The sequence below is a fragment of the Helianthus annuus genome, chromosome 5 (assembly GCF_002127325.2).
Source record: "Helianthus annuus cultivar XRQ/B chromosome 5, HanXRQr2.0-SUNRISE, whole genome shotgun sequence".
In the NCBI taxonomy this organism is placed as follows: domain Eukaryota; kingdom Viridiplantae; phylum Streptophyta; class Magnoliopsida; order Asterales; family Asteraceae; genus Helianthus; species Helianthus annuus.
The window spans coordinates 95,743,816-95,815,904 of record NC_035437.2 but is presented as its reverse complement, the minus strand read 5'-3'; the positions used below and the strand labels follow the sequence as shown (position 1 = coordinate 95,815,904).

Below are 72,089 nucleotides of genomic sequence, written 5' to 3'. Positions count from 1 at the left end.
CCAGCCCTTTCCTCTTTGGGAAGCCTATAAATAGGCCTGTCATTATCATTCTTTCCACTTTTGGAAACCCTCTGACCGACCAGCTCGTGCTCCCCTTCTTTTCTCAGATTTCTTCCGATTTCGGTAAGTTTTCATCCTAAATCTTGTACTTTCTTGATCAATACACACTCCTACACCTTTCTATCTTTCAAATCTTGATTTCTAACCGTGAAATCATCAAGATCTAAGCATTCTAAGATGATGTCATCATGGTGTTCTTCAAGAACTTCATGTTTTGACCTCAATCCACCAAGAATCACTTGGATCTAGCCGATTTCCACATAAAAACACTAAGATCTACCACAGATCTGAACATTTACATAGTGTGAAGTATTGAAAGATGGATTTTCCAACTTTCTTTCAACTCTTTTACACTCAATGCCTTCAAACCGGTAGAAACGGAGCTTGAGCCAACTCACCAATCATTCTAATGGTCAAGTGGTTCAAGATTAGGATTCTCTCTACGAGATTCACCGATTTCTGGTTAAACTATAAACTTCGTTCCGAACCGTTTACCGGCCAGACTTGGGTGATTCCTGACCGAGCTGGGGAAACAAGTAAGAACGAAGGTGCCATGGTTCAACTCGTTGTCAAAGTATCTCAATATAACGTCAAACAATCAGAACAGCCAAGTGTAGACGAACAGGCCGACCAAGTCAGGATGCTGACCGATCGAACAGGCTGTTCGAACGAACAGCCCAACCGATCGGACAGGTCAGCCGATCGACCAGGCCAGCCGATCGGCTAGCACATGGCCCCACACTTTGACAATTTCATGATGTATAGTATTGAACAAGGTGATGTTCGATCGAACGAGCGGTTCGATAACATTACTCATCGGATCATGAGATACTTTGCTTCAACCCTTAATCGATTTTGCAACTCGTTCGACGTATTGGAGTGCCACCCGATCGAACATGCTGTTCGATCAGGTGACATCCTGCTGAGAACTACTACTGAAATGTCTAACCGATCGGTTAAGCTGACAAATCGAACGGCCCGTTCGATCGATTGACCTGAAAGGTAAGAACACTTCAATGTTCTCAAATACTACAACGAAAACTTCAAAAGGTCAAGCCATCATACACAAACACATCCTACTCAAAGGAAGAAACAATCCACTCGAACAGTCCAACCGATCGAGCCTACCGGCCGATCGAACAGGTTGTCCGAACGGACTGTCCAACCGAACAAACAACCCGTTCGATCGAACCTCCAGTTCGATCGACCAGGCTGTTCGACCATCATCACTTGTTTTCATTTAACACGTACTCATCGTTATGCTATCGAACTATTCAGGCTAACCCTACTCTCAAGCGCTCCTTTCAACCCATCAATCAATCGCTGTGAGTATACTCGAACCCTTTTTGCTTTAGCACTTTTGGGTGTTACATACGTTACTTATCAAAAATCACAATCGAACACACTAATCAATTATTTAAACACTAACCGTTCTGCATGTATTACGTGACTAAATGAATGCTTGTTGTTATGTTTACACATGGAATGTTGTCTACCTGCCTTAACGACGTAGTACTATAGTTTGGACTCAGCACCCGTTCACACGGGGGTTGTTAAGGACAATTACTTGCATGGATTACGGTGGTAATCATGTATTGCGAACTGTCTCGGACAGTCAACCCGCAGTCATTGGTATCGATAGATCCATGTCGATAATTAACATGCTTCGTTTTCCTCTGTGTACGTGTTGGTTATGCGTAAACTATTTCGAACTCTATATGCTATTATTAAACTTGTATGCTCACCTTTACATTTCATGTATTGACTTTATTTTAACGTATGTGACAAGCAATTAGGATGCTTATCTGCTAGGAAGGTGAGCTAGGAATAAGCGTCTAGAGCATAGTTGTCTGTAGATCTTGCAGATCGAGTCTCTAGAAGCAATTAAACAACATTTTTATTTTTATTTAAATCTGAGTTGTCGGAACAGAATATTTGGCTAGATGTTATTTGTAATAATTTGTTTTGCCATTTGAGGCACGGTATGGGACGTGTTACATAAATTGAATGGTAATGATAGTTGTTATGGAAACTTCTGGACAATCTGTTTCGCTCAGTGCCATGCCCCGATGATTCCGCCATCGGTTGGGGTGTGACAGATTGGTATCAGAGCCATAACTATAGGGAATTAGGCTAGACACGACCTAGTCCGAGTCGCTGTCTTAGAGACCTAGACTATAGTTAGGAACCAACAGACCAAGCTTATGTGCTATATTCTAATATTCTATGCTGTCACTGCACTCGAATTTTCAAATGAAATCAAGCGATTTGGTCGAGATTAGGTGTGAAAGCCGCATACTCTCGACTAGATCGTTTGGTCAATGCTGATTTTATCCATTTACCAATGATTTTCCTCATGATTTTCAATGACAAGCGAGGAGAATTATACCAAATCAGGAGTGAAATCCATATTTTGATGAATAATCTCCCCAAATTTTACTAAAACAAGGAAGAAGTTGCTAAGCTAGGGGTGAAACCGTAACCTTGACAACTTGTTTCGGATTTTATTTTTCTCACCAAAGCCTCGACGGACTCCAACGACCTGAACTCACAAGTATGACCTAGGGAATACGCGTTGAATGCCCAAGAATCGAGGCAGAGACGCGATCCCGAAAGTCGAAAAGTGACGACAAGTCCATTTTGAATAGTCGAATCGCTTGGGTAGTCGACGTCTAGTAGCCGCAGACAATCTATTCCTCGATTTTATGTGTTTCGATTCTGAGCCCGCAACTGCCGACTCTGATGATTCGTCGATTTTATGTGCTTTATGTGTAATTACCTGTTTATGTGTTTAATTTTGGTATTAATTCGATTTTGCCATCACTTCGATCAACACACACGACTCGCATTGCTATTCTATCTTAGTACGCTAACAAGTCGCTGCAATTTTAGGCAATATTATGCTACGATTATACTATGCTACTCGACGCGCTATACGACTATACGATATGAACGACACACGAACTTGGAAGGATAGGTTTCTATATTCAGACAGCCTCTGTGACTGAATGCGTATGTGCTTCTATGTTTCTGTGATTCTGTGCTTCTGTGTTTCTGTGATCTACGTGCCTACGTGCTTATGTGCTTCTGTGACTACGTGAATCTGTGGTTATGTGCCTATGTGTTTATGTGATACGTGTTTTGACGTGTTCCTAAGCTTTAGTAAATAGTAGACGTGTGAGGTGAGATTCGATTTGTTGTGTCTGAGACCTACAATGATGTCTGTTGCAAACCATGTCGTCATCTGGACACCGAACCCTTCTTACCCGCCAAGAGAAGAGAGACAAGCGTCTCGCTGCTATCATCGCCAAGCAAGTGGCAAAAGCTGTAAGCGAGGTGTATGAAAACGTCAGCAAATCGTCCGAGGAGTCGCGAATCGATGCTCCTAAAGATGCTAACAAGACTGTTTTCAGCTTCAAACAGTTTAAAGCATGCGGACCAAAAGAGTTTACCGGAGAAGATGGCCCTACCGCCATGTTTCAATGGTTTGATTCAGTTGAAGTCACTCTGCGCCAAAGCGGCTGTCCTGAAAATCTCCGTACCCTAAATGCAACCAGCGTTTTCTAGTCCCGAGCTCTAGACTGGTGGATGGTCGAACGGAACAAACGCGGGAATGATGCAGCTTATGAGCTGACTTGGGAAGAGCTGAAGGCCATCATGATGGACGAATTCTGCCCTCCCCATGAACGCCAAAAGCTGGAGAACGAGTTTTGGAACATCAAGCAGAAGGACGGAGATAACGCTGCTTTAACTGCTCGCTTTAAGCAGCTTAGCATTATCTGTCCCGATCAAGTCAAGACTCCAGACATGGCCATCAAGAAGTACATTCGAGCTCTACCTGATTGTGTAGCCGACTTTGTTCATGTCGCCAAGACATCATCAATTGAGGAAACTTACTTGCTTGCCTCCGAGATCAATGACAAGCGGGTAAAGTCTGGTTTCTGGGATAAGCCATCCAAGTCTCTGCATCAAGATACTACTGCACCGACTGCCGACTCCACTGCTCAGCCATCCAAGTCATCACGTCGAAAGAAGAAGCACAACAACAGCAGCTCCAGCAACAAGAACTGTGACGTCACAACAACTGCTGCCCCTCTGCAAGCCGTACCGGCTCAGCAGCAGTCTCATAACCGACCAGCTCCAGTAACCAATGCACCGCCAGCCAAGCTTGCTTACACAGGTCCCCACCCGCTCTGCCCGACATGCTCATATCATCATCCAGTAGGAATCGCCTGTCGTTTCTGCGCTCATTGCAACCTCTACGGTCATTTCACTGCGAACTGTCGCTATGGTCCTCGTCAAGCCCCAGTTCAAGCCGCTGCTCATCAAGCTCTACTCCCAGCCCCTCAAGGCCAACCCGCAGCTCAAGCACCCGCGGTCAATGCTCGAGTCTGCTTTGCATGTGGTGATCCTAACCACTTTGCCAACATGTGCCCAAACAGGGTAGTGAAACAAGAGCCCTAACAGCAGCAGCAACAGCAACAAGCAGCCCGTTTCAGAACCTTCAACATCAATGCTCGTCAAGCCCAGGCTGACAACAACGTGGTTAATGGTATGTTCCTTGTGAATGGTTTTTATGCATCGTGTTTGTTTGATACTGGAGCTGATAACTGCTTTGTGTCGTTTGAATTCGAGAAGCTCCTTAGCCGTAAGCGCTCCTATCTCCCCTCGTCATTCGAAGTCGAAGTCGCTACTGGAAGAACTGTCGCCGTTAACTCTGTTCTCCGTGATTGTACCCTCGAGCTCAACAATCACATCTTCCCAATCGACCTTATTCCTATGCAACTCAGAAGTTTCGACATCATAGTAGGCATGGACTTTCTTCGCGAAAACCATGCTGAAGTTGTGTGTTTTGATAAGATGATTCGATTCTCGCTCGCTAATGGTGATCTGTTATGTGTGTACGGCGAAACGGCTTCGAAAGGTCTCAAACTCATGTCACGCATTCAAGCTAGCAAGTATCTCCGCAAGGAGTACAGAGCTTTCCTGGCCAACATTTTAGTAGCGAAGAAGGAAAAGAAAAGGAAGGCCAAAGTCAAAGACGTTCCAGTGATTTGTGAATTTCCTCAGGTGTTCCCTGATGATCTTCCTGGACTACCGCCAAGTCGTGATATCGACTTTCGTATCGACCTCATTCCTCGAGCTAACCTGTTGCCAAAGCCCCTTATCGACTCGCGCCATCCGAAATGAGGGAACTTTCGAACCAACTCCAGGAGTTACTTGAAAAAGGCTTTATTCGCCCGAGCACTTCTCCTTGGGGCGCGCCAGTCCTTTTCGTTAAAAAGAAGGATGGGTCGTTCAGGATGTGCATCGATTATCGGGAGTTGAATAAGCTAACCATCAAGAACCGTTACCCTTTGCCTCGAATCGATGACTTATTTGATCAGCTGCAAGGTTCCAAGTGTTTCTCGAAGATCGATCTACGTTCAGGCTATCATCAATTGCGCATTCAAGAGGAAGACATCCCCAAAACCGCTTTTCGTACTCGATACGACCATTATGAATTCGTTGTAATGCCTTTTGGATTAACTAACGCACCCGCGGTTTTCATGGATCTGATGAATCGCGTGTGTAAGCCATTTCTAGACCATTTCGTCATCGTGTTCATCGACGATGTCTTGATCTATTCCAAATCGAAAGCCGAACACGCGCAACATCTACGTTTGGTTCTCGAGCTACTCCAGGGGAATCAACTCTACGCCAAGTTCTCCAAGTGTGAATTCTGGCTGGAGGAGGTTCAGTTTCTGGGTCACATCGTTGATAGTCAAGGTATTCATGTTGATCCCGCGAAGATTGAAGCATTTAAGAGTTGGATTACGCCTAAGAACCCTCTGAAGTTCATTCTTTTCTCGGACTAGCGGGCTATTATCGACGATTTATCGAAGGATTCTCTAAGATCGTTGTGCCGCTTACCGCCCTCACCCATAAAGACAAGTCTTTTGTTTAGGGAACTGAACAGGAGTCTACTTTTCAAACCCTCAAGCATATGCTTTGCAATGCTCCTATTCTCACATTGCCCGACGGAAACAATGATTTCACTGTCTATTGTGATGCTTCCAACCTTGGTCTTGGCTGTGTTCTCATGCAACAGGACAAGGTTATAGCTTACGCATCTCGTCAGCTCAAAATCCACGAGAAGAACTATACAACCCATGATCTCGAGCTAGGCGCAGTTGTTTTTGCATTGAAGATTTGGCGACACTACCTGTATGGTACCAAGTGTACGATCTTCACCGATCACAGAAGTTTACAACACATCTTTAATCAGAAAGAACTTAATATGCGTCAACGCCGATGGGTAGAACTACTTAACGATTACGACTGTGAGATTCTTACCACCCAGGCAAAGCAAATGTTGTTGCCGACGCGCTCAGTAGACGGAGTTATTTGCTTAGTATTCGCAATACCCAAGCCCAGCATGATCTCGAAACCCTCATCCGCGAAGCCCAGCATGCTTATTTTAATGAACGCACTTTGAAGAAAGAGAGGATTTATCACGATGGAGCTCAGCTTGTAAGCAAAGAAAATGAGATTTTCTATTATCTGGACCGAATTTGGATCCCTAAGCGGACCGATTTGCGAAAGATTATAATGGACGAAGCCCACAAATCCCGGTATTCTATTCACCCCGGTGCCGATAAAATGTACCAGGATCTTCGTTACAAGTACTGGTGGCCGGGCATGAAACGGGATATCGCCCTCTATGTTGGAAGTTGCCTGACTTGTGCGAGAGTTAAGGCTGAACATCAACGACCTTCTGGCTTGCTCGAACAACCGCCGATCCCTATATGGAAGTGGGAGAGTATAGCTATGGATTTCATAACCAAACTTCCGCCCACGCCATCAGGTCACGACAGTATTTGGGTTATAGTTGATCGTCTGACCAAATCAGCCCACTTTTTGCCAATACGGGAAGACTACAAGTTAGAACGACTAGCCCGAATCTACACCGACGAGATCATTTGTAATCATGGTACGCCTCGTGACATCATTTCAGACCGTGATGCTCGGTTTACTTTGTGATTGTGGGAAACGTTTCAAGAAGCTCTTGGTACAACGCTTAACCTAAGTACCGCGTTCCATCCTCAAACCGACGGACATACTGAAAGAACGATTCGTACTCTTGAAGACATGCTCCGTGTGTGTGTCATAGACTTCGGTGGTAGTTGGAACAAATACCTACCGTTAGTCGAATTCTCATACAACAACAGCTATCATGCCAGCATCCAAATGGCACCATTCGAGGCCTTATATGGAAGAAGATGTCGATCGCCTATTGTGTGGCACGAGATCGGTCACTCGCAACTAACCGGTCCCGAATTACTACAAGAAACGACTGACAAAATCCTCCAGATTCGAGACAACTTGTAGAAAGCCAGCGATGTAACATTTGTGCTTGAAATCATTGTGAACAGTTCAATTATCAATAAAACAAAGTTATTTGATCCCAATGTTTGTTTGTTTATGCTTTACATTTTTCATGTTTTGACTTTTGTTCAATTTTAAACTCTACATCGCTTTCTGGAGAATTATACGCAAAACTAGTGCGTAAACGTACTCAGTTTAATGCGACAAATACTCCAGAACATCAACATATACTCAACATACCTTAAATAATCTTTACATAACTTAGAAATAAGTTTTGAAGGCTTTGGTATGGCAAAAACAAGTTAATTCGCCTACATGGACTAAATTTGACAAACTGCGAAAGTATGCCGATTTGAACCGTAACAGACATTCCGGATCATGACCATAAGTTAAACACACCATAAATATCCTTTACATAGCTTAGAAATAGGCTTCGAGGTGTTCGGTGTGCTAAAATAAACTTTTGGATCATTCAGGGACTAAAAGTGTCAAAAAGTGCATAAGTTTGCACTTTCGCGCATAACTTACGTTCTGAATACATCCAGACATCCAAAAATTTATGTAAGCATCTTAATATTATGCCTTAATGTTTGACATGATAAAAATCCATTCGTGGCGCAATTTGGGTCGTTTTTCGCACTTATGCGCACTCCGTCGTAATTAAGCGAACATCGTGATCGTACGGCCAAACGAACCAACATTTGGCATATTTTTGAGAATGTTTCATGTCCACAATGTTTAAGCATCATTTTAGGGCCTTAAAGATGGCTTAACGGGCCTTAAACATGTCGGAAATGGCCCTAAACCACAATAGGGTCCTAAACTATCATTTCTGAAACTTGTTTTCTGATCTGGACCTCCAGGCGGCCCGCGTAAAGCCAAGGTTAACCTTTACGCGCCTCGCGTCAGCCTCCCAGACCAGATTCAATGTTTTAATCCACTTGCAACAGCCTTTCAAACCTCCAAAGGGCAACGCCACGTGTCAAATCCCTATGGTGGGGGCAAAATAAGCCACCACAACATTGCGACAAGTGTACGGGTTAGATCGAGGCACGATATTCAAGAAACGATCCTAACGGTCTTGCATATCCTATAAATACCCCCCCCCATTTTGGCAAAAAACCCACAAATCTGATCTAAAAGCTCTAAGTTGATGCCATTGCTTCATACCTGAGCTCCTAGATCAAGATTAGCTTTCGGGGACCCTTCGTAAGTGTTCTTTCGTTCTTTTATCGCTTTCTTGTCCTAAAGCGAAGCTATGTTTGACTTTCTGCGTTGACCAGCTTATGGTCAACGAAGTTCGTTGCAACTTCATAACGTGAGCGTGATCACGATGGTTATAGTCCCTAGTGACTACACATACTGATTACCACGTTATCTAGGCTCAGTGATGAGTCGTAGTTTCGGCCAACATGCGCATTCTTGCGTATTTTGTAACCAAACTACTCGTAGGTGTCAAAACCGTTTGTTTTGATACCAAACCTGTTTTTCTAAACTTAGTTAAGCATGTTCTAACATGCTTAGCTCGTCACTTTTAGTTTAGTGCTTGTATAGGGTCGTAAGGTAAGCGATCTAAACAATCGCTTATACTTTCGAACCCGACCCATTTGGTCGATCATTAGGATCCGACCAAACACATTAGGTGACCATAGTATATAGGGAATAACCTTTCGAGGTTATACCTTACGGTCGCTTCGTTTAAGTAGTTGTGTGATAGGTAATTTATATGCCTTAGGTATATTACCAAAATGCCCTTTTTACGCCAAAATTCATTTTAAGCATATGTAACATAATTTTTGGTATTTAAACTGATTTGGCAATAATATTAGACATGTTAAGGCATATTTTACTTATCATAGGGCTAGTTAGGCGTTCCAAATGCGTTTCACGCGAACGACGCGTTAAAGTAGCATAAGCTACCTAAACGGGTCGTAAGCACTTAGGTTAGGTTTCACTTTAGTATGTAGGCTTTGTTAAACCATATTACACAAGTCTCCATGCTCGTTTGGTTTACGAACCCGCATACTATCCGATCCTCCGATTTAGGTCCGGTATATTAACATAGTTACCTATATTAGGTGCCATTTGATATCCGTGATCTCTAGCATTATTTGGTTGTTATACAAGGACTTCAAAGCAATCTCAAGTGAGTACATTGAACCCCATTCTTTAAATGTTTTCAAGGTGTATATGTGAGTACATATACCCCTCTTTTACTGCTTTCCAAACTGTTTTGGGGTGAAACACATGTGCCTACTTGTTACTTTCGTGCCTTTCATGTTTTCACATCATATACTTGCTATGTTCATTAGTACATTTGATTTCATTACATTCTATGCTATGTATGCCCATTGTGTGCGTACTTAGTACATTGTTTTACATTACATTTTATGCTATGTATGCCCATTGTGTGCGTACTTAGTACATTGTTTTACATCACATTTTATGCTATGTATGTCCATTGTGTGCATACTTAGTACATTTATTCATCACATGCTCACATTTTGGTATGACATTTGGTTTGTTTAAATTATACAATGTACATTCATTAACACCGATCATGCCGCCCGTTAGTAGGTAGTGGTACCATAGGACTTGACAACTCCCATTCCTGAAATCTCGGGTTTGTTTGGATTGGAAGGAATGACCGAATTCGATAAACATAACACATATAGACTTTAATTTGTTTAATGGTCTATCACCACAGTCACAAAGGCTTGAATGTATGCATTTTCACAATACCGCATAAATGTTTGTATCAGTATAGCATGCATTTGTGCCACAAAACATAACTTTGACTTAAACTATGTTAAATTCAATACCCTGTTTTTGTGCATTTTTACCTATGGCCTAGTTGATATACTTCACATGCCATACATGATATTTTGGATACACATTATATGATTTACATTAAACATAAATTATTTGACATTGATATACACATTTGGTGGTTTACATTAGACATGGACATTTTGATATGGTTTACACAATAACACTTGACAATTGATTTATACATGAACAATTTACATTGGTGGTTGGTTTGGGTAAATGATTTGAGTAACGAGGCATGTGTAATATGATACAAACATGGTGGATACGGCGCTGGTACTTCCTATATATAAGTGTTTGTATAATATTACATATCGTAGCGTTATCTAAATCATTTCAGTATAGACATATTACATTTTACACAAATAACATATTCTTTACAAGACATTGTTTTACATAACAGTTTATTTTATCCAACTCATTATATTTGGTTATTTCTTTAACCATACTCCTTTCTTTTATATAAATCTGATTTCTTATCGAGTTTTCATATGATTTATAACAGAAAACACTTAACAAGATTCATGACTAATTTTTACTAAACCTTCCTCCTAAAACCCCAGTCATGAATCCTATTTTCACAAAACCTATGTATCTCACAGGAATTTTTATGCTGACGTACCTACTTTCACATGTGTTTTCAGGAGCTGTTGCTTAGGATGATGATTGTGACACTAGGGCGGACTTGTGCCTTAGAGACATAAAACGAAGATAGACTTATTTAATTATGTTATAAACTCTTTATTTCCTGTTTAAAGACAATGTAACACGCTTGTTTGATAAATAAAATATAACTTTGTATGCCATAGTTGTGAAACAATTAATTCTGTTACAACACTCCCCGACGTTTCCGCCACGCTTGGTTGTTCCACGTGGTCGGGGTGTGACAGAAGAGTTGGTATCAGAGCCAATGGTTATAGGGAATTAGGTTATTAGTAATGCTTTGACCTAGACTATAACTTTCTAGGACCCTAACACAAGTTATCTTGTGTTTAGATTTTAAAACATGCACTTCACCTATCCTTAGGTGATAACTACAACGAGAACATCGATTCCGAATCCACTTTGAAAATTAATCATCTGTTCTAGGATGATTGATTACTAGGTTTTGAACCCTCTGTTATATGGTTTTGAACCCCTTTGAATTTTCAAAAATCTCGTCAAAGTTTTGGGTTTTAATAGTGTGAACACGTGCAAACTAGAAGAGTGAATGCCTGTACCCTGAGTTTTCTGTCTAAGGCTAGAGTGTTCGTACAAATCCACATAATCGGACCAGTCACTTTTACCTGGGAACTCTTGGGGTGAGTGTTCACTTATAGGCGGACATGTCTTCGCGATACATTATTTTTGACCCATTTACTAGACACTGTGTGTCGCTTGTTTGCTGTGCGATGCGGACATATAACCACCATCTTTGCTTTTGTTGATTTTGCTTCATCTCATTCTCTTCATCCAATCATCTCACTCGTTTCCTTTCATGTTTTCCTCTTTTAGAATGCCTCCTCGACGCGAAAGCCAGATAGCGACTGCCGAACTGGCAGAAATTATTGCACAGCAAATGGCTGCTCAATTCCCAAATCTCTTTGCTCAATGGAACCAAGCCAACAACAACAACAATGCTCCATGCAATTTCAAGAATTTTAACTCGGCTAAACCACTCAAGTTTAGTGGTTCCGAAGGAGCAACTGGGCTTCTTCAATGGTTCGAGAGCATTGAGAATACATTCCGTCACGTGCAGTGTCCTGACAATCGCAAGGTCGAGTTTTCTTCGAGTGTGTTTCAGAAGAGGGCTCTTACGTGGTGGAACGGGGTTATGAGGGATCGCGGTGCAGAAGTTGCTCTAGCACAGACATGGGCTGAACTTAGGGCCCTTATGATGAGGGAGTTTTTGTCCTCGTCATGAACAGCGAGCTTTGGAGAAAGAGTTTGATGACTTAAAACAATACAATGGCGAGCACCGGGGATATACTGATAGGTTTGAGGAGTTGAGTCTGCTTTGCCCGACAATGGTTGCCCCACTCGACAAGGCCATCAAAAGGTACACCGACGGCCTACCTAACTCGGTACAAGACATCATTACTGGTAGTAACCCTACCACACTCGGTCAGGCGATCGAGTTAGCAGCGACATTGACTGAATCGCAGGTTCGAAAGGGAAAGCTGCACAAAAAGGGTGACAAGGGTAAGAAGCAGGCGTCTGACAAAGAAGATAGCAAGAAAGGTCAAAACAAGAAGGGAAAGGATTCTGGTTCCTCAAGGGGGTCAAGGAAGCGTAAGGCTTCCCAAAATTTTGCTGTCACTGCCCAGGTTAACCAGGCAGCTCCCAACCAACCCGCACAACCTCTAGCCAAGAAGCCTTATCTTGGCAATGCACCTTTGTACAATAGATGCAACGGTCACCATCAGCCGCAATTTCCGTGCCGTATCTGTACTAACTGTGGGAAGCCAGGTCATCTTGCTGGTGTTTGTCGTTTTGCTCAGAATCAGGCAGTTCGGAACCCGGTTCAACAAATTGCTCAGCCTCTTGCTCAGCAACAGGGTCAAGCTGCACGACCTCATTTTCCTCCTGGTTCGTGCTACAATTGTGGGGATCTGACCCACTACAGAAACCGGTGCCTAAGTCTAGCCAACTAGAATCAGAATCAGGCTCAGGCTCGAGGTCGAGTCTTCAACATGAACGCACAAGAGGCACAAGCAGATGATAATGTGGTGAACAGTACGTTCTTTATTAATAAAAAGCCAGCATCTGTTCTTTTTTATTCGGGTTCCGATAAGAGTTTTGTGTCTTTATCTTTTGAGCCGTTGCTTCGCGTGTCTAGAACGAAACTAGGTAAACCATTGACAGTAGAAGTGGCGAGCGGTGAACCCATTGTTCTTAATTCTGTTCTCTGCAACTGCCAATTGAACCTTAACAACCATCTTTTTCCTATTGACCTCACGCCTATGCAACTTGGAAGCTTCGACGTTATTGTGGGTATGGATTGGTTAGCCAAGCATCGCGCAGAGGTAATTTGTTTCGAGAAGATTGTTCGTGTGCCACTTTCTACAGGCGAGATCCTACAAGTTCGTGGTGAGAAACCTGCTGGTGGTCTTAAACTCATGTCTTGTTTTAAAGCTCGGAAGTATCTGCGAAAGAACTATGTGGCCTTTTTGGCACAGGTTGTAGCAGATAAGGGCAAAGGTAAATCTATTCAAGATATTCTTGTTGTTCGGGATTATTCTGAGGTATTCCCTGAAGATCTACCTGGTCTACCCCCAGCACGCCAAGTCGAGTTTCGTATTGATCTCGTACCTGGTGCAAATCCCATTGCCAGAGCTCCATATCGTCTTGCACCGTCTGAGATGCAAGAGTTGTCTAAGCATCTTCAGGAACTCTCTGATAAAGGTTTTATCTGTCCTAGCTTTTCACCTTGGGGTGCTCCTGTTCTTTTTGTCAAGAAGAAGGATGGATCTTTTAGGATGTGTATCGATTATCGTGAGCTTAACAAGCTTACCATCAAGAATCGATATCCCCTACCTCGCATTAATGATATCTTTGATCAATTGCAAGGCGCTTCTTATTTTTCAAAGATTGATCTGCGACCTGGATATCATCAACTTCGTGTGCATGAAGAAGATATTCCCAAGACAGCTTTCCGCACTCGTTATGGGCATTATGAGTTCACAGTCATGCCATTCGGTTTGACTAATGCTCCTGCTGTTTTCATGGCTGATGAATAGGGTCTGTAAGCCTTATTTGGATAAGTTCATCATCGTTTTCATTGATGACATTTTGATATATTCTAAGACGCAAGCTGATCATGAGCAACATCTTCGTCTTACTTTGGAACTCCTAAAGAAAGAGCAACTTTTCGCCAAATTCTCCAAGTGTGAATTCTGGCCTAAAGAGGTTCAATTCTTAGGACATATTGTCGACGAACAAGGTATTCATGTAGATCCCTCCAAGATCAGTGCGATTAGGGATTGGGATACGCCTACTACTCCTACTGAAGTTCGTTCTTTTCTTGGTCTAGCGGGTTATTATCGCCGCTTCATTGAAAACTTCTCAAAGATTGCAGTTCCTCTAACTGCTCTAACTCAGAAGAACAAACCCTTTGATTGGGGATTTAAGCAAGAGGAAGCATTTCTGACTTTGAAACAAAAACTTTGCGACGCGCCTGCTCTAACCTTGCCCGAGGGCAATGATGATTTCGTCGTTTAGTGCGACGCATCTAAACTAGTCCTTGGCTGCGTCCTGATGCAAAGAAACAAAGTCATAGCATACGCATCGAGGCAGTTGAAGATACATGAGAAAAACTACACCACTCATGATCTTGAGTTGGGTGCAGTTGTCTTCGCTCTTAAGATTTGGAGACACTATTTGTACGGTACAAAATGTGTGGTTTTCACAGACCACAAAAGTCTTCAGCATATCTTCAATCAGAAAGAACTCAACATGAGGCAACGACGTTGGGTGGAGCTTCTAAACGACTATGACTGTGAAATTCGCTACCATCCTGGTAAGGCGAACGTCGTAGCCGATGCTTTGAGTCGCAAGGAACGTACTAAGCTTCATTGTGTTCGTGTTCAATCTGATATTCAAGCTCAATCCAATATCCAAGCCCGTATTTCTCAGGCTCAACAATCTTGTGTTTCACAAGGTTTGATGGATAAGGAATTTCCTTATCACATAACACCTGCTCTAGAACTGAAGGACAATGGATCGTATTACTTCATGGACCGTTTGTGGGTCCCGAGCCAAGATAACCTTCGTACCTTGCTTATGGATGAAGCCCATAAATCTCGTTATTCTGTTCATCCTGGCTCAGATAAGATGTATAAGGATCTTCGTATTCAGTATTGGTGGCCTGGTATGAAGAAAGACATTGCCTTATATGTATCAAAATGCCTTACTTGTCTTAAGGTTAAGGCTGAACATCAGCGTCCTTCCGGTTTATTGGAGCAACCAGAGGTCCCAGTTTGGAAATGGGAAAACATTACTATGGATCTCATTACCAAACTTCCGAGCACAAAGAAAGGTCATGATTCCATCTGGGTAGTCGTTGATCGTCTTACTAAGTCGGCGCATTTCTTGCCAATCCGTGAGGATTTTTCTGCTGACAAACTTGCTAAAATCTATGTGGATGAAATTGTAGCTCGACATGGTGTTCCTTTAAACATCATTTCTGACAGAGATGCTCGTTTCACTTCTCATTTTTGGAGAACCATGCAATCTGCTATGGGGACCCAACTTAATCTGAGCACAGCTTATCATCCGCAAACGGATGGTCAGTCTGAAAGAACAATCCAGACTCTGGTGGCCGGGCATGAAATGGGATATCGCCCTCTATGTTGGAAGTTGCCTGACTTGTGTGAGAGTTAAGGCTGAACATCAACGACTTTCTGGCTTGATCGAACAACCGCCGATCCCTATATGGAAGTGGGAGAGTATAGCTATGGATTTCATAACCAAACTTCCGCCCACGCCATCAGGTCACGACAGTATTTGGGTTATAGTTGATCGTCTGACCAAATCAGCCCACTTTTTGCCAATACGGGAAGACTACAAGGTAGAACGACTAGCCCGAATCTACACCGACGAGATCATTTGTAATCATGGTACGCCTCGTGACATCATTTCAGACCGTGATGCTCGGTTTATTTCGTGATTGTGGGAAACGTTTCAAGAAGCTCTTGGTACAATGCTTAACCTAAGTACCGCATTCCATCCTCAAACCGACGGACAGACTGAAAGAACGATTCGTACTCTTGAAGACATGCTCCGTGCGTGTGTCATAGGCTTCGGTGGTAGTTGGAACAAATACCTACCGTTAGTCGAATTCTCATACAACAACAGCTATCATGCCAGCATCCAAATGGCACCATTCGAGGCCTTATATGGAAGAAGATGTCGATCGCCTATTGTGTGGCACGAGATCGGTCACTCGCAACTAACCGGTCCCGAATTACTACAAGAAACGACTGACAAAATCCTCTAGATTCGAGACAACTTGTCGAAAGCCAGGGATGTAACATTTGTCCTTGAAATCATTGTGAACAGTTCATTTATCAAAAAAAAAAAACAAAGTTATTTGATCCCAATGTTTGTTTGTTTATGCTTTACATTTTTCATGTTTTGACTTTTGTTCAATTTTAAACTCTACATCGCTTTCTGGAGAATTATACGCAAAACTGGTGCGTAAACGTTCTCAGTTTAATGCGACAAATACTCCGGAACATCAACATATACTCAACATACCATAAATAACCTTTACATAACTTAGAAATAAGTTTTGAAGGCTTTGGTATGGCAAAAACAAGTTAATTCGCCTACATGGACTAAATTTGACAAACTGCGAAAGTATGCCGATTTGAACCGTAACAGACATTCCGGATCATGACCATAAGTTAAACACACCATAAATATCCTTTACATAGCTTAGAAATAGGCTTCAAGGTGTTCGGTGTGCTAAAATAAACTTTTATATCATTCAGGGACTAAAAGTGTCAAAAAGTGCATAAGTTTGCACTTTCGCGCATAACTTACGTTCTGAATACATCCGGACATCCAAAAATTTATGTAAGCATCTTAATATTATGCCTTAATGTTTGGCATGATAAAAATCCATTATGCGCACTCCGTCGTAATTAAGCGAACATCGCGATCGTACGGCCAAACGAACCAACATCCGGCATATTTTTGAGCATGTTTCATGTCCACAATGTTTAAGCATCATTTTAAGGCGTTAAAGATGGCTTAACGGGCCTTAAACATGTCGGAAATGGCCCTAAACCACAACAGGGACCTAAACTATCATTTCTGAAACTTGTTTTCTGATCTGGACCTCCAGGCGGCCCGCGTAAAGCCAAGCTGAACCTTTACGCGCCTCGCGTCAGCCTCCCAGACCAGATTCAATGATTTAATCCACTTGCAACAGCCTTTTAAACCTCCAAAGGGCAACGCCACGTGTCAAATCCCTATGGTGGGGGCAAAATAAGCCACCACAACATTGCGACAAGTGTACGAGTTAGATCGAGGAACGATATTCAAGAAACGATCCTAACGGCCTTGCATATCCTATAAATACCCCTCCTCCATTTTGGCTAAAAACCCACAAATCTGATCTAAAAGCTCTAAGTTGATGCCATTGTTTCCTACCTGAGCTCCTAGATCAAGATTAGCTTTCGGGGACCCTTCGTAAGTGTTCTTTCGTTCTTTTATCGCTTTCTTGTCCTAAAGTCAAGCTATGTTTGACTTTCTGCGTTGACCAGCTTATGGTCAACACGAAGTTCGTTGGAACTTCATAACGTGAGCGTGATCACGATGGTTATAGTCCCTAGTGACTACACCTACTGATTACCACGTTATCTAGGCTCAGTGACGAGTCGTAGTTTCGGCCAACATGCGCATTCTTGCGTATTTTGTAACCAAACTATTCATAGGTGTCAAAACCGTCTGTTTTGATACCAAACCTGTTTTTCTAAACTTAGTTAAGCATGTTCTAACATGCTTAGCTCGTCACTTTTAGTTTAGTGTTTGTATAGGGTCGTAAGGTAAACGATCTAAACAATCGCTTATACTTTCGAACCCGACCCATTTGGTCGATCATTAGGATCCGACCAAACACATTAGGTGACCATAGTATAGGGAATAACCTTTCGAGGTTATACCTTATGGTCGCTTCGTTTAAGTAGTTGTGTGATAGGTAATTTATATGCCTTAGGTAAATTACCAAAATGCCCTTTTTACGCCAAAATTCATTTTAAGCATATGTAACATAATTTTTGGTATCTAAACTGATTTGGCAATAATATTAGACATGTTAAGGCATATTTTACTTATCATAGGGCTAGTTAGGCGTTCCAAACGCGTTTCACGCGAACAACGCTTTAAAGTAGCATAAGCTACCTAAACGGGTCGTAATGGGTCGTAAGCACTTAGGTTAGGTTTCATTTTAGTATGTAGGCTTTGTTAAACCATATTACACAAGTCTCCATACTCGTTTGGTTTACGAACCTGCATACTATCCGATCCTCCGATTTAGGTCCGGTATATTAACATACTTACCTATATTAGGTGCCGTTTGATATCCGTGATCTCTAGCATTATTTGGTTGTTATACAAGGACTTCAAAGCAATCTCAAGTGAGTACATTGAACCCCATTCTTTAAATGTTTTCAAGGTGTATATGTGAGTACATATACCCCTCTTTTACTGCTTTCCAAACTGTTTTGGGGTGAAACACATGTGCCTACTTGTTACTTTCGTGCCTTTCATGTTTTCACATCATATACTTGCTATGTTCATTAGTACATTTGATTTCATTACATTCTATGCTATGTATGCCCATTGTGTGCGTACGTAGTACATTGTTTTACATTACATTTTATGCTATGTATGCTCATTGTGTGCGTACTTAGTACATTGTTTTACATCACATTTTATGCTATGTATGTCCATTGTGTGCATACTTAGTACATTTATTCATCACATGCTCACATTTTGGTATGACATTTGGTTTGTTTAAATTATACAATGTACATTCATTAACACCGATCATGCCGCCCGTTAATAGGTAGTGGTACCATAGGACTTGACAACTCCCATTCCTGAAATCTCGGGTTTGTTTGGATTGGAAGGAATGACCGAATTCGATAAACATAACACATATAGACCTTTAATTTGTTTAATGGTCTATCACCACAGTCACAAAGGCTTGAATGTATGCATAAATGTTTGTATCAGTATAGCATGCATTTGTTCCACAAAACATAACTTTGACTTAAACTATGTTAAATTCAATACCCTATTTTTGTGAATTTTTACCTATGGCCTAGTTGATATACTTCACATGCCATACATGATATTTTGGATACACATTATATGATTTACATTAAACATAAATTATTTGACATTGATATACACATTTGGTGGTTTACATTAGACATGGACATTTCGATATGGTTTACACAATAACACTTGACAATTGATTTATACATGAACAATTTACATTGGTGGTTGGTTTGGGTAAATGATTTGAGTAACGAGGCATGTGTAATATGATACAAACATGGTGGATACGCCGCTGGTACTTCCTATATATAAGTGTTTGTATAATATTACATATCGTAGCGTTATCTAAATCATTTCAGTATAGACATATTACATTTTAGACAAATAACATATTCTTTACAAGACATTGTTTTACAAAACAGTTTATTTTATCCAACTCATTATATTTGGTTATTTCTTTAACCATACTCCTTTCTTTTATATAAATCTGATTTCTTATCGAGTTTTCATATGATTTATAACAGAAAACACTTAACAAGATTCATGACTAATTTTTACTAAACCTTCCTCCTAAAACCCCAGTCATGAATCCTATTTTCACAAAACCTATGTATCTCACAGGCATTTTTATGCTGACGTACCTACTTTCACATGTGTTTTCAGGAGCTGTTGCTTAGGATGATGATTGTGACACTAGGGCGGACATGTGCCTTAGAGACATAAAACGAAGATAGACTTAGTTTAATTATGTTATAAACTCTTTATTTCCTGTTTAAAGACAATGTAACACGCTTGTTTGATAAATAAAATATAACTTTGTATGCCATAGTTGTGAAACAATTAATTCTGTTACAACACTCCCCGACGTTTCCACCACGCTTGGTTGTTCCACGTGGTCGGGGTGTGACAAGGGATAGACAGAAAAGTTACGCCGATAGAAGACGCAAGCCCCTTGAATTTGACGTTGGCGACTACGTACTCCTAAAAGTATCACCTTAGAAGGGTGTGGTCAGATTCGGCAAGAAAGGGAAACTAGCGCCTCGATATGTTGGACCTTTTAAGATTCCGGAAAGGATCGGTAAAGTCGCCTACAAACTTGAACTACGGGAGGAACTTAGTAACGTCCACCCGACTTTCCACGTGTCAAACCTCCGAAAATGCCTAGCTGATCATGATCTGATTGTACCTCTCGACGACCTTCAAGTCAACGAAATGCTGCATTTCGTGGAAAAGCCTGTCGAAATCATGGATCGCCAAACCAAGCAACTCAGACGCTCACGCATCCCCATTGTGAAAGTCCGATGGGAAGGCAAACGAGACGCAGAGTTCACTTGGGAACTCGAAAGCGACATGAAGGCTAAGTACCCGCAGTTGTTTAAATAAAGATCTGAAGCGAGAAATTGGTAAAATATTATCATTCACGGAGCTGTGCAGCTTCGAGCCTAATTTCGGGACGAAATTCTCTAAACAAGGGGAGGCTGTAACACCCCGTGTTTTTGAATGTCAAAGCCAAAGACAAAGACAAAGACAAAGTCCAAGTCGAGTTTGACTTCTTTGACTGTAAATAGTCGATTTTATGTTTTGTATTATGTGGAGTAAGTGTTGCCAATCAGAGAGATCGAGGTAATCGAATGTTTAATCGACGCGAGATGATTTATGACCGTGAATAGTAGGAAGTAACAATGCGATAAAGTTAACCAATCAAAAATCAAATTAATCGAATCATCAGTCGAACTCGAAACTCGAATTATGCGAATTTGGTGTTATATTAAATTAAGTAAATGAATATTGATGTTTGAGAGTGTAAAAGCTTGTAATATTGGCAAAGGTCTTTTTAAATGATCAAAGCTCTGTTATTGGGAACAGATGTTTCAAAATTAAAGGGTGATTGATACATCTGTTGACTTGGGTCAACAGATGGATGAACTTTGTATGCTGTTTGAAACTTGTAGTTTTTATATAATTATTTGTGTTAAAAATATTAACCATGTTTGTTATTTAAATTAAGTAAATAAATATTTAGGTTTGAGAGTGTAAAAGTTTGTAGTATTGGCAAAGGTATGTTTAAATGATCAAAGCTCTATTAATGGGAACAGATGTTTGAAAATAAAACAGTGGTTGATACATCTATTGATTTTGGTTAACAGATGGATGAAAATAGATGTTTGGAACTACTGTTGAGAAAACTGTGGTTGAAACCGCTGTTTGGTTAAAATGGTGGTTTAAAACCACTGTTGGGTTAAAATAGTGTTTTGTGGAGGTTGAAGGGGATTGAAATGACTGATGGGTTAAAATATTGTTTTATTTCAGCACTGTAATATTGGCAAAGGTATGTTTAAATGATCAAAGCTATACACATATCTATATATTCTGTCAATATATGTTATGCATGTTAAATATCTTTTATATTTACTTATTGTTGTCTTTTAGCTATAATAAATAACATGTTTTGATACAATATTTATACACATATCTATATATTCTGTCAATATATGTTATGCATAATTTTCTAAGAATCGACCCGTGTTTGCACACAGGTCTTACCGCTTCAATGGTTGAAACACCAGTTGTTCCAACAAATAGCAATTAATCTAAATAACTTTCCCGAGCCCGGGAAGCAATCCCGGGTAAAAACCTAGTTTGCTTTTATAAAGTGTAGTATGTCATTCACAAATCAATACATCAAAATATTGCACAATCAAATTTCAAATACCATAATTAGAAGAAAAAAAAAAATTCAAGGACACAACTCAAGAGAAGAAGATGGTATTCATTGAGCATCTATTGCATTTCCATCCAAATTCAAGATATAAACAGCAAAACCAACACACTTGATATGAATGGCAAATACTACTGGCGATTAATTAAACCGCGGATATAAGAGTTTTCTAACGGCAATCCACTAGAAATAATATGCGCCTTGGCCCTTACCGACCCCATCTTCATACTTGGTAAGTCATACATACCAAGAGTACTAGTCTAGAGCTTAGAAGAAGTTATGGTTTTTGGATCATCAAAAGTAATCATCACCTTCCCAATTACTTTTCGGTCCCTGATATCCAAGAATGCAAGATTTGCCTGTAAACATCATTTACATCTTAGACATCACATTTAAAAGTCAAAACCAGTTTTTTGATTGTCCAAAACATTTTTATCTTTTCTTTTTCTAATTTTTTTTAACGACAGATCAACTGGATTTCTAGCTTACTCTAAAGGGTCAACATATGTTGTTTAAACCCCTCACCACAAGTTCGAATCTCTCCTAGAGGTGCTCTCCCATATTTACATAGTTTGCACTTAGTAGGAATAAAACATGAGACCTCCCCAGAAGAAAACCACTTAGTGGAAAACCCTCTGATCAACTGGCTACACCATATTGGCTTTTCTTTTTCTAATGCGTTAGATACAAAAACCTATAGTATTAGAATAATACCTGATTTCTTTTTTAAACAATAAAGTGATTTATGAGGTTTTATGTATTTAAAATAGCCATTCACTTCTGGTGACTTTCGAACTTTTTTTTAAAGACAAATTTGGATCACTGACGGACCACTGGAGTATTAATGCCATGGGCCAACTCATGGTGACTTTTGAACTACTTCCAGTTTAGATACATACTTACATACATACTGTATGTATAATAGAAAATGACCCAATTGTCAAGCCTGCATCAAACTAATGGTCAAAACACTTCTATAAGACAATTAAGTTTGCATTTTTTTATGAACAACATGGCTCATTACTTAACCTAAAAAATGAAGTGTTGATACCTCTTGGAGTTTGTATGAACGAGAAATGTTAACGGTAATTAAGCCTCTTGCCAACCAAGATAGCAATTGTTTTACGCTGTCTTTAATTACACCTGGATCATTCACTCCATAGCTCCCGAAATAAAGTCCATGAATCGTCCAATTCTGAATGGAAAAACACACTTCAGTTCTATCGCCTTTTCTAACAATTTTGTGGATCCCATTTTCCTTCTGATTATTTCAGGAACCACTATGTGCGTTTGTATGTTACAACATATCCCTTTCAAAAGGAATATTGGATTTTAATAATCTCAGCTATTCGTCGTTGGCCGCCACCGGTTCCAACTTTAAAAATAACCACTAGCAGTCCCAACTATTAACATATTGGCCTCCAATGGATCCTGACTAACAGAACCATAACGTCGTTAGTCTCCAGTCGCCGGAAAAACATATTTGGCCAGAAAACTCATTTTTGGCCGGAAAACTCAACATTTTCGTCTCAAACCTCTTTGTAACCTTATTACAGACCTTTAGGAACCTTTTTTCTAGTTAAAGCCCCAATTAATGAATTCACTGGAAAACTCCTTTTTTTTGCCTGAAAACTTCGTTTTGGCTGGAAAACTTAACATCTTCGTCCCAAACCTCTTTGTAACCTTAGATCGGACCTTTAGAAACCTTTTTCTGGCCAAAAACAGTTTTCCGGCGACCGGAGACTAACGGCGTTAGGGTTCTGTTAATCAGGGTCCATTGGTAGCCAATATGTCAATAGTTGGGACTACCCGTGGTTATGTTTGAAGTTAGACTGTTGGCGGCCAACGACGAATAGTTGGGATTATTAAAAATTAATATTCCCTTTCAAAATGAATATCCAATCAACCCATATACATGATCTACAAACAAGAGTCAAGCAATTGGTTTACCTTAACAAGAGCAATATTAACAGGAATAACAGGGACCTCACCACTCGCGAACCCTATAACCAAAATGTGTGCTGCCCAATTCAATAACTTCATGCTTTCTTTCGTAAGCTTGCCTCCAACAGGATCGTATAAAACATCAACCCCTTTCAGCTTTCTTGTTTTCAAAAACGCTTTGGCGCTTTCAATAACATTTTCTTTGCTTAAGTCAACAACGTGATCAACACCCATTGCCTTCAAAAGCTGTACCTTCTCATTTCCTCTGAGATATCAAACAAATTCAATGCACAGTTGTTCGAAATTAGGGACTGTACAATAAATTCACATAGAAGAAGCACACACCTGGCCACAGCAATGACTGTGGCACCACAAATCATCCCAATTTGAACAGCTGAAAGACCAACACCTCCAGCTGCACCAAGAACTAACAACACCTGTAGTTTAACATATCAGTTGGAATTTAGTAGTAGCAACTTAGACCACCCGTAGTCGCCGTTATCCGGCGTTTTCTCCCCCCAAACACGCCCGAAAACGCCAAACCCCCCACCCCTGCCGGCGTGTTTCGGCGTTTTATATTTCACGCCGGAGAAGAAATGGGTTGACCAATGAGAGATATCTCCTTTTCCTTTGGCCAATCAATTTTTTTTCATGATTTTTTAATTTATTTAATTCTTTACGCCACTATTAACATAATGCCCACATCCCCACTACACCCATTTTAGAAAAACGCCCCATTGCTGACTGGGCTGCCACATGGCGCACAACGCCCAAGGGTGGGGCATTATTCACCCCAACGACTACGCATGGTCTTATAAAATCATTCAGAAACTGAAAACTGCTAAAACTCATTCGTAGGTTATTTATTTGAAAACAAAATATTATTCTTTTTTTAATTTTTGGATTCTGCCACAAAACTTATAACTCAATTTTTGTTTTGGATCCTTTGGGATCCGTTGGTTACACTGTTATGTTTTCAAAGAAATACAATGAAGTATACTAGTAATTATTTTGCTATCTTCTGCCTATTACTGAAATTAGGTTGATAACAGGTATACTGATTAAAAATGCAAATTGTAACAGTACAATAATATACATCTTCAGAATAGTTATGTTATGTAGATGATATCCGATTATATTATACCTGACCAGACTTGAGATTGGCTCTATGTATCAATGCAATATAAGATGTTCCATAGGCAATTGGAAGTGCAGCCGCAGCCACCAGATCACACCCCGCAGGAACTCCATACCTTCAATTTCACAATTACAACTCAAACTAGTACACACTAATACAAGTTACAACATCAAACCGTTGGTTGGTTGGTTTGAATGAGATCTAAAGTCTGAGGATTAATAGTTAAAATAGTTTAATTATGGAGTTTTATTTAAATTAGTTTTATTTTATAAAAGTGTTTAAGGTTAATTGTTTTTCATTTATTCTAAAAAATGCATTCACATCCAACCCTCCATTTTTTACCCTATATCATATTAAAAATAACTATCTTTTCTATGTTCTTTTCAGTTAAATAATATTTTTAATACTTTTATCATTAAATTTTCTATCTTGCACGCATAACCACTTTCAAAATATATTAAAAAATTACAAAGGATGAACATTGTCCTCTCAAATTTACATATAAACATTAGACCAGCCGTAGTGGGGTTTTTCTTGGCGTTTCAACCCCCCCCCCCCCAAAAAAAAAAAAAAAAACGCCCAAGAACCGCCCCCGAGGGTCTTTTAAAAAAAAGGCCCGGAGCGTGCTTTTTTCAACGCCTTCTTCTTTATCTTTGGCCAATAACATTTTTTATGGGTTTTATTTTTATTTAATTCTATCAGATTATAATGCCCCACAAGATTTCAAGCCCGACTACACTCTTTTAACCTAATGCCTCAATATTCCCACATGCTGATTGGACCACCATGTGTCGCAAAACACCCAAGGGTGTGCCACCTCCACTGCACATGGTCTTAACATTTTCTTTTCATCTACTCACAACCAGTTTTTTCGCAAAATAAAAACCATCTCACAAAATTTGGAGGGTCGGATGTGAATGCTCTAATTTGATTAATAATTAAAAAGAATCGTTTGTGTTTTCATGTTGTGTTCAATTAATCCGAAACGATTACTTACAGATCCTTCTCTTCAGCAACAATAAACTGAGCAAAAGAACCAACAGCTGCAACTGAACAAACAGGATCGCCAACTCTGAACTTAGTGACGTCCGGACCAACAGATTCCACAACGCCAGAGTAATCGGATCCAGGAACGAAAGGCACAGGGACTTTTTCCTGATACTTTCCGAGTATCTGGAGGTAGTTGAGGTAATTAATGCTGGTGGATTTGATTCGAATTCTGATTGAAGTGGGAGAATTGAGTGTGGGAATAGGGTGAGATGTTGAGACACTGAGAGCAGTGGTTTCTGATGAATCCGGTGGTGTTGTTGGATCACCAAGCTTCCTGCACACCAAAGCTTCCATTCTCTCAAATTATTTCACAATTCGCTGTTTTTGAGAGCCAATAATAGAATAGTCATTTCTCCTAAAGATTAAAAAAAGAAAAAAAAAAGGCTCCTGCCAAAGTATTGGTAGGTAGGTGGTGTAATCTAAACAGGTCATCTTGTTCATGTCAAGTATTTAGTATTTAGACTCGGTATAATTCTTAATTATTCAGAGATAAATGTTTGAATCATTCAAACATCTGATCGTAAAATAAACAGTCTGAATCATTATGTGTTGAACCAGTAAGAGATTTGAACTATTAAAAGCTCCGTTAAAAACAATACAAACAAGCCTAAGAAGTGTATTAGTATTTTATACTAAAACTATAAGGACGTAAACAAATTAACATCAGTTTTTATAATTTAAATATGTTAGATATTTTAGTGTAATCGGGGGATTGACTTGGTGATCAAAGCGAATAATAATACACATTAAGCGAGTTAGGAGGTGCGGGAGTGCACGCTCGTTTGAGTTATTATAATTCTAAGTGTACGGGCGAAGCCCGTACCCTACGGGGGTTCCAAGGGGGCAGCGCTCCCTTGGCGGGGGTCCGGGGGCAGCGCCCCTGGGAGTAGGGTCCAAGGGGCAGAGCCCCTGGCTGGGGTCTTTTTATTTTCATTAAATTGCCTTAATGAAACTGTATCAGAAAAATTTTATTTTCTGGAATTTATCACATTTTCGAAATGATAAAAAACGGCAGTTTTTGGGCAAATTTTGTCTGAAAAATCGAGGTAACTGCCTAACGGCAGTTACAACCCCAAAAAAATCAAATTCGTAGACAATTTTTTTTTATCATTCTCTTCTGGTTCATACAATTCACGCAAAAACATACCCTGGTTCAATTTCTCAAAATCAGAGTTGTATCCGATTGAATTATTCGGGTGAACCACCGAAATAATTTGATCTGAGAGTGATTACACGCCTCTCTGATCATCCGGCAAACCGAAATTCCCCAACAAAGATCAAATTACTTTCTGTGAAGATGGCAAGCGGATCGATGAAGGATATGATAATCAAGGAGAACAAACTGGAGAAGTTCGAAGGGGTGGACTTCCGAAGATGGCAGAAGAAGATGCATTTTCTTCTGACTTCGTTGAAGGTTGTGTACGTGTTGACTACTCCAATCCCGAAGATACAGGAGGAGGGAAATCTGGAGCAAATCATGAAGAGGTCGAAGTGGGAGAACGCCAATTATATATGTCTTGGCCACATCCTAAACGGTATGTCTGGTCCCTTATTTGATGTTTATTAAAATGTTGAAACTGCAAAGTTACTGTGGGACACGTTGGAAGCCAAATACATGGCAGAAGATTCTTCTAGTAAGAAGTTTCTTGTCAGTAATTTCAATAATTACAGAATGGTTGATGAACGGCCTGTGATGGAACAATATCATGAATTGCTACGAATTCTGGGGCAGTTTGCCCAACATGATATGAAGATGGATGAATCCATCTCTGTTTCGAGTATCATTGACAAGTTACCTCCTTCCTGGAGAGATGTTAAACATAATCTGAAACATCAGAAAGGAGAGTTAACTTTGGTTGAACTTGGAAGCCACTTCAGAATTGAAGAAGGCTTGAGAGCACAGGAAAATGTGTTGGTCAATGATGATAAGAAACGGGCTAGATCAAGTTCTGTGAACATGGTTGAAACGGGTGAATCGTCCAAAGGAAACAGTAAGTTCAAAGGGAAACACAAGTTTCAAGGAAACAATAATTCGGGTTCAAACAAAAAGCCGAATTACCCTTGCTGGAAATGTGGTAAGGTTGGTCACTTTTAGAAGGACTGTAAGATGATGAAGAAAAACAAGAAGTCTGGTTCAAAGGACAAGCAAGAGGCTGGTTCTAGCGGGTCTAAGGACCCGGGCAAGCAAGGTCAGAATTTAGTACAATTTAATAATTCGGTTCAGAATTATGTGTCACTAATTTCTGAGGCATTTTATGTGCAGGATGATGACATTGCTTGGTGGGTTGATTCGGGTGCAACAAGTCATGTATGCAAGGATCTTCGTTGGTTTAAAGACTTTCAACCAATCGAAGACGGGTCTATCATAAAGATGGGGAACGTTGCAACTGAACCAATCAAGGGAATAGGAACTGTGAATCTTGTTTTTACTTCTGGAAAATGTTTACTTTTGAACAATGTTTTGTATGTACCCGGAATTCGAAAGAATCTGTTAAGTGGCATTGTGTTGAATAATTGTGGGTACAAACAAGTATTGGAAAGTGACAAGTATATCTTGTCAAGACATGGTACCTTTGTTGGTTTCGGTTATCTATATAATGGTATGTTTATGTTGAATTTTGATGTCTCGGTTATGAATGAATCTGTTTGTGTTGCTTCAACTAGTAATGTTAATGATGTACCTTCAACTAGTAATGCAAACTGCATAGCTTCAACTAGTAGTAGAAACAACTTGACTGAATCGGAATTATGGCATGCTAAACTAGGACATGTACATTATAAAAGAGTTAAAGAAATGTCTAAAATGAGCTTAATTCCGCCTATTAACATAAACAATGATAAATGCCATGTTTGCAAGTTGAATAAGATAACCAAAAAGCCTTTCATGCAACATGTTCATAGGGAAACTAAAGTGTTAGATTTGATAGATAGTGATCTATGTGATTTTCATGCTACACCATCTCTAGGTAATAAAAAAATATGTAGTAATATTTGTAGATGATGCTACTAGATTTTGTTACGTTTATCTGTTGCATGCTAAGGATGAAGCTCTTGAAAAGTTTAAGATTTATAAGCAAGAAGTAGAGCTTCATCGGAGTGGGTTGATCAAACCCCTACATACGGACAGAGGTGGTGAGTATTTTGATCCGGTGTATTTCCAATCTACTGGAATAATACACCATACCACAGCTCCTTACACACCGGAACAAAATGGTGTGGCGGAAAGGAAAAATAGGACTTTAAAGGAAATGGTTAATACCATGTTGTCCTATTCGGGCCTAAGTGAGGGCTTTTGGGGTGAGGCTACGTTGACAGCCTGCTATTTGCTAAATAGGGTTCCAAATAAAAGGAACAAGAACACCCCTTTTGAGCTTTGGTATAAAAAACCACCTGAGCTGCATAAGCTGAGAGTTTGGGGTTGTAGAGCCGTGGTGAGGCTCACTAATCCTAAAATAAGGAACATAGGGGAAAGAGGTATTGACTGCATTTTCATTGGGTATGCAGAGCATTCATTTGCTCACAGGTTCTATGTTATAGAACCAAATGACTACGTGTCAGTGCATACGGTTATTGAGGCAAGAACTGCAGAGTATGATGAGAATAGATTCTCTTCAATGCCTAGGCCTAGAGACATGGTTCCAAGCTCTAGTAACTCTCACGTGGCTGATCAAGTGATTGATACTCCTCCGGAACTTAGGAGGAGTGGTAGAGCAAGAAAAGCTAAATCATTTGGTGATGATTTTCAGCTATATTTGGTTGAAGGATCTAGAGGTGAAATTAAAATTCAATATCAATATTGCTTCAATATTGAGGAAGATCCTAAAACCTATAGTGAAGCCATGGCATCTCGAGATGTAGCTTTCTCGAAAGAAGCTATAAATGATGAGATGGACTCTATTATGCAGAATAACACTTGGAAACTGTCTGATCTACCCCCTGGGTGTAAACTAGGGATGAGATCGGTACGATACCGGTACCGTACCGGTATCGATACCGTAAATACCGTTATTGAAATTGAGGAAATGTAAATACCGATTACCGTACCGTATTTATAGATTCGGTACCGGTACGGTACAGTAGCGGTATTGGTACCGGTATTTCGGTACTTTACCATATTGGTACCGCTTTTGTGTCATCCATTGTTTTACCTAAAAAAAAAAAATTCATGTGCAACATATCCATCCATTATTAATTAAACTAGAGTAATATATAGAGGAGAAATAAAGGGTAAACATATTAATTTTCAAAAAAATCAAAAGGTAAACATCTATGAGTTCGACTTTTAACATCCAAATTCCAACATGTTTAAAAAATCATCATAATTGATTAAAAATAACCAAACAAAAGAAAATTGATATCGGTTTCTGTAAAATAATGTTCAAGAAAATATAACTTCATACTAGGATCTAAGATAATAGCAAAATACGTAAAGTCATTATTAAATTCGGTATTAATACCGGTATTTACCGAAAAATACCGGTACCGATACTGTTTTTTACCGATACCGAATTTCGAAAAATCTATTACCGATACCAGTACCGTTTATGATCGGTACGGTACGGCATCGGTACAGTACCGGTATTTCGGTAAAAAATCTCATCCCTAGTGTAAACCACTTGGTTGTAAATGGATCTTCAAGAAGAAGATGAAAGTAGATGGTTCAATTGAAAAGTTTAAAGCCCGATTGGTTATCCAAGGCTTTAGACAAAAGGAAGGAATTGACTACTTTGATACATATGCTCCTGTAGCAAGAATATCCACTATTAGATTGTTGGTTGCCTTGGCTGCAATACACAATCTTGTAATTCACCAAATGGATGTGAAAACTACTTTCCTGAATGGTGATTTGGATGAGGAGATATATATGAAACAACCAGAGGGTTTTGTTATGCCTGGCAATGAGCATAAGGTGTGTAAGCTAGTTAAGTCATTATATGGCTTAAAGCAAGCGCCAAAACAGTGGCATCAAAAGTTTGATGAAGTGGTTTTGTCTAATGGTTTTATATTAAACCAAGCAGACAAGTGTGTATATAGCAAATTTGATGATTCTAGGAAAGGAGTCATAATTTGTTTATATGTAGATGACATGTTGATCTTTGGTACTAACCAGGATCAAGTTGATAAAACAAAGAAATTTTTGTCGTCTTGTTTTGATATGAAAGACTTGGGGGAGGCGAAAGTGATCCTTGGTATAAGGATCAAACGGGAGAACAATGGCATATCTATCTCTCAATCTCATTATATTGAGAAGATATTGAAAAAGTTTAATTTTCATGATAGTTCTCCGGTTAGCACTCCAATGGATCCTGCTTTTAAGCTCTCACCTAATAAAGGTGTAGCTGTAAGCCAACTTGAATATTCAAGGGCCATTGGATCCCTCATGCATGCCATGATTAGCACTAGACCGGATATAGCTTATGCTGTTGGAAAGCTTAGTAGGTATACTAGCAATCCAGGTGCAAGTCATTGGCAAGCAATTGTAACACCTCGAAAATTTGCGTCCTATAATATATTGACACGTGTCATGAGTTTACACGTGGTAATAGATACTAAATAAGGACTAAAGTTGACAGACATTGAAAGCATGTGAATCCGAGGGTTCAAAATGTCAACGAGGGATAAATATAATGTATAGTAACCCTAAATGATGCTCGTACTTTCAAACGAATAAATCATGGATCGTACGGAACGAAATGTGGAAGAAAGTGAGAGATTACAAACTATAGGGGTTAAATGTGTCAACATGTTTAAGTTATACCTCTAAGTGACCCTTTAACAAACCTGAGACATTGTAACAGTAAATTACGCTCACTAGAATATACGATATAAATTTCGCAAGGTTCCGTTTTAAAACGAGAAAGTTATGATCAAATTCGTATGCGAGGGGTTAAAAGCGTCAGCATTGAAAGTTAGGACTTTTCGGGTAGTAATAAACTAACCGAGGACTTAACGGCACGGGTAAAAGTCACGAGGCCCTTATACGTAAATAAAGGAGGCCCAAATCGCAAAGTTACCCATTCGAAACGCCAAAGGCCAACTTCAATAATGAAAAAGATTTGAAAATCTTGCAAACAGGTCTCAGGCGGGCCGCGTAAAGGTAGCAAAGGGCTTTACGCGGGCCGCGCTGACAGTAAAGATATGGGCTCTGACATTGAGATTCAAGCGGGCCGCGTAAAGGTTGCATGATCATGGACGCGGGCCGCGTCAGCCTCCCAGATGCAGAAAAGTCGGATAGAAGCACTGTTGCTGTTTTAACCAACTTTGTAGCCATTATTATGAGTATGGGTGCCCCCTAAACGTCCCCTAGCACTCAGGGACAATTGTTGATCATCCAAGAACACTTGTAGGCATTGTTGTCAATGATCTAAAGGCTTGTGAACACTATAAAAGGCCATGATGTTGTAACAATGTTCTTCACACCTTCATCTGCTTTCTTGATCACTTCTGGAGCTCAAGAATACTCTCTTAGCATCTCTGGTAGTGTACTTAACTTCTGTAAGTGTGCTTAACCCTTTATGGTTTAGTTTTTGCTTAGATATAGCTTAAAAGTCAATCCGTCGTAATTAACGATTGACTTAACGATTAATCGCAAATGGTCCAGTGATTAATCGAAACAAAGGTAGTTATATGTTGGTAATCATGTGGGCTTTAAACCCTTAAAAGGGCACCCTCTGATTCCCACTCTAACTAGTCCAAATGTCGAGTCAAACTTGCTTAGAAAAAGTCAACAAAATGCTAACTTTCGATTTTATGCATAATCAGTAATGTAGATGGCGTGTAACCTGTTTTGACACTCATATAACATGATAATAAGTACTATAACTGGTCTAAGCTTGTTTGATCCGACCATTTACTGTTTTGACCCGGTTCGAAACCGAAAGTCGCAAAGCTTTGACTTCTGCTTTGACTTCAGTTCTGACCCGTTATGGTATTATTTAGATACGCCTTAGGACTCTCTTAGGACCAGGTTACATGATGGTATAACCCTCTGTGACCGGTTCGTTGTTTGTCCGAGTCGTTTGCACATTTCCGTTATATGCTTAAATGTTGACCATAACGCCCTTTTTACTTTAAAACGAGAATTTTGAACATGTGAAAGGACAATAACCTTAGTTACTGATTTCTAAGCATGTCCCTAAAATCTCATGTCAATCCGAGGTCTAGAATAGGAGTTATGCTAAATAGGGCAATTACGAAAACTTTAGTAATTAAACGGCGCAATTAGCATAAAGCCTATCTAAACCCAAGTTTCGACACCAAACCTTTTACACACTGATGTAATATAATATTTTGAGATTTTTAAAGATTTTTAATTATTTTTAACCTGCTCGTAACCTGCGGTTATGGCATTGATTCGGTAAATACCGAATATACCCTTTTCTGACGTAAAATGAGTTCTACATGGTATTTTGACCCGAATCCAGTTGCTACTGATTTTAAATAATAAATAAAGTATTTTGAACTTTATAACCTGTTCGGGAAACTTAGATTTCCTGTAGAACTCGGAAACCTCTTTTATAATCTTTAAAATGACCGAAATACCCCTACGGGGCGTATATTGGAATTAAACTCGTTATGGGCATAATGGAAGGTATCCTACTGATATGACAACCTCTTTGGAGCATATTAACTTAGGAAACCTGTGTAAGACTCTTACGGTTACCCGTTGCACCTTTTACGCGTACGGTTCGGTTTATGTAACTAGTTTACATAAACTAGCCGAAACGGGTCAAACCTTATCGTTTTTACTTCAAAATCCAGAATGTGTTTATATTACCCATATAAAACAAGTCTTCAAACTTGTTGGGTCCAAACCACATTCCATTCTCGGTTTTCGCCTTTCACGCGATTAAACCGTATTTATCCTTTGAAACTGACCGGTCTAAGCTAAGGATAAATTAAAGACCCGTTAGGATTCTAATAGGTTATTTTAAACCTTCGTTCCAGAATAGGAGACTAGTAAAAGATACTTGCATTTGTTTATTGAGGTTATTACTTGCTCAGGTAAATACTTTTAACTTAATTTCCGTTATACGGGCTTGGGTTACAGTATATAAAATACCGCTTGGTCGGGCAATTGACCCTAACTCATTTGTAGTTGGGTATTATCAATGTGACCCGTTTAAAAATTGGTTTTGTTGGCTTTACGCCTTTGGGAGCTTAATGACCATGTCCCGGATATCCTTGGCATCATTTTACGAAATGGCCACGACCTTGGCACGCGGGTGTAGGCGTACACCCGACAATGTGTCCATATTTATAAAGGTATAACCGTTGGTTTTCCCGCCATGGTTTTATGCTATGTGGTGTGTTAATTAACCTTAAACCCGGCATGACCCGGACGACTGAATGCATAGTGAACATGTAATTCTTTTACAAGATTTAATTGATTAATTATCCCAAGTTATAAAGAGTTTGTGCCTTGTGCATTCAAATCAATTTTATTAAACCTTTTTACAAAAGTGTCTGTGGAATGTATTTACCAGTGTAAACTGACGTATTTTCCCCAAAAAGATTAAATGCAGGTTCTACACAAAATAGGCTGGCCACTCCTTAACATCGTTAGAGTCTAGCAAGCTTGGGATGCCACTACTTGTTGAACAATATTTCTATTTTATTTTGATCCCCTGTGGATTTATTTCGACTACTTGTGATACTTGGATATTACATTCGATGGTTGAAATATATCTATCTTTATGCTTCCGCTGTGCATTTAAATATTGTGTGGTTTGACTATAATGTTGCCAACTACGCCACAGTAATCCCCCACCGGGCCCACCGGTGAAACGTGTGGAAATCGGGGTGTGACGGGTTGGTATCAGAGCCAACGTTGAGTGAATTAAACACTATCCTTATGTGTTTAATCTCAATGACACAATTGCACATACTCGAGTCTAGACAAGAACATAGGACAAATTCGAATTATTGTTCTAGTTGTCTTTTATTGTTTGTTGTTGATTTAAAATTGCTTAAGCAGGAAATATGCCACCAGCAATTAGAAGAGGAGGAAGAGGCAAAGGGCCGATCACTACTCACAATGATCACGAGGCCGGACCTTCACACATGCGAGCTCCTTCCAGCACGAGAAGTGAAGAACCTTAGAGGCGTAGGAGGAACCTCTTTGAGCCCGCTAGACGGTCTACCTCGCACAGTTCGACACCTTCATATCGTCACTCTTTTGGGCCGAACTCGGAAAACGAGCCCAGTAACCCTCAACCTTCATTCATACCTTTCCAGCGTTCCGTTTCGCACCGTTCCTATGGTGATCCCACTCCTTTCTTCCAAGGCCAGTTCAACCCGACAGACTATGTCCAAGAACCAGTAGGTTTTAACCCTCTAGGACCAGAGGACCATTTCTCAGAGGACAATGCGGTAGACATGGAAGAGGACACGGATCCCATCGAACCTGCAAGAGGTACCCCCAACCATCCTATCGAGATCTCTGATGGGTCATCCTTCCACGGAACACCCTATCAGGGTCCAGACAGTTACCAGGCAAGGTTTAATCAGTGCGAGTGGTACTTTACACCCTCTCACCATTCTTCACCTCACCAGCAGCAACAACAGCAGCAGCAGGATCCCTCCGAGGATTCGCGTTTCGTGGCAGCAGCAACCGCCACCAGTTCAACAAGCACCTCCGGATCCGCCAAGGCGTAGGAGATCAGGCGCTTGGATGTCCACACGAGGAGGGGAATTCCACTTTAGCACCCCTCGCCACTCGAGTGCAAGTCATTTTCCGCCACTGCCTGAAGACCCGCAAAAGGATGAACCTTCGAACCACCCTGCAGAGGTGAATTCTGCACCAGTTGCACCACCTCCGCCACCATTCGGCTATGATAACCCGATACCAGCGTACGCTGGATCCACAGCGTACAACCCGTTTGAGCAGCCAGCTCACACGCACTACAACTATAATTATGCAGATGTCGACCCATACTTGGTAGCGGCCAATTACAACGCCCTCCATCCCGAAGGACCCTATGGAAATCCTTGGGGATTAGGATACGCAGCTCATGGGTATCCAGCACCTACTAGACCTCCGGTTCAACAACCGTCATAGCAGCCACGTTTTTCCCCACCGGAGCAGGAAGAAATCCTCCACCGTTTAAATAGGGTAGAATGAGATTTTGAGCAAGAACGTAAGAACAATCGTGGATTCCTTAAAGGCCTAGCAAACCTGTTAAAAGGGAAGAAGAAGCGAGATCATTAGTCTCTAGATGTACTATTGTATTTCATATTTCAATCGAGTCCCTGTGTGGACATTTATTTGTTTTAGTCCATGCGTGGACATGCCTTTCAGTCCCTACGTGGACCTATCTTTTTGTCCCTGTGCGGACATCTATCCTTGTATTGGTCCCTACGTGGACTTGTTTTCTGTAAACCTCTGCGTAGGTATTTGTCTATTGAAAGTCCCGTTTAGGGCAGTGTGTAATCATTATTATGATTAATGGAATGTTAAGTTTATAAATTTCATTTTTGTCATTTTAATACATTATTATATGAAATAAATTAAAAAAAAAATCATTCCTTTTAAATTAAGTCTGCCTAAATAAAGAATCTTAATGGTGAGACCTAGCCTGGTGTCATAATAAGACCCGGCCAAGATGGTGAGACCTGAGTAAAAGATTCAGATTCCTGTTAACCTCTGTAAACATGTTAACATTCTTGGCAGATGTGATTCGTTAAAATCACACGCGTCATTCTTATATAAGAATCCTTCAAAGGATTCCAAGACCTAAGTTAATGATTTATAAATCATGGGTTAAATCATGTAACACCTCGAAATTTTGCGTCCAATAATGTATTGACACGTGTCATAAGTTTACACATGGTATTAAATACTAATTAAAGGACTAAAGTTGACAAACATTGGAAGTATGTAAATTCGAGGGTTAAAAATGTCAACAAGAGATAAATATACTGTATAGTAACCCCAAATGATGATCGTACCTTCAAACGAATAAATCATGAATCGTACGGAACGAATTGTGGAAGAAAGTGAGAGATTACAAACTACAGGGGTTAAATGTGTCAACATGTTTAATTTATACCTCTGAGTGACCCTTTGACAAACCCGAGAACAGTAAATTATGCTCACTAGAATATACGATATAAATTTCACGAAGTTCCGTTTTAAAACGAGAAAGTTATGATCGAATTCGTATGAGAAGGGTTAAAAGCGCCAAACATTGAAAGTTATGACTTTTCGGGTAGTAATTAAACTAATCGGGGACTTAACGGCGTGGGTAAAAGTCACGAGGCCCTTATTCGTAAATAAACGAGGTCCAAAACGCAAAGTTACCCCTTCGAAACCGAAAGGCCAGACCAATGATTACAAAAGATTTGAAAATCTTGAAAATTAGCTTTCAGGCGGGCCGCGTTAGAGTATTGATGGATCTTACGCGGGCCGCGAGCCTTGTATAGATCCGGGCTCTGACATTGAGATTCAGGCGACCCGCGTAAAGGTTACCTGACCTCTTACGCGGGCCGCGTCAAGGCCCTAGTTGCAGAAAACGTGGACAGGTTCACTGTTTGCTGTTTTAACCGACTTGGAATGCAATTATGGCAGCATAGGCGCCCCCTAAACGACCCCTAGCACTCAGGGACACATGTTGATGATCAAGGAACCCTTGTAGCCATAGTTGTAATGATCCTAAGCTCCAAATTTCACTATAAAAGGCCTTGTTGTGCACACTTTAGAATCACACCTCAATCTGCTTTCTTGATCACATCTGGAGCTCAAGAACACTCTTCTAGCATCTCTGGTCGTGTACCAAACTTCTGTAAGTGTGCCTAACCCTTTGTGGTTTAGTTTTTTCATAGTTATAGCTTAAAAGTCAATCCGTCGTAATTAATGATTGACTTAACGATAAATCACAAATGGTCCAGTGGTTTGTTGAATCAAAGGTAGTTACATGTTGGTAATCATGTGGGCATTAAACCCCTAAAAGGGCACCCTCTGGTTCCCACTCTAACCAGTCCAAATGTCGAGTCAAACTTGCTTAGAAAAAGTCAACAGAATGCTATTTTGCGATTTTATGCATAATCAGTAATGTAGGTGGTGTGTAACATGTTTTAACACTCATATAACATGATAATAAGTATATTAACTAGTCTAAGCTTGTTTGATCCGACCATTTACTGTTTTGACCCGGTTCGGAACCGAAAGTCGCAAAACTTTGACTTTTGCTTTGACTTCAATTCTGACCCGTTATGGTATGATTTAGATATGCCTTAGGACTCTCTTAGGACCAGGTTACATGATGGTATAACCCTCTGTGACCGGTTCATTGTTTGTCCGAGTCTTCAGCACATTTCCGTTAAACGCCTAAAAGTTGACCATAACGCCCTTTTAACTTTAAAACGAGAATTTTTGACATGTGAAGGGACAATAACCTTAGTTACTGATTTCTAAGCATGTCCCTAAAATTTCACGTCAATCCGAGGTCTAGAATAGGAGTTATGCTAAATAGCGCAATTACGGAAACTTTAGTAATTAAACGGCGCAATTAGCATAAAGCCAATCTAAACCCAAATTTCGACACCAAACCTTTTACGCACTGATGTAAATTAATATTTTGAGATTTTTAAAGATTTTTAATTATTTTTAACCTGCTCATAACCTGCGGTTATGGCATCGGTTCGGTAATTACCGAATATACCCTTTTCGGGCATAACTTGAGTTCTACATGGTATTTTGACCCGATTCCAGTTGCTACTGATTTTAAATAATAAATAGAGTATTTTGGACTTTATAAACTGTTCGGAAAACTCAGATTTCCTGTAGAACTCGGAAACCTCTTTTATAATCTTTAAAATGACCGAAATACCCCTACGGGGCATATATTGGATTTAAACTCGTTACGGGCATTATGGAAGGTATCCTACTGATACCACAACCTCTTTAGATCATGTTAACTTAGGAAACCTGTGTAGGACTCTTACGGTTACCCGTTACGCCTTTTGCGCGTACGGTTCAGTTTATGTAACTAGTTTACATAAACTAGCCGAAACGGGTCAAACCTTATTGTTTTGACCTCAAAATCCAGAGTGTGGTTATATTACCCATATATAACAAGTCTTCAAACTTGTTGGGTCCAAACCACATTCCATTCCCGGTTTTCGCCTTTCACGCGATTAAACCGTAATTATCCTTTGAAACTGACCGGTCTAAGCTAAGGCTAAATTAAAGACCCGTTAGGATTCTAATAGGTTATTTTAAACCTTCGTTCCAGAATAGGAAACCAGTAAAAGAAACTTGCATTTATTTGATTGAGGTTATTACTTGCTCAGGTAAATACTTTTAACTTATTTTCCATTATACGGGCTTGGGTTACGGTATTTAAAATACCGCTTGGTCGGGAAATTGACCCCAACTCATTAGTAGTTGGGTATTATCAATGTGACCCGTTTAAAAATTGGTTTTGTTGGCTTTACGCCTTTGGGAGCTTAATGACCATGTCCCGGATATCCTTGGCAGCATTTTACGAAATGGCCACGACCTTGACACGCGGGTGTAGGCGTACACCCGACATTGTGTCCATAATTATAAAGGTATAGCCGTTGGTTTTCCGCCACGGTTTTATGCTATGTTGTGTGTCTATTAACCTTAAACCCGGTACGACCCGGGTGACCGAACGCATAGTGAACATGTAATTCTTTTACAAGATTTAATTTATAAATTATCCCAAGTTATAAAGAGTTTGTGCCTTGTGCATTCAAATCAATTTTATTAAACATTTTATAAAAGTGTCGGTTGAATGTATTTACCAGTGTAAACTGGCGTATTTTCCCCAAAAAGATTAATGCAGGTTCTACACGTAATAGGCTGGCCACTCCTTAGCATCGTTAGAGTCTCGCAAGCTTGGGATGCCAATATCTGTTGAACAATTATTTTTCTATCTTATTTTGATCCCCTGTGGATTATATTTCGACGATTGTGATACTTGGATATTACATTCGATTGTTGAAATATATTTATCTTTATGCTTCCGCTGTGCATTTATATATTGTGTGGTTTGACTATATTGTTGCCAACTACGTCACGGTAATCCCCCACCGGGCCCACCGGTGATACACGTGGAAATCGGGGTGTGACAGGTTGGTATCAGAGCCAACGTTGAGTGAATTAAACACTAGTCTTTTGTGTTTAATCTCAATGACACAATTGCACATATTCGAGTCTAGACAAGAACATAGGACAAATTCGAATTGTTATTCCAGTTTGTCTTTTATTGTATATTGTTGATTTAAAAGTTTCGAAAGCAGGAATTATGCCACCAGCAATTAGAAGAGGAGGAAGAGGCAAAGGGCCGATCACTACTCACAATGATCACGAGGCCGGACCTTCAAACATGCGAGCTCCTTCGAGTACAAGGAGTGAAGAACCTCAGAGGCGTAGAAGGAACCACTTTGAACCTGCAAGACGGTCTACCTCACACAGTTCGACACCTTCATACCGTCACTCTTTTGGACCAAATTCGGAGAACGAGCCCAGTAACCCTCAACCTTCGTTTATACCTCTCCAGCGATCTGCTTCGCACAGTTCCTATGGCGATCCTACTCCTTTCTTCCAAGGCCAGTTCAACCCGGCTGATTATGTCCAAGAACCAATAGGTTATAACCCTTTAGGACCCGAAGACCATTTCTCCGAAGATAATGTGGTAGATATGGATGAAGACACGGATCCCATAGAACCTGCAAGAGGTACTCCCAACCATCCTATCGAGATCTCTGATGGGTCATCCTTTCATGGAACACCCTATCAAGGTCCCGACAGTTTCCAGGCGAGGTTTAACCAGTGCGAGTGGTACTTTACACCCTCTCACCATTCATCACCTCACCAGCAGCAGCAGCAACAGGATCCTTCTGAGGATTCGCGTTTCGTGGCAGTTACGCCACCGCCTTCACCACCACCAGTTCAACCAGCACCTCCTGATCCGCCAAGGCGTAGGAGATCAGGCGCGCGGATGTCTACCCGAGGAGGGGAATTCCACTTTAGCACCCCTCGCCACTCGAGTGCAAGTCACTTTCCGCCAGTGCCTGAAGAACCACAGTTAGGGGAACCTTCGGGTCACCCTGCAGAGGTGAATTCTGCACCAGTTGCACCACCTCCGCCACCATTCAGCTATGACAATCCGATACCAGCGTACGCCGGTTCCACCGCGTACAACCCGTTTGAGCAGCCGACTCACACTCACTATAATTATGATGCCGACCCATACGTGGTAGCGGCTAATTACAACGCTCTCCATCCCGAAGGACCTTATGGAAATCCTTGGGGATTAGGATACGCAGCTCATGGGTATCCGGCACCTCCTAGACCTCCGGTTCAGCAGTCGTCGCAGCAACCACGTTTTTCTCCACCGGAGCAAGAAGAAATCCTCCACCGTCTAAACCGAGTGGAAGGAGACTTTGAGCAAGAACGTAAAAGTAATTGTGGATTCCTCAAAGGCCTTGCAAACCTACTAAAAGGGAGGAAGAAACGAGATCATTAGTCTTTTGATATACTATTGTATTTACTATTATAATCAAGTCCCTGTGTGGACACTTGTCGTGTTTAGCCCCTGCGTGGACAATTGCATTTCAGTCCCTGCGTGGACTTATCTTTTCGTCCCTGTGTGGACATCTATCCTTGTATTTGGTCCCTGCGTGGACTTGTTTTCTGTAAACCTCTGCGTAGGTATTTTGTCTGTTTAAAAGTCCCGTTTAGGGCAGTGTGTAATCATCACTATGATTAATGGAATGTTAAGTTATAAATTTCATTTTTGTGATTAGATACATTCTTATATGAAATAAATCAAAAATCATTCCTTTTAAATTAATCTGCCTACTAAATAAAGAATCTTAATGGTGAAACCTAGCCTGGTGTCATTATAAGACCCGGCCAAGATGGTAAGACCTGATTAAAAGATTCAGATTCCTGTTAGCCTCTGTAAACATGTTAACGTTCTTGGCAGATGTGATTCGTTAAAATCGCACGCGTCATTCTTATATAAGAATCCTTCAAAGAATTCCAAAACCAAAATTAATGACTTGTAAATCAAGGGTTAAATCGTCAATAAAGATGATCAATTATCAAACATCCATTAGTGATGAAGTGTCTACGGGCCATACCGATTGTCATGTAAGACAAAAGACAGTTGTAGTCTATGACTCCCTGTCAGAAAAAGTAAAAGGACTACGGTTCAAACCTTCATGCCTTGATTCTCTGTGATCCTGGCTTATATTATAAAAACGTCCTTGTGACTAGGCTTATGTGCCACTAACAATATTGTTTGTAATTAGGATAAGTTATATTCAAATCCTAAATGAAAGTGAGTAACAAATTAACCAAATATGGTCTATGTTTACCATGGTTAATGAATTGCCATAAAAGACAATTCCATAATAAACTCCTAAATAAAACTTTGTCATTATCTTCTGTAGCAGATTCAAGTTGCAATGGCTGACCCAAGTGGAGTTAATAGTCAATCAAAGGAGGATGACAATGATAACGCCCAGATTCATATAACGGGCGCTGAATTGAAAGCTTTGGTAGACAACGCTGTGAAGACGGCCCTAGATCGTCAGTATGAAGAGTACAGCGAGTCTCGGAGTAGGACCTTATCTACACCACACTCAAAGCCAAGAACCCATTCTAAATCTCACAGCAAACCACCCTCGACTCCGTCTAAGCCTAAGAAGGACGACGATCGACACTCATCCAATGAGAATAGTGTCCGTCTTAAGGAGAAAGAGTTCGATAATGCATCTCGCGCCAGGGGTTGCACATATAAGTATTTCGTTTCTTGCAAACCCCGAGATTTCACTGGGGAAAAGGGCGCTGTGGATTGCATGACCTGGTTAGACGAAATGGACACAGTTGGGGACATTAGTGGTTGTGCTGAGAGGGACGTGGTGAAGTTTGTATCGCAATCATTCAAGGGTGAAGCCGTAGCGTGGTGGAGATCTTTGGCTCAAGCCTCTGGGAAGGCTGTTTTGTATAGCATGACATGGGAGGAATTTATTGCTCTCATCAAGGAAAATTACTGCCCTCAGCACGAGGTTGAAAAGATCGAGTCTGATTTCCTATCGCTGGTCATGAAGAACCTGGACTGCCAGGCTTATCTCACGAGTTTCAACACTCTGTCGAGATTGGTTCCGTACCTTATAACACCGGAACCCAAACGGATCGCGCGCTTCATTGGGGGTTTGGCCCCAGAAATAAAAGCTAGCGTGAAGGCTTCTAGGCCTGCTACCTTCAGATCCGTGGCAGATATATCTCTGTCTCTCACACTAGATGCAGTGAGGCAGAGATCATTGAGAAACGCTGATAGTGAGAAGAGGAAACGTGAAGACGATGATTCATGAAGATCCAACAAGAAGCACCAGGGAAATCGTGACCACAAGAGGGGGTCAGAGAACAAGAAGAATGATCGATAGTCGGGCGATAAGCCCATGTGCAAGGTCTGTCAGAAGCACTATTTCGGAAGGTGCAGGTTTGAAAAGAAATCTCAGCCGAAGGCGTGTGGGATATGCAAGTCCTCTGAGCATAGGACCCTTAAGTGCAAGAAACTCAAGGATGCAACTTGTTATAGTTGCAATAAGAAGGGGCACATCAAGACTAACTGCCCAAAGATAGTGAAGAAGGCTGAAGATGGGAAAAAGACCAATGCGAGGGTCTTTCAGATGGATGTTAAGGAGGCTATCCAGAACGACAACGTCATAACCGGTACGTTTCTTATTAATGATGTGTTCACAAGAGTATTGTTTGATTCAGGAGCGGACAAATCCTTTGTGGATGATAAGTTCTGCGAATTGTTAAGATTGCCTGTTAAAACCTTGAATGTGAAATATGAAGTAGAACTAGCTGATGGGACTATGGGAACAGTCTCAACTGTTTTAGATGGATGTGTTATATCCATTAGGAATCACTCATTTCCTTTATCCCTGTTACCCTTTAAACTCGCTGGTTTCGACGTAGTATTGGGTATGGATTGGTTATCGCATAACCAAGCCCAGATTGTATGCAACAAGAAACAAGTGGTAATTAAGACTTCGTCTGGAGAACCACTTACCATCCAAGGAGATACTCGACATGGATTGCCTGCGCAAGTAACTATGCTAAAGGCATCCAGATGTTTGAAGAAAGGATGTGTCATTTATATGGCACAGGTGACTATTGGGGAGGAAAAACCAAGATTGAAGACATCCTAGTCATCTCTGACTATCCTGAAGTTTTTTCGGAAGAACTGCCTGGTTTGCCACCAGACAGGCAAGTAGAATTCAGTATCGACATCATTCCAGGAGCAGCGCCTATCGCAAGAGCGCCCTATAGATTGGCACCCACGGAAATGAAAGAATTAAGGACGCAGCTAGATGATCTGCTAGCCAAAGGTTTTGTTAGACCAAGTTCATCTCCTTGGGGAGCGCCAATCCTGTTCGTCAAGAAGAAAGATGGTTCGATGCGTCTATGCATCGATTACTGTGAGCTGAATAAAGTTACAATCAAGAATAGGTATCCTTTGCCCAGGATCGACGATCTGTTCGATCAGTTGCAAGGAGAGAGCTATTTCTCCAAGATTGACCTAAGGTCAGGCTACCATCAATTGAAGGTCAAGGACGAAGACGTGCATAAGACTGCATTTAGGACACGCTATGGTCATTTCGAGTTCCTAGTTATGCCTTTTGGGCTAACCAATGCACCTGCCGCATTCATGGATCTCATGAATCGCGTTTGCAAACCTTATTTGGATAAATTTGTCATTGTCTTCATCGATGACATCCTTATCTATTCGAAGTGCCAAGCTGACCACGAAAAGCACCTTAGATGTATTCTTAAATTGCTATACCAAGAAAAGCTTTATGCCAAATTCTCTAAATGTGAATTCTAGCTACGAGAAGTCCAATTCCTTGGACATGTAGTCAGTGAGCATGGTATCCAAGTGGATCCCGCCAAAGTTAAAGCCGTCATGAATTGGCAGGAGCCGAAGACACCTACGGAGATTCGCAGTTTCCTAGGTCTAGCAGGATACTACAGACGCTTCATCGAAAATTTCTCAAGAATTGCTGCACCCCTAACTTCTTTAACTAGAAAGAGTATAAAGTTCAATTGGGGCCCTAAGCAGCAAGAAGCTTTTGATATCCTCAAACAAAAGCTGAGCAATGCTCCAGTATTGACATTGCCGGAAGGAATGGAAGAATTTGTCGTATATTGTGATGCATTGCACACCGGTAGGGGTTGTGTGCTTATGCAGAGGGGCAAGGTGATTGCCTATGCTTCGCGACAATTGAAAGTGCACGAAAAGAATTACACCACCCATGACTTGGAGTTGGGTGCCGTTGTATTTGCACTAAAGCTTTGGAGGCATTACCTTTATGGCATTAAATTTGTGATCTATTCTGATCACAAAAGCCTTCAGCATCTGTTCAATCAGAAAGATTTGAATATGAGGCAGCGACGTTGGATGGAAACTCTAAACGACTATGACTGTGAAATAAGATACCATCCAAGCAAGGCCAACGTAGTCGCAGATGCCTTGAGCAGAAAAGAGAGAGTGAAACCGATAAAGATCAATGCCAAGAGCATTGAAATCAAGAACAGTCTAAAGGAGAGATTGTTAGCTGCACAGAAGGAAGCTGTGTCAGAAGCTAACTATCCAAACGAAAAGCTAGGGGTAACTGAAGAGCAGTTATCCTATGGCAAGGACGGAATTCTGAGATTAAAAGGAAGGATATGGGTTCCTGTTTATGGAGGTCTTCGTGACGTTATCCTTCACGAAGCCCACAGTTCCCGATATTCCGTTCATCCTGGTGCTGATAAAATGTACCAGGACTTAAAGGCAAATTTCTTGTGGATAGGCTTGAAGAAGTCTATAGCCACCTATGTAGCGAAATGTTTGACTTGTGCGCAAGTAAAAGCAGAACATCAAAAGTCGTCGGGCTTGCTACAACAGCCTGAACTTCCCGAGTGGAAATGGGAAATGGTGACGATGGATTTCATCACCAAGTTGCCGAAGACAAAGAAGGGAAACGATACAATATGGGTAATAGTTGATAGACTGACTAAGTCAACACATTTCCTACCCATAAAGGAGACTCATAGCTCCGATATATTAGCCCAATTGTTTGTAGACAAGATTGTAGCCCTTCATGGCGTGCCTGTGTCTATCATCTCTGATAGAGATACCAGATACACGTCACACTTTTGGAAAAGCTTCCAACAATCTTTGGGCACATGTTTGAACTTCAGTACGGCTTACCACCCTTAGACAGATGGACAGAGTGAGCGTACAATCCAAACGTTGGAAGACATGCTTCGCGCATGTGCGATCGACTTAGGTGGTAGTTGTTAGGGCTGGATTTTTACTATAAGTGATCCTTATACGTGATCCTAACCAGTGATCCTTGTTTCTTTGACAGGCAGTGATCCTCAGCGGACTTCAGGATCAGGATCATAGGACGCTATGGTGATCCTTATACTAACGGTCACCTACGCTTACTACAATATTATTTTGCAGGAACATCTAGCAGGATATGCTCTAGGCATCATGATCTAGGAACGCGTTTTCACAATTATGGCAAGAGCTGAATTGAAGATGAACGTTGTACCGGATATGGAAACTTGGCTTGATCTAAGGGCAGCAATTTAGGCTAGATTATCTTTATTTCTAAAGGGGTAATGAGCTGATATTTAGTCATTTTACCTAAAATAGGTCACCCACACATGTATAAATACCCATCTTCCTCATTCGGAAGAACACACACAACATACGACACAACTCTCAACACTTAGACACTCAGTGATCCTTGTACTCAGCTCATTATCATCCGAAGTTGTAACTACATTTTTATTATATTGAAGTTGGTGATCGGTAGTTGCCATCACCCGAGGTTTTTTATGCCGGAGATCATACATTGATCAAGGGCTTTTTCCTCGTATAAATCATTGTGTCTTTGTATCTTTATCACAGAAGTGATCCTTTACTTTCATAGCTAACCAAGCATCATACCCCGTTTACATAAAGTTTGGTTACATTATCCTTGTGTGATTTTTGACCAAAACAGTTTGGCGCCCACCGTGGGGCAATTGGTGCTTCATTCATAAGAAATTCTTTTGTTCGAAATATTTTCAAAGAACTACATGGCTTCATCATTGAAGAACACCTCCACGGCGATGTCTGCAGTCACCTCAGCACAAACCACTCTACCTCCTCCACCGGCAGGATCCCAGAGAAATGCTGAGAAGAGACCAACCCCTTCCTTCTCTAAACCTCCATCTTCTTCTGCTATGAATTCTTCTATTCCCAGTACTAGTGATGTGTTTGCTTTAATTTTGCAGATGAAGGATCGTATGCAGCGGCAGGATGAAACTAATGACAGGATCCTCACGGAGATTGGAGATCTCAAAAGACAAAAGAAAGCGGCAGAGGATCATTCCCCACTGATGCCAAAATCCTTGAGTTTTGAGACTCCAATGGTCACCTCTCAGCCATCAGGGATCCCAGACGTACAGATCACAGGGGAGACGAGAGGATTACATCTCAAGTCAGCAGCAATGACTCAGACATCGGGCTCGTATTTTCAGCCAGCAGGATCCTATCCTCAGTATATGGGATCCTTTATGAATTCAGGAGTATATCCGGGTGCACAGCAATTTCAAGGATCCTACTTCGTTCCGGGCTTATCCCAGGTTCAAGGATCCTCCTTTGTTCCAGGATCATCCCAGGATCAAGGATCCTCCTTTGTTCCAGGATCTACTCAGACACCAGGATCCTTCCCGATGCCAGGATCCTTAAGAAGTTTACAAACAGGAAATCCAGATGTCCATCAAGGGGACTTCATTCCGATGCAGACCATATCCTCCACTGGTCCCTCCATTGTTCCTGAATCTCAGCAACATGGATTCACAACCACTGTTCCTAATTTGAACCCAATGGGAGGTAACACTTTGAATAATTACCCTACTACTAACCATGGATTCATGCAGGATACAGGTACCAATCACGCTATGGCCAGGGAATTACAGAAACTAAAGGACATGATCTCAAGTGTTCCAGGGGTAGTCAAGCCTATCCCAGAGATTGCAGATGGAAGCCACAAGGTATCTCGCTTTGCACCACCAATTTGTGATGCAGAGGTGCCCAAAAGGTTCCATATCCCTACCATGAAGCTGTATGATGGCACAACGGATCCAGAGGAGCATATAGCACAATACAGGGAAAGGATGGAAATCAATCCTATCCCAGAAAAGTTGAAGGAAGCATGCCTATGTAAAGGATTTGGATCCACTCTAACTGGATCAGCTCTTAAGTGGCTGCTAAGTCTTCCCCCTTACTCTATTACTTCATTTGCTAATTTAGTTAATTTATTCAATAACCAATTCTCTTGTAGTAGAAAATTTGAAAAATTAACCAGTGATTTGTACAGGATAACTCAAAATAATAATGAATCATTAAGGGATTATATAACTAAATTTAGTAAAGAATCCTTGGATATTCCCAACTTGGATATGGCTACGGCTGTTGAAGCCTTCAAAATGGGACTTCTTAAGGATTCATTATTCTATGATGATCTTGTTATGACACCTTGCAGGAATTTAGATGAAGTAAGAACTCGAGCACTCAGGTTTATCCGGCTAGAGGATGACAAGAGGATCCAGGAGAGACAAGTAGGATCCTCAAAACAAGATAAGCAAGGATCCTCCTTCAAAAACAACAAGTTCAAATCCTACCATAGAAACGAGAACAAGAATGTGCATGCTGTCGACCAAGAAGAGGATGATGAAGAATATCCTCCAATCTCAGAATATTGTTTTTCCGTTGATAATCATGAACTAATCCTTGCAATGCAGAATCTAGGTGAAAAGGCTAGGTGGCCCAGGAAGAATGATAAACCATCCGGGACTAAAGACAAGTCCAAATGGTGTGCATACCATGAGGATTTCGGCCATCTGACTGAAGATTGCATAGCCTTAAGAAAGGAAATTGGATACCTGCTAAGCAAGGGGCATCTAAAAGAATTGCTGGGGAGAAAAAAGCAAAGGACCCAGGATCCTGAAAGGATCCCCGAAAAAGCCCCAGCACCTCCGGCAAATGCACAAGTGATCAACTTTATATCCGGAGGATCAGACATCTGTGGTACATCCTTCTCAGCGGCCAAAAGATATGCAAAAGAATCAAAAATGGACAATGGAGAAAGGCCTGTTAGAACATCAAGTGTTTCAGAAGGGAAAACGATAACCTTTGATGAGGATGACCGCATTAACATCCAGGATCCTCATCATGATAGTTTAGTTATTACTCTCTTTATTTCTAACCATTTTGTCCGCAGGATCCTTATCGATGGAGGAAGCTCAGTGAACATTATCCAGCTTGATGTACTGAAGAAAATGGGTATCCCAGAATCAGACATCACACCAAGATCCTCCGTGCTTGTAGGATTTAGTGGAGAAACGAAGAAAACTCTGGGGGACATCAAACTCCCAATCTATGTGGAAGGATTACATAATTATCAGAAATTTTGTGTTATTGACTGTTTATCTTGCTGCAATGTTATCCTTGGCAGGCCTTGGATACATGATATGAAAGCAGTCCCATCCACCTACCATCAATGTGTGAATCTCCCTAGCCCATGGGGAATAATCAAGATCGAAAGTGATCAGCAAGAAGCTAAAGATTGTTATACATCATCCATGAAGCCAACATCGAAACCAAGGGAGCAATAGCAATTATAGTATCCTCCAAGGAACGTCTTGGAGGCAAGGGAGCAGGATGTGGACGAAATCCTTCTGGATCCTAGTGATCCTGAGTCAAAGATCTATATCGGATCAGGGATCCTTGGCAAGATGAAAGAAGACATGATATCCTTCCTCAAAAGAAGAAAATCTACCTTTGCTTGGAAACATGAAGACATGACAGGTATATCTAAGGATATTATTACTCACAAACTTGGCATTGACAGGTCTATCAAACCAATCCATCAAAAAAGGAGGAAGTTTGCACCAGAAAGGAATGCCATTATCCAAGAAGAAGTAGAGAGACTACTTCGAGCAGGTATGATCAGAGAGGTAAAGTATCCCAAATGGTTAGCCAATGTGGTTGTTGTACAAAAGAAAAACGGAAAGTGGAGGGTATGTGTCGACTTCACTGATTTGAATAAGGCATGTCCCAAGGATCCTTTCCCATTACCCCACATTGACTCCATGGTGGATGCAACAGCGGGGCATGAATTGTTAACCTTTATGGATGCATCATCTGGGTTCCAACAAATCCAGATGGAACCATCTGACCAAGAGGATACAGCCTTTATGACCCCAACCGGTTTATATTGTTATATTGCCATGCCTTTTGGACTAAGAAATGCAGGTGCAACATATCAAAGGCTGGTAAATATGATGTTCAAAGATCAAATTGGAAAAACTATGGAGGTGTACATAGATGATATGGTGGTCAAGTCAAAGAAAGCTGAGGATCACCTAAGGGACTTGGAAGAAGCATTCGATATCCTTGATAGTTACAACATGAAACTTAATCCTTCAAAATGCCATTTTGGTGTTAAGGCAGGAAAGTTCTTAGGATACATGGTAACCCAGAGGGGCATTGAAGCAAGCCCGGAACAAATCAAAGCATTAATAAATATCAAATCTCCTGCCAATGCCAAGGATGTTCAAAGATTGACAGGCAGGATAGCAGCATTGAACAGGTTCATATCAAAATCCTCAGAAAAATGCAAAGAATTCTACGATATCCTAAGGAAGAATAAGAAGTTTGAATGGACTGAGAAACATGAGAACGCTCTACAAGCCCTCAAAGAGTATATGTCCTCAGCACCAGCATTAGCAAAACCGGAAAAAGGAGATGTGTTATCCTTATATCTGGCGGTATCCTCAACCGCTGTAAGTGCTGTCCTTGTTAAGGATCACGAAGGTACACAATATCCTATCTACTATGTAAGTAAAAGTCTACTTGATGCCGAATCCAGGTACTCACACCTCGAAAAACTTATCCTTGCATTAATCATGGCATCCACTAAGTTAAGGCATTATTTTGAAACCCATACTATTATTGTTAAAACTAATTTTCCAATTAAGAATGTCCTCAGGAAACCAGATATGTCAGGGAGAATGGCTAAGTGGGCAGTAAAGCTTAGTGCCCATGATATAAGATACGAGCCAAGAACAGCTATTAAATCTCAAGCACTAGCTGACTTTGTGGCTGATTTCAGTAGTGATCTACAAATAGAAGCAGAATTGGAAGTTCAGCAGCTGGATGAGACCAAGGATCCTTGGATACTACACACTGACGGATCCTCAAATATCAAAGGCACAGGGCTAGGGATCCTACTAAAATCGCCACAGGGGGACATAATACCCCACTCCATAGCCTGTGAGTTCCAAGCAACTAACAATGAGGCTGAGTATGAAGCCCTAATTGCTGGCTTACAAATTGCTAAGGATATGGGGATAAAGTATCTCAAAGTATATGTAGATTCATTATTGATCACTAATCACTTTAACGGATCCTATGCTGTTAAAGGTGAAAAACTAACAAAATATTTAGAGATAGTCAAAGAATTGGCACTCTCTTTTGTTTCTTTTAGCTTAACACAGGTACCAAGGGAGGATAACACGGAAGCTGATGCATTGGCCAACCTAGGATCATCCTTGAAGATTCCAGAAGATATAAGTATCCCTATCATCCATATCCTGGCTCCTGCTATTGAAAATCAGGTGGCCATGGAAATAGAAGAGGATACTGCAATGATCCCTAGTGAAGAAGCCCAATCTTATTCAGGATCATGGATCTCACCAATCATGAGATACTTGCAACATGGGAAGATTCCAACGGGAGAAAATCCTAGAGCTTTCAGGATTAAGGTATCTCAATTTGCAATCTTAAATAATGTGCTATATAAACGATCCCTTGCAGGACCATATTTAAGATGTATTGAAGATCCTGAAATTGAAGAAGTGTTGAGAGACTTCCACGAAGGAGATTGTGGAAACCACACTGGGGGCAGGGCATTATTCTCAAGGATCCTTAGAACAGGATACTACTGGCCAACCATGAAAAGGGATGCTATAGAGTATGCTAAAAAATGTGATCCTTGCCAAAGACATAGCAATATCCTTCACCAACCAGCTGAATTACTACACCCCATACCATCCTCTTGGCCATTCATGAGATGGGGAATGGATATAGTTGGCAAGCTCCCTAAAGCACCTGGTGGAAAAGTATTTATGCTTGCCATGACTGACTATTTTTCCAAGTGGATAGAAGCTGAAGCCTTCGCTCAAGTCAGAGAAAAGGAAGTCATATCCTTCATCAAAAGAAACATTATAACTAGATTTGGCATTCCCTCTGAAATTGTATGTGATAATGGCTCCCAATTCATTGGAAGCAGAACCACTAACTTTTGTGACAGTTGGGGAATCAAGATGATCACATCAACACCAGTTCACCCACAAGCCAATGGTCAAGCAGAATCATCCAACAAGATCATCATCAACAATCTAAAGAAGAAGCTAGGATCCAAGAAAGGGAAATGGGCAGAAGAATTACCTTATGTGCTATGGGCTGATAGGACAACTCCCAAAAATGCCACCGGTCAAACACCCTTCTCTTTAGTATTTGGGGCAGAAGCAGTGATCCCAACAGAGATGGTGATCCCAACTGCTAGAACGAGTGCTCGTGATCCTGAAGAAAATGCTACAATCCTAGCTCAGGATTTGGATACTATTAAGGAAAACAGGGATCTAGCTAGGATAAGGATGGCAAGCTACCAACAAAGGATGGCTGGTGCCTACAACAAGAATGTCAGGATAAGGAAGTTCCAAGTCGGAGATATGGTGTTGAGAAAAGCATTTCAAAATACCATCAATCCTGCTGACGGGAAGCTAGCACCAAAATGGGAAGGTCCCTACTTGATTGAAGCTGAAGCAGGAAAGGGGGCATACAGGTTACTAACCATGGAAGGAAACTTGTTACCAAGAGCCTGGAATGCTATTCACTTAAAGAAATATTTCATGTGAACATGATCCCTCCTGCATGTGATCCTTACATTGAAGTACCCTTGAAGGATCCTGGAGATATCGGTGATCCTTACTCTGGTAATATGCTTATCCCAAAACTATTGCATTTTCTTACTTTTTTCCTAAGGATAAGGATCATGTATCCTTCATCCTCTACTCACAAACCGTTTGAGTTATGATAGTTCAGGTATCTTCAGCAAATCGTCAAAGACCCCCAAGAGCACCACAGATCCTTGGGTCCAACCCCAGTTATCCTTGGGATTATCCCCAGTTTTCGCCAGCAGCGCACGATGATCCTGGTATAGTTCACGTCTTTGGGACCAGTACCCACTTTCGGGGCTGACAACCTCATTGTACTGGCTATATTTAGGATCCTACGTATAATGGTGGACGCACCATACATCCGTTCCTAAGGTTTCTAACGTTTTCACGTTAGCTAAGGTTTTGACATTTTCATGTCACTAAGTTTGGATAGTTGCCAGAAAGGGCCATACTCCAGTTTACATACGATCCTTTGGGCTTGTCCCCAGTTATCCTATGGGCTTGTCCCCAGTGATCCTCCGGGATCATCCCCAGTTATCTTTTTGGGCTTGTCCCCAGTGATCCTCTGGGATCATCCTCAGTTATACTTTGGGCATGTCCCCAGTTACTCATTTATCTTTTACATTGGCTTAGTCCCAAGTTATATCTCACTTTTCAGGTTTTGGAAGTCTAAACATATAAGGATCTTTAATCCTTATTAATTATCAAAGTCTTATCTATGTTGTCTTGATTGAAGGTTAGGATCCTAACGTGGATCCTCAGGTATGATCCTTGACTATTTTTGATTATACTCTTTATCCTAACCAACCCTTATACTTTGACAACCGAACCTATGATCCTTGAACTAAAACGCTTTAAGAATTTTCAATATGAGGATATTTGATCCAGGATCATATCCTAAGATTATTTAACACTTTGTCAACTCTTGTCATTTTAACAAATATAGCAATTGAGAAATAAGAGGATTATTGAAGGATAACAACACAAGATAAGCCAGAAAAGTTAAGTTATATTATTAAGCAAAAGGATCATTAACCCTTTCAAAAAGATTGTCAAAATTGTCAACCCACATTTCTACCAGCAAAACGTGGCCCGTCCACATGGGTTGGCAAAGGGTGTCCATTGTCTATGCGGTCTTAGCATTTTTGCAGGAAAGTAAAAGCGGCAGGATCACAAAGGCTTCATCCCCCAAACAGAGGATCCCTCCACCTTTTGTAATCCTACCTATTGTCTAAAAGGATCCAGGATCCTTAACCCTAAGAAACTATTGTTTAAGTTACAGACCATAAATTGTTCCAAATACCACAACCACAAACAAACCTAAAAAAAATTGGGCTCCGGCCTAGTCAACAATATCCATCATCGCCCAATCATGCAGCCTACTCCTTCGCTGCTCCATCTCCACCAGCTTCTCCATCCTGATCCTTATCAGCATCACCTCCCTCCAGCCTTGGGATATCCTCAGCATCCTCCTCATCATCCAAGTCCGCCAGCCTTGCCTTCCAACCTTCAACATCCCATGAGCTTTTGTCAAAGGTAGGATCCTGTGCCTCCTCGGCCATCTGAAGTTGTATCTTATACATAGCAATTGCCGCGGAGACCTTAGCATCTTGGGTGATCTCCTGCTTCTCGTTATCCATGTCAGTCAGCCTCTGAGCAGCTTCATCCTTGGTGGCCTGGAGTTCCTTCTCAAGATCCGCTATCTTGAGATCCTTTAACACACCCATTTGCTGAAGATCGGCAATCTGGCTCTCCTGGTCCTCAACATTGCCAAGATAAGTTTCAACCTCAGCAAGTTTCTGCAACAGGAGAAGAAAAAGATAAGCATAGGATCAGATGATCCTCCAGAAAAGCAGGATACACAAACAGACGGATAACCAACAGGGGCAGTGATCCTTACCTCATTCACGTAGTCGAGGAGTTGCTGACGGAGGAGGGGAAATCCTTGGAGATCTTCAGAGGTTTTCCTCTTTTTTCCCTTGCCCCGAATAGATGCTTTAGGAGCTGATGCTGAAGGACTGGCAGCAGGAGCCTTCTTCTTCTTTGAAGACGTGACATTGGCAAGATCACTAATCCCAAACTTGGAGGCAGATTTAATAGACCTGGCAGATTTTCCGGCACCTACACAATTCAAAAACAAGATAACTTCCCTTGTTAAATTAAATACTTTCACATAAAACTTATTTTTTATGAGGATACTTACTTGACATTGTGGCAGACGCAGAGGATATCTCTTGAGAATCTTGGATAATAATCTGGAAGCTTCGAACTTCAGGATCAAGCTTCTTGAAAGCTAACACTCTCTCTTTGGCAGCAGGGGTCAACTTTAAGTGAGCAACGGAGATAGCTGCATAAAAAGACAAAAAAAGAAAAGACATCAGTGATCCTCATCATATGAGACAGAACTGATAGTGATCCTTCGAGGATCCTCTACCCTACCATGAGTGGCCCATTCCTTGGGCAGATCCTTCCCATCCGGGATGGAATCCCTCTTAACAAAGAAAAACCAACGTTTCCATTTTGTATCATTCTTGGTAACTTTGAAAATAGGGTGATCCTCCCCAGCTTTCCGTTTCAGCAGATACCGGTGGGAACCAAACGTAGTAAGATCATAGAGCTCGGCCAGCTCTGCCATCCCCAGATCAATCCCTTCTTGCTCAATGATCCTCTCGAAGGTATATAGAACCCTCCAGATCATCGGCATAGCTTGGATATATGAGATGCCGGTAAGAGAAAAGAAAGATTGGGTGAACATCGGAAAAGGATATGAATACCCAATGAGGAAGGGAGTAGCAGGAAAAGCCACCCAGACATCTGAGACAAGATCGCTCAAAGCAGTAGGATCAAAGGGTTTGAAAACAACATTCGCTGGGAAACAATGGCGAATCTTGTCTATGTGGACATCAGTAAAGCAGCATCTCTCCACGGGAGAATCCTTGATAATTCCCTGGCTCTTTAAGGGACTCTCCTTCTTGGGATTCTTGTGCGGAGAATTACGGAGCAGCATATTTTGAACAAAAAACAGAGTAAAAGCACGAAAGAACAGAGCAAAGAAGAGAAAGAAGAAGATGATACCTGATCAAGAGTCTTCAATGATGGTTATAAAGGGAGATACTTCGAATTTAAATACAAAATGATCCTAACCCTATCTCCTATTTATAATGATGATTTGCAGGGATCGTCACATCAGTGACGTAAATATCACAACGGCTAGTCCATATGTAACGGCTAGTAACCCGGAGTCGCCCGTTAGAGATAAGCTCAAAACAAAATATAACTCATCTATTTACAATTAACTCCTTATATTTTGGGGGCAATTGTTAGGGCTGGATTTTTACTATAAGTGATCCTTATACGTGATCCTAACCAGTGATCCTTGTTTCTTTGACAGGCAGTGATCCTCAGCGGACTTCAGGATCAGGATCATAGGACGCTATGGTGATCCTTATACTAACGGTCACCTACGCTTACTACAATATTATTTTGCAGGAACATCTAGCAGGATATGCTCTAGGCATCATGATCTAGGAACGCGTTTTCACAATTATGGCAAGAGCTGAATTGAAGATGAACGTTGTACCGGATATGGAAACTTGGCTTGATCTAAGGGCAGCAATTTAGGCTAGATTATCTTTATTTCTAAAGGGGTAATGAGCTGATATTTAGTCATTTTACCTAAAATAGGTCACCCACACATGTATAAATACCCATCTTCCTCATTCGGAAGAACACACACAACATACGACACAACTCTCAACACTTAGACACTCAGTGATCCTTGTACTCAGCTCATTATCATCCGAAGTTGTAACTACATTTTTATTATATTGAAGTTGGTGATCGGTAGTTGCCATCACCCGAGGTTTTTTATGCCGGAGATCATACATTGATCAAGGGCTTTTTCCTCGTATAAATCATTGTGTCTTTGTATCTTTATCACAGAAGTGATCCTTTACTTTCATAGCTAACCAAGCATCATACCCCGTTTACATAAAGTTTGGTTACATTATCCTTGTGTGATTTTTGACCAAAACAGTAGTTGGGATAACCACCTACCCTTGGTCGAATTCTCCTATAACAACAGCTACCATACCAACATTAAGGCTGCACCTTTTGAAGCCTTATATGATAGAAAGTGTAGAATGCCCGTTTGTTGGGCAGAAGTTGGAGATGTCCAGATGACAGGACCTGATATAATATTCGAAACAACGGACAAGATTGTCCAAATTCGCGATCGATTGAAAGCTGCCCGAGACAGGCAGAAAAGCTACGCAGATCTGAAGCGTAAGCCTTTCAATTTCGAAGTAGGCGACAAGGTTTTGCTTAAGGTATCACCTTGAAAGGGGGTGATGCGATTCGGTAAGAAAGGCAAACTAAGCCCGAGATATATTGGACCTTTTGAGGTAATCGAACGTGTCGGATCGGTTGCCTACAAATTAAACTTACCAGAAGAGCTCAGTGGTATCCACAATGTCTTCCACATCTGTAACCTGAAGAAGTGTTTCGCTGACGAATCACTGGTTATACCGCATACAGTACACATCGACGAGAGCTTAAAGTTCGTTGAAAAACCTGTGTCAATCCAGGATCGACAGGTTAAGAAGCTTCGCAGGAAGTATATACCAATAGTAAAGGTAAAATGGGATGCCCGTAGAGGTCCCGAGTACACGTGGGAGGTAGAGTCCACGATGAAGGAGAAGTACCCTCATTTATTCCAATAAATCTCGAGGTCGAGATTTCTTTTAAGGGGGTGAGGATGTAACACCTCGAAATTTTGCGTCCAATAATGTATTGACACGTGTCATAAGTTTACACGTGGTATAATTAAAGGACTAAAGTTGACAAACATTGGAAGTATGTAAATTCGAGGGTTAAAAATGTCAACAAGAGATAAATATACTGTATAGTAACCCCAAATGATGCTCGTACCTTCAAACGAATAAATCATGAATCGTACGGAACAAATTGTGGAAGAAAGTGAGAGATTACAAACTACAGGGGTTAAATGTGTCAACATGTTTAGTTTATACCTCTGAGTGACCCTTTGACAAACCCGAGAACAGTAAATTACGCTCACTAGAATATACGATATAAATTTCGCGAAGTTCCGTTTTAAAACGAGAAAGTTATGATCGAATTCGTATGAGAAGGGTTAAAAGCGCCAAACATTGAAAGTTATGACTTTTCGGGTAGTAATTAAACTAATCGGGGACTTAACGGTGCGGGTAAAAGTCACGAGGCCCTTATTCGTAAGTAAACGAGGTCCAAAACGCAAAGTTACCCCTTCGAAACCGAAAGGCCAGACCAATGATTACAAAAGATTTGAAACTCTTGAAAATTAGCTTTCAGGCGGGCCGCGTTAGAGTATTGATGGATCTTACGCGGGCCGCGAGCCTTGTATAGATCCGGGCTCTGACATTGAGATTCAGGCGACCCGCGTAAAGGTTACCTGACCTCTTACGCGGGCCGCGTCAAGGCCCCAGTTGCAGAAAACGTGGACAGGTTCACTGTTTGCTGTTTTAACCGACTTGGAATGCAATTATGGCAGCATGGGCGCCCCCTAAACGACCCCTAGCACTCAGGGACACATGTTGATGATCAAGGAACCCTTGTAGCCATAGTTGTAATGATCCTAAGCTCCAAATTTCACTATAAAAGGCCTTGTTGTGCACACTTTAGAATCACACCTCAATCGGCTTTCTTGATCACATCTGGAGCTCAAGAACACTCTTCTAGCATCTCTGGTCGTGTACCAAACTTCTGTAAGTGTGCCTAACCCTTTGTGGATTAGTTTTTTCATAGTTATAGCTTAAAAGTCAATCCGTCGTAATTAACGATTAACTTAACGATAAATCACAAATGGTCCAGTGGTTTGTCGAATCAAAGGCAGTTACATGTTGGTAATCATGTGGGCATTAAACCCCTAAAAGGGCACCCTCTGGTTCCCACTCTAACCAGTCCAAATGTCGAGTCAAACTTGCTTAGAAAAGTCAACAGAATGCTATTTTGCGATTTTATGCATAATCAGTAATGTAGGTGGCGTGTAACCTATTTTAACACTCATATAACATGATAATAAGTATATTAACTAGTCTAAGCTTGTTTGATCCGACCATTTACTGTTTTGACCCGGTTCAGAACCGAAAGTCGCAAAACTTTGACTTTTGCTTTGACTTCATTTCTGACCCGTTATGGTATGATTTAGATATGCCTTAGGACTCTCTTAGGACCAGGTTACATGATGGTATAACCCTCTGTGACCGGTTCATTGTTTGTCCGAGTCTTTAGCACATTTCCGTTAAACGCCTAAAAGTTGACCATAACGCCCTTTTAACTTTAAAACAATAATTTTGGACATGTGAAGGGACAATAACCTTAGTTACTGATTTCTAAGCATGTCCCTAAAATTTCACGTCAATCCGAGGTCTAGAATAGGAGTTATGCTAAATAGCGCAATTACGGAAACTTTAGTAATTAAACGGCGCAATTAGCATAAAGCCTATCTAAACCCAAATTTTGACACCAAACCTTTTACACACTGATGTAATATAATATTTTGAGATTTTTAAAGATTTTTAATTATTTTTAACCTGCTCATAACCTGCGGTTATGGTATCGGTTCGGTAATTACCGAATATACCCTTTTCGGGCATAACTTGAGTTCTACATGGTATTTTGACCCAATTCCAGTTGCTACTGATTTTAAATAATAAATAGAGTATTTTGGACTTTATGAACTGTTTGGAAAAATCAGATTTCCTGTAGAACTCGGAAACCTCTTTTATAATCTTTAAAATGACCGAAATACCCCTACGGGGCATATATTGGATTTAAACTCTTTACGGGCATTATGGAAGGTATCCTACTGATACCACAACCTCTTTAGAGCATGTTAACTTAGGAAACCTGTGTAGGACTCTTACGGTTACCCGTTACGCCTTTTGCGCGTACGGTTCGGTTTATGTAACTAGTTTACATAAACTAGCCGAAACGGGTCAAACCTTATTGTTTTGACCTCAAAATCCAGAGTGTGGTTATATTACCCATATAAAAAAAAGTCTTCAAACTTGTTGGGTCCAAACCACATTCCATTCCTGGTTTTCGCCTTTCACGCGATTAAACCGTAATTATCCTTTGAAACTGACCGGTCTAAGCTAAGGCTAAATTAAAGACCCGCTAGGATTCTAATAGGTTATTTTAAACCTTCGTTCCAGAATAGGAAACCAGTAAAAGAAACTTGGATTTATTTGATTGGGGTTATTACTTGCTCAGGTAAATACTTTTAACTTATTTTCCGTTATACGGGCTTGGGTTACGGTATTTAAAATACCGCTTGGTCGGGCAATTGACCCCAACTCATTAGTAGTTGGGTATTATCAATGTGACCCGTTTAAAAATTGGTTTTGTTGGCTTTACGCCTTTGGGAGCTTAATGACCATGTCCCGGATATCCTTGGCAGCATTTTACGAAATGGCCACGACCTTGACACGCGGGTGTAGGCGTACACCCGACATTGTGTCCATAATTATAAAGGTATAGCCGTTGGTTTTCCGCCACGGTTTTATGCTATGTGGTGTGTCTATTAACCTTAAACCCGGTACGACCCGGGCGACCGAACGCATAGTGAACATGTAATTCTTTTACAAGATTTGATTTATAAATTATCCCAAGTTATAAAGAGTTTGTGCCTTGTGCATTCAAATCAATTTTATTAAACATTTTATAAAAGTGTCAGTTGAATGTATTTACCAGTGTAAACTGACGTATTTTCCCCAAAAAGATTAATGCAGGTTCTACACGTAATAGGCTGGCCACTCCTTAGCATCGTTAGAGTCTCGCAAGCTTGGGATGCCAATATCTGTTGAACAATTATTTTTCTATCTTATTTTGATCCCCTGTGGATTATATTTCGACGATTGTGATACTTGGATATTACATTCGATAGTTGAAATATATTTATCTTTATGCTTCCGCTGTGCATTTATATATTGTGTGGTTTGACTATATTGTTGCCAACTATGTCATGGAAATCCCTCACCGGGCCCACCGGTGATACACGTGGAAATCGGGGTGTGACAAATCATCAATTAAGATGATCACTTATCAAACATCCATTAGCGATGTAATGCCTATGGGCTATACTAATTGTCATATAAGACAAAAGACAGTTGTAGTCTATGACTCCCTGTCAGAAAAGGTAAAAAAAAAAACTATGGTTCAAACCTTCATGCCTTGATTCTCTGAAATCTTGGCTGATAATATATAAAACGTGCATGTGACTAGGCTTTTGTGCCACTAACAATATTGTTTGTAAATAGGATAAGTTATATTCAAATCCTAAATAGAAGTGAGTAACAAATTAACCAAATACGGTCTATGTTTACCATGGTTAATGAATTGCCATAAAAGACAATTCCATAATAAACTCCTAAATAAAATTCTGTCATATTCCTTGTAGCAGATCAAGATCTCAATGGCTGACCCAAATGGAGTTAATAGTCAATCAAAGGAGGATGACAATGATAACGCCCAAATTAATATAACGGGCGCTGAATTGAAAGCTTTAGTAGACGACGCTGTTAAGACGACCTTAGATCGGCAATATGAAGAGTATAGCGAGTCTCGAAGCAGGACCCTATCTGCACCACACTCAAAGCCAAGAACCCATTCTAAACCTCACAGCAAACCACCCTCGTCCCAGTCTAAACCTAAGAAGGATGACGATCGACACTCATCAAATGAGAATAGTGTTTGTCCCAAGAAACTAGTGTTCACTGATGCACCTCGTAGCAAGGGTTGCACGTATAAGTACTTTGTTTCCTGCAAGCCCCAAGATTTTACTGGGGAAAAAGGCGCCGTGGATTGCATGACCTGGCTGGACGAAATGGACACTGTTGTGGACATTAGTGGTTGTGCTGAGAGGGATGTGGTGAAGTTTGTATCCCAGTCATTTAAGGGTAAGCCCTAGCTTGGTGGAGATCATTAGTTCAAGCCTCAGGGAAGGTTGCTTTGTACAGCATGTCATGGGAACAATTTATTGCTCTCATCAAAGAAAACTACTGCCCTCAGCACGAGGTCGAGAAGATAGAATCTGATTTCCTATCTCTGGTTATGAAGAACCTGGATTGCCAGGCGTATCTCACAAGTTTCAACACCCTGTCAAGATTGGTTCCGTACCTTGTGACCCCGGAACCTAAACGGATCGCACGTTTCATTGGGGGTTTGGCCCTAGAGATAAAAGCTAGCGTGAAGGCTTCTAGGCCCACTACATTTAGATCCGTGGCAGATATATCTCTGTCTCTCACACTGGATGCAGTGAGACAGAGATCATTGAGAAATGCTGACACTGAGAAGAGGAAACGTGAAGATGATGATTCACGTAGGTCAAGCAAGAAGCATCGGGGAAATCGTGACCACAAGAAGGGATCGGAGACCAAGAAGAATGACCGACAGTCGGGCGATAGGCCCAAGTGCAATGTTTATAAGAAGCACCATTTCGGAAGGTGCAGGTATGAACAGAAATCCCAGCCGAAGGCATGTGGGATTTGCAAGTCCTCTGAGCATAGGACACTTGAGTACAAGAAACTCAAGGATGCAACTTGTTATAGTTGCAATGAAAAAGGGCACATCAAGACTAACTGCCTGAAGCTGGTGAAGAAGGCTGAAGAAGGGAAAAAGACCAATGCCAGGGTCTTTCAAATGAATGTTCAAGAGGCTATCCAGAATGACAACGTCATAACCGGTACGTGTTAGGGCTGGATTTTTACTATGAATGATCCTTATACGTGATCCTAACCAGTGATCCTTATTTCTTTGGCAGGCAGTGATCCTCAGCCGGACCTCAGGATCAGGATCACGGGACATTGAGGTGATCCTTATACTAACGGTCATTTTCGATTACTACAATATTATTTTGCAGGAATGTCTAGCAGGATATGCCCTACATATCATGATCCAGGGACGCGCTTTTACAAATATGGCAAGAGCTGAATTGAAGATGAACGTTGTGCCGGATATGGAAACATGGCTTGATCTAAGGGCAGCAATTTAGGCTAGATTATCTTTATTTCTAAAGGGGTAATGAGCTGATTAGTGGTCTATCTACCTAAAATAAGTTACCTACACATGTATAAATACCCATCTTCCTCATTCGGAAGAACACACACAACATACGACACAACTCTCAACACTTAGACACTCAGTGATCCTTGTACTCAGCTCATTATCATCCGAAGTTGTAACTACATTTTTATTATATTGAAGTTGGTGATCGGTAGTTGCCATCACCCGAGGTTTTTTATGCCGGAGATCATACATTGATCAAGGGCTTTTTCCTCGTATAAATCATTGTGTCTTTGCATATTCATCACAGAAGTGATCCTTTACTTTTATAGCTAACCAAGCATCATACCCCGTTTACATAAAGTTTGGTTACATTATCCTTGTGTGATTTTTGACCAAAACAGTTTGGCGCCCACCGTGGGGCCATTGGTGCTTCATTCATAAAGAAAATCTTTTGTTCAAAATCATTTCAAAGAGTTACATGGCTTCATCATTGAAGAACACTTCCACGGCGATGTCTGCAGTCACCTCAGCACAAACCACTCTACCTCCTCCACCGGCAGGATCCCAGAGAAATGCTGAGAAGAGACCAACCCCTTCTTTCTCTAAACCTCCATCTTCTTCTGCTATGAATTCTTCTATTCCCAGTACTAGTGATGTGTTTGCTTTAATTTTGCAGATGAAGGATCGTATGCAGCGGCAGGATGAAACTAATGACAGGATCCTCAGGGAGATTGGAGATCTCAAAAGACAAAAGAAACCGGCAGAGGATCATTCCCCACTGATGCCAAAATCCTTGAGTTTTGAGACTCCAATGGTCACCTCTCAGCCATCAGGGATCCCAGACGTACAGATCACAGGGGAGACGAGAGGATTACATCTCAAGTCAGCAGCAATGACTCAGACATCGGGCTCGTATTTTCAGCCAGCAGGATCCTATCCTCAGTATATGGGATCCTTCATGAATCCGGGAGCCTATCCGGGGGCACAGCAGTTTCAAGGATCCTACTTTATTCCAGGATCGTTCCAGGGCCAAGGATCCTCCTTTGTTCCAGGATCATCCCAGGTTCAAGGATCCTCCTTCGTTCCAGGATCATCCCAGATACCAGGATCCTTACAGATGCCAGGATCCCTAAAAAGTTTGCAAGCAGGGAATCTAGATGTCCATCAAGGGGACTTCATTCCAATGCAGACCATTGCTTCCACTGGTCCCTCCGTTATTCCAGAATCCCAGCAATACGGATTCCCTAACTTGAACCCAATGGGAGGTAACACTTTAAATAATTATCCTACCACTAACCATGGATTCATGCAGGATACAGGTACCAATCACGCTATGGCCAGGGAATTACAGAAACTAAAGGACATGATCTCAAGTGTTCCAGGGGTAGTCAAGCCTATCCCAGAGATTGCAGATGGAAGCCACAAGGTATCACGCTTTGCACCACCAATTTGTGATGCAGAGGTGCCCAAAAGGTTCCATATCCCTACCATGAAGCTGTATGATGGCACGACGGATCCAGAGGAGCATATAGCACAATACAGGGAAAGGATGGAAATCAATCCTATCCCAGAAAAATTAAAGGAAGCATGCCTATGTAAAGGATTTGGATCCACTCTAACTGGATCAGCTCTTAAGTGGCTGCTAAGTCTTCCCCCTTACTCTATTACTTCATTTGCTAATTTAGTTAATTTATTCAATAACCAATTCTCTTGTAGTAGAAAATTTGAAAAATTAACCAGTGATTTGTACAGGATAACTCAAAATAATAATGAATCATTAAGGGATTATATAACTAAATTTAGTAAAGAATCCTTGGATATTCCCAACTTGGATATGGCTACGGCTGTTGAAGCCTTCAAAATGGGACTTCTTAAGGATTCATTATTCTATGATGATCTTGTTATGACACCTTGCAGGAATTTAGATGAAGTAAGAACTCGAGCACTCAGGTTTATCCGGCTAGAGGATGACAAGAGGATCCAGGAGAGACAAGTAGGATCCTCAAAACAAGATAAGCAAGGATCCTCCTTCAAAAACAACAAGTTCAAATCCTACCATAGAAACGAGAACAAGAATGTGCATGCTGTCGACCAAGAAGAGGATGATGAAGAATATCCTCCAATCTCAGAATATTGTTTTTCCGTTGACAATCACGAACTAATCCTTGCAATGCAGAATCTAGGTGAAAAGGCTAGGTGGCCCAGGAAGAATGATAAACCATCCGGGACTAAAGACAAGTCCAAATGGTGTGCATACCATGAGGATTTCGGCCATCTGACTGAAGATTGCATAGCTTTAAGAAAAGAAATTGGATACCTGCTAAGCAAGGGGCATCTAAAAGAATTGCTGGGGAGAAAAAAGCAAAGGACCCAGGATCCTGAAAGGATCCCCGAAAAAGCCCCAGCACCTCCGGCAAATGCACAAGTAATCAACTTCATATCCGGAGGATCAGACATTTGTGGTACATCCTTTTCAGCGGCCAAAAGACATGCAAAAGAATCAAAAATGGACAATGGAGAAAGGCCTATTAGAACATCAAGTGTTTCAGAAGGGAAAACGATAACCTTTGATGAGGATGATCGCATCAACATCCAGGATCCTCATCATGATAGTTTAGTTATTACTCTCTTTATTTCTAACCATTTTGTCCGCAGGATCCTTATCGATGGAGGAAGTTCAGTCAACATTATCCAGCTTGATGTACTGAAGAAAATGGGTATTCCAGAATCAGACATCACACCAAGATCCTCCGTGCTTGTAGGATTTAGCGGAGAAACGAAGAAAACTCTGGGGGACATCAAACTCCCAATCTATGTGGAAGGATTACATAATTATCAGAAATTTTGTGTTATTGACTGTTTATCTTGTTGCAACGTTATCCTTGGCAGGCCTTGGATACATGACATGAAAGCAGTTCCATCTACCTACCATCAATGTGTAAAGCTCCCTAGCCCATGGGGGATAATCAAGATCGACAGCGATCAGCAAGAGGCTAAGGATTGCTATACCTCATCCATGAAGCCAACCTCGAAGCCAAGGGAGCAATAGCAATTACAGTATCCTCCGAGGAACGTCTTGGAGGCAAGGGAACAAGATGTAGATGAAATCCTCTTGGATCCTAGTGATCCTGAATCAAAAATCTATATCGGATCAGGGATCCTTGGCAAAATGAAAGAAGACATGATATCCTTCCTCAAAAGAAGAAAATCCACCTTTGCTTGGAAACATGAAGATATGACAGGTATATCTAAGGATATTATTACTCACAAACTTGGCATTGACAGGTCTATCAAGCCAATCCATCAAAAAAGGAGGAAGTTTGCACCAGAAAGGAATGCCATTATCCAAGAAGAAGTAGAGAGACTACTTCGAGCAGGTATGATCAGAGAGGTAAAGTATCCTAAATGGTTAGCCAATGTGGTTGTTGTCCAAAAGAAAAACGGAAAGTGGAGGGTATGTGTCGATTTCACTGATTTGAATAAGGCATGTCCCAAGGATCCTTTCCCATTACCCCACATTGACTCCATGGTGGATGCAACAGCGGGGCATGAACTGTTAACTTTTATGGATGCATCATCTGGATTCCAACAAATCCAGATGGAACCATCTGACCAAGAGGATACAGCCTTTATGACCCCAACCGGTTTATATTGTTATATTGCCATGCCTTTTGGACTAAGAAATGCAGGTGCAACATATCAAAGGCTGGTAAATATGATGTTCAAAGATCAAATTGGAAAAACTATGGAGGTGTACATAGATGATATGGTGGTCAAGTCAAAGAAAGCTGAGGATCACCTAAGGGACTTGGAAGAAGCATTCGATATCCTTGATAGTTACAACATGAAACTTAATCCTTCGAAATGCCATTTTGGTGTTAAGGCAGGAAAGTTCTTAGGATACATGGTAACCCAGAGGGGCATTGAAGCAAGCCCAGAACAAATCAAAGCATTAATAAATATCAAGTCTCCTGCCAATGCCAAGGATGTTCAAAGACTAACAGGCAGGATAGCAGCTTTGAACAGGTTCATATCGAAATCCTCAGAAAAGTGCAAAGAATTCTACGATATCCTAAGGAAGAATAAGAAGTTCGAATGGACTGAGAAGCATGAAAATGCTTTACAAGCCCTAAAAGAGTATATGTCCTCAGCACCAGCATTAGCAAAACCGGAAAAAGGAGATGTGTTATCCTTATATCTGGCGGTATCCTCAACCGCTGTAAGTGCTGTCCTTGTTAAGGATCACGAAGGTACACAATATCCTATCTACTATGTAAGTAAAAGTCTACTTGATGCCGAATCCAGGTACTCACACCTCGAAAAACTCATCCTTGCATTAATCATGGCATCCACGAAGTTAAGGCATTATTTTGAAACTCATACTATTATTGTTAAAACTAATTTTCCAATTAAGAATGTCCTCAGGAAACCGGATATGTCAGGGAGAATGGCTAAGTGGGCAGTGAAGCTTAGTGCCCATGATATAAGATACGAACCAAGAACAGCCATTAAATCTCAAGCACTAGCTGACTTTGTGGCTGATTTCAGTAGTGATCTACAAAAGGAAGCAGAATTGGAGGTCCAGCAGCTGGATGAGACCAAGGATCCTTGGATCCTACACACTGACGGATCCTCAAACATCAAAGGCACAGGGCTAGGGATCCTACTAAAATCGCCACAGGGGGACATAATACCCCACTCTATAGCTTGTGAGTTCCAGGCAACTAACAATGAGGCTGAGTATGAAGCCTTAATTGCTGGCTTACAAATTGCTAAGGATATGGGGGTAAAGTATCTCGAAGTATATGTAGATTCATTATTGATCACCAATCACTTTAATGGATCCTATGCTGTTAAAGGTGAAAAACTAACCAAATATTTAGAGATAGTCAAAGAATTGGCACTCTCTTTTGTTTCTTTTAGCTTAACACAGGTACCAAGGGAGGATAACACGGAAGCTGACGCATTGGCCAACCTAGGATCATCTTTGAAGATTCCAGAAGATATAAGTATCCCTATCATCCATATCCTGGCTCCTGCTATTGAAAAACAGGTGGCCATGGAAATAGAAGAGGATACTGCAATGATCCCTAGTGAAGAAGCCCAACCTAATTCAGGATCATGGATCTCACCGATCATGGGATATTTGCAACACGGGGAGATACCGATGGGAGAAAATCCTAGAGCTTTCAGGATTAAGGTATCTCAATTCACAATTCTGAATAATGTATTATATAAGCGATCTCTTGCAGGACCATATTTGAGATGTATCGAGGATCCTGAAATTGAAGAGGTGTTGAAGGATTTCCATGAAGGAGATTGTGGAAACCACACTGGGGGCAGGGCATTATTCTCAAGGATCCTTAGAACAGGATACTACTGGCCAACCATGAAAAGGGATGCTGTAGAGTATGCTAAGAAATGTGATCCTTGCCAAAGACATAGCAATATCCTTCACCAACCAGCTGAATTACTACACCCCATACCATCCTCTTGGCCATTCATGAGATGGGGAATGGATATAGTTGGCAAGCTCCCTAAAGCACCTGGTGGAAAAGTATTTATGCTTGCCATGACTGACTATTTTTCCAAGTGGATAGAAGCTGAAGCCTTCGCTCAAGTCAGAGAAAAGGAAGTCATATCCTTCATTAAAAGAAACATTATAACCAGATTTGGCATCCCCTCTGAAATTATATGTGATAATGGTTCTCAATTCATTGGAAGGAGAACCACTAACTTTTGTGACAGTTGGGGAATCAAGATGATAACATCAACACCAGTTCATCCACAAGCCAATGGTCAAGCAGAATCATCCAACAAGATCATCATCAACAATCTGAAGAAGAAGCTAGGATCCAAGAAAGGAAAATGGGCAGAGGAGTTACCTTATGTGCTATGGGCTGATAGGACAACTCCCAAGAATGCCACTGGCCAAACACCTTTCTCTTTAGTATTTGGGGCAGAAGCAGTGATCCCAACAGAGATGGTGATCCCAACCGCTAGAACAAGTGCTCGTGATCCTGAAGAAAATGCTACAATCCTAGCTCAGGATTTGGATACTATTGAGGAAAACAGGGATCTAGCTAGGATAAGGATGGCAAGCTACCAACAAAGGATGGCTGGTGCCTACAACAAGAATGTCAGGATAAGGAAGTTCCAAGTCGGAGATATGGTGTTGAGAAAAGCATTTCAAAACACCATCAATCCTGCTGACGGGAAGCTAGCACCAAAATGGGAAGGTCCCTACTTGATTGAAGCTGAAGCAGGAAAGGGGGCATACAGGTTGCTAACCATGGAAGGAAACTTGTTACCAAGAGCCTGGAATGCTGTTCACTTAAAGAAATATTTCATGTGAACATGATCCTTCCTGCATGTGATCCTTACATTGAAATATCCTTGAAGGATCCTGGAGATATCGTTGATCCTTACTCAGGTAATATGCTTATCCTAAAACTATTGCATTTTCTTACTTTTTGCCTAAGGATAAGGATCATGTATCCTTCATCCTCTACTCACAAACCATTTGAGCTATGATAGTTCAGGTATCTCCAGCATATCATCAAAGATCTTCAAAAGCATCACAGATCCCCGGGTCCAACCCCAGTTATCCTTGGGATTATCCCCAGTTTCCGCCAGCAGCGCACGATGATCCTGATATAGTTCATGTCTTTGGGATCAGTACCCATTTTCGGGGCTGGCGACCTCATCGTACTGGCTATACTTGGGATCCTACGTATAATGGTGGACGCACCATACATCCGTTCCTAAGGTTTCTAACGTTTTCACGTTAGCTAAGGTTTTGACATTTTCATGTCACTAAGTTTGGATAGTTGCCAGAAAGGGCCATACTCCAGTTTACATACGATCCTTTGGGCTTGTCCCCAGTTATCCTTTGGGCTTGTCCCCAGTGATCCTCCGGGATCATCCCCAGTTATCCTTTGGGCTTGTCCCCAGTGATCCTCCGGGATCATTCTCAGTTATCCTTTGGGCTTGTCCCCAGTTACTAACTTATCTTTTATATTGGCTTAGTCCCAAGTTATACTCCATTTTTTCAGGTTTTCGAAGTTAAACGATTAAGGATCCTTAATCCTTATTATCCACTAAAGTTTTACCTACGGTTGTTCCAATTAAAGGTTAGGATCCAAACTTGGATCCTCAGGTATGATCCTTAACTACTTTTAATTTCATTATTCATTTGAATAACCTTTAGACCTTGACAACTGAACCTATGATCCTTAAAATAAACTATCTTGGAAACTTTCGATTATAGGATATTTGATCCAGGATCATATCCTAAATTTCTTAAACATAATTTGCTCAAACTTTTCAAACAAACATGTGTCAAAACAATTGAAAATCAAAAAGGATAACAACACAAGATAAGCCAGAAAGATTGAAGTTATATTATTAAACCAAAGGATCATTAACCCTTTCAAAAAAGTTGTCAAAATTACCTACCCAAAGCTTCTACCAGCAATACGTGGCCCGTCCGCTGGGGTAGGTAAAGGGTGTCCATGATAATAGGTTCAAAAGTATTGCAGGGAAATTAGAAGGCGGCAGGATCACAACGGCTTCATCCCCCAAACAGAGGATCCCTCCACCATGTGTAATCCTACCTATTGTTCAAAGGATCCAGGATCCTTAACCCTAAAAAACTATTGTCCAGAGATTACAAACCATAATTGTTCACAAACCATCAACCACAAACCACTACCAAAAACCTAAAAAAAATTGGGCTCCGGCCTAGTCAACAATATCCATCATCGCCCAATCATGCAGCCTACTTCTCCGCTGCTCCATCTCCACCAGCATCTTCACCATGATCCTTGCCAGCATCACCTCCCTCCAGCCTTGGGATATCCTCAGCATCCTCCTCATCATCCAAGTCTACCAGCCTTGCCTTCCAACCTTCAACATCCCATGAGCTCTTGTCAAAGGCAGGATCCTGAGCCTCCGCAGCCATTTGTAGTTGTATCTTGTACATAGCAGTAGCGGCAGAGACCTTGGCATCCTGGATGATCTCCTGCTTCTCATTATCCATGTCAATCAGCCTCTGAGCAGCTTCATCCTTGGTGGCCTGGAGTTCCTTCTCAAGATCCGCTATCTTGAGATCCTTCAACACACCCATTTGCTGAAGATCGGCAATCTGGCTCTCCTGGTCCTCAACATTGCCAAGATAAGTTTCAATCTCAGCAAGTTTCTGCAAACAAAAGAAATAAAGACAAGCTCGGAATCAGGTGATCCTCGAAAGATACTAGATAACCAACAGGGGCAGTGATCCTCACCTCGTTCACATAGTCAAGAAATTGCTGACGAAGGAGAGGGAATCCTTGGAGTTCATCAGAGGCTTTCCTCTTTTTTCCCTTACCCCGAATGGACGCTTTAGGAGCTGAGACTGAAGGGCTGGCAGCAGGAGCCTTCTTCTTCTTAGAAGACGTGACATTGGCAAGGTCACTTATCCCAAACATGGAGGCAGACTTAACGGACCTGGCAGACTTTCCGGCACCTACACAATTCAAAAACAAGATAAGTTCCCTTATTAAATTGAATACTTTCACATAAGACTTATTTTTTTTATGAGGATACTTACTTGACATTGTGGCAGATGCAGAGGATATCTCTTGAGAATCTTGGATAATAATCTGAAAGCTTCGAACTTCAGGATCAAGCTTCTTGAAAGCTAACACTCTTTCTTTGGCAGCAGGGGTCAACCTTAAGTGAGCAACGGAGATAGCTGCATAAAAAGACAAAAAAAAGAAAAGACATCAGTGATCCTCATCATATGAGACAGAACTGATAGTGATCCTTCGAGGATCCTCTATCCTACCATGAGTGGCCCATTCCTTGGGCAGATCCTTCCCATCCGGGATGGAATCCCTCTTAACAAAGAAAAATCTACGTTTCCAGTTGGCATCATTCTTGGTCACTTTGAAAATTGGATGATCCTCCCCAGCTTTCCGTTTCAACAAGTACCGGTGAGAACCAAAGGTGGTGAGATCATAAAGTTCAGCTAACTCTGACATCCCCAAATCAATCCCTTCTTGCTCGATGATCCTCTCGAAGGTATATAGAACCCTCCAGATCATCGG

At 41.0% G+C, this 72,089-nt stretch overlaps 1 protein-coding gene across 1 annotated transcript; it reads right to left on the bottom strand.

Annotated features, from left to right (window-relative positions):
- Positions 1-21,779: 21,779 nt before the first annotated feature.
- LOC110940813 (quinone oxidoreductase-like protein 2 homolog) lies at positions 21,780-26,282 on the bottom strand. The gene is made up of 6 exons (XM_022182385.2): positions 25,828-26,282; positions 24,837-24,945; positions 24,038-24,129; positions 23,699-23,957; positions 22,800-22,943; positions 21,780-22,107 (listed from the first exon to the last, which is right to left on the bottom strand). Exons 1-6 carry the CDS (start codon positions 26,172-26,174, stop codon positions 22,009-22,011), a joined length of 1,050 nt encoding a protein of 349 aa, XP_022038077.1. The 5' UTR covers positions 26,175-26,282; the 3' UTR covers positions 21,780-22,008.
- Between the last annotated feature and the right edge of the window lie 45,807 nt (positions 26,283-72,089).

Excerpts from the sequence above, each read along its gene's own strand:
- LOC110940813 (XM_022182385.2), bottom strand. The coding sequence starts at position 26,174 with ATGGAAGCTTTGGTGTGCAGGAAGCTTGGTGATCCAACAACACCACCG. Across the intron at positions 24,946-25,827 it reads GTTGCTGAAGAGAAGGATCT|GTATGGAGTTCCTGCGGGGT; the intron begins GTAAGTAATCGT and ends GTGAAATTGAAG. Across the intron at positions 23,958-24,037 it reads ACAGTCATTGCTGTGGCCAG|AGGAAATGAGAAGGTACAGC; the intron begins GTGTGTGCTTCT and ends TTGATATCTCAG.